General features: G+C 41.0%; 1 protein-coding gene across 1 annotated transcript; it reads right to left on the minus strand.

Moving 5' to 3' along the window:
* Positions 1–8036: 8036 nt before the first annotated feature.
* Positions 8037–47856, minus strand: POLD1 (DNA polymerase delta 1, catalytic subunit). Its single transcript, XM_060780714.2, has 27 exons — positions 47728–47856; positions 45180–45394; positions 44369–44482; positions 43270–43410; positions 43054–43179; positions 42210–42378; positions 41586–41700; positions 33569–33698; positions 32429–32595; positions 30819–30923; positions 29353–29493; positions 28935–29045; positions 28230–28421; positions 25722–25810; positions 25380–25496; positions 24533–24646; positions 23752–23899; positions 22291–22386; positions 20775–20912; positions 19805–19980; positions 18723–18875; positions 16248–16350; positions 15201–15333; positions 13642–13755; positions 12447–12499; positions 10027–10124; positions 8037–8421 (listed from the first exon to the last, which is right to left on the minus strand). Exons 1-27 carry the CDS (start codon positions 47820–47822, stop codon positions 8325–8327), a joined length of 3450 nt encoding a protein of 1149 aa, XP_060636697.2. The 5' UTR covers positions 47823–47856; the 3' UTR covers positions 8037–8324.
* Positions 47857–72089: the final 24233 nt, after the last annotated feature.

Consider the following 72089-nt stretch of genomic DNA (forward strand, 5'->3'; position numbering starts at 1 on the left):
GGTTTAGTCAAAATGCCCCAAAAGTGTGCCAACTTTCAAATACCCCAGATCTCTTCATCAAACAAGGGCCAAAGAAGGAAGACGTTGCACCGGGTTCTTGATGCAATCAATGTGGTTTAGTTGATCTGACTCCAACTTCAAAACTTGAATTCTAGTGTTTACTTAAGAGGAAGAGCCATTGCTTTCTGCGACACTTGCTATCTAGTAACTCATAGTTTAAGCAGGAATTGGAACCAAACAACTTCTCCAGATGTTGGACTGCAACTCCCAGAAGTCCTGGTCAGTATATCCAATACTCAAGAATGCTGGGAATTGAAGAATCTGCAACCACATCTAGGGCCCTACCGCAAAACCCTATATTCGAAATTATTAAGGCAGAAAATCCCACAATATCTGCTTTGAACTGGGTTATCTGAGTCCACACTGCCATATAGTCCAGTTCAAAGCAGAAAATGTGGGATTTTATTCAGCTGTGTGGAAGGGACCTAGGATTTGTAACTAAGGATTCCAACTTAAGACACAGCCTGAGTGGCTACTTCTAACTCTATTTACTTTAATGGGATTTACTCCTCTGTACACAAATGCATAGGATTACATCAGTAACAAAGATAACCCTGATGGCTTATGGGTTAAAAAATACACAAATAACAATTGGGCAGTTAACAGCTTTTCATCTTTTGATGTGCTTTTGTTGGTTCTAAAGTAATACAGGTGCCACAGTGGATTTTACATTCAATTGTAGCTGGCCAAAAAAACAAAAAGGCTTTCATGGCCAGAATCACCGGGTTGCTGAGTTTTCCGGGCTGTATGGCCATGTTTCAGAATCATTCTCTCCTGACTTTTCACCCAGGCGTCCTCAGAGGTTGTGAGGTCTGTTGGAAACTAGGCAAGTGGGGTTTATATATCTGTGGAATGTCCAGGGTGGGAGAAAGAACTCTTGTCTGCTGGTTGCAATTGTGAATGTTGTAACTGGCCACCTTGATTAGCATTGAATGCCTTTGCAGCTTCAAGGCCTGAGTGCTTCCTGCCTGGGCGAATCCTTTGTTGGGAGGTGTTAGCTGGCCCTGATTGTTTCATGTCAGGAATTCCCTTGTTGTTGTTTTTAGTGTTCTTCTTTATTTACTGTCTTGATTTTGGAGTTGTTTTTTTTAAATACTGGTAGCTAGATTTTGTTCATTTTCATGGTCTCCTTCTTTATGTTGAAAGATCTAAAAGAGATCATAATTGAGATCTGCCTAAAATTTCAGGCTAAAGATAATCCAGGACCCTTCCACACAGCCCTATATCCCCGAATATCAAGGCGGGAAATCCCACATTATGCGTGTGGACTCAGATAACCCAGTTCAAAGCAGATATTGTGGGATTTTCTTCCTTGATATTCCAGGACTGCATGGAAGGGTCCCAAGTAGTCAAGGGCAATGAGAAACAAATTGAAAAGCAATGTTTCAAATAAAAAAGTGATGAGTTGTGAGTCGAAGCATCACAAAGAGCCTTCATGCTGTGACCGTTTAGCAGGGGATTTCTTAGCAGGAGTCGTGTGGCGTTCCAATTGTTGTTGGACTATAAGCCCCAGCATTCCCAGCCAATCGTGAGGGGTGCTTGGTGTTGTAGTCTTAAAGGCCACAAGTTGTTCACCACTAACAATTTTATTGTGCAATATGCTGTTGTGTACCACTGTTAAACTCAGAAAATGCCATTAGCATTATGACAGAATCCTTTCAAACGAAGAGAAGAAAGTAACATATAAAATAATAATAATAATAATAATAATAATAATAATAATAATAATTAGTGTTGTTGTTTGCTGCAATAGCAGGACATCTTGGTAGGAACCCCTGGTGGCGCAATGGTGCCGGCAGAACTGCTGAACGAAAGATCCGCAGTATGAATCCAGGGATTGGGGTGAACTCCTATCTGTCAGCTCCAGCTTCTCATGCAGGGACATGAGAGAAGCCTCCCATAGAATGGTTCAACATCCAGGCATCCCCTGGGCAATGCCCTTGCAGATGGCCAATTCTCTCACACCAGAAGCAACTTGCAATTTCTCAACTCACTCCTGACAATGAAAAAAAAAAAGGACATTTTGGTTGTTGAAGGCTTTTATAGCCAGAATGACTATGAGTTTGCTGTGAGTTTTCTGGGCTGTATAATCATTTTCTCCTGACCTTTCGCCCACATCTATGGCCGGCATCCTCAGAGGTTGAGGGGTCTGTTGGAAACTAGGGAAGTGGGGTTTATATATCTGTGGAATGTCCTGGGTGGGAGAAAGAACTCTTGTCTGTTTGAGGCAAATGTGAAGATTGCAATTGATCACCTTGATTAGCAACAAAGGATTCCCCCAGACAAGAAGCAGCCAAGCCTTGAAGCTGCAAGGCTATTCACTACTAATCAAGGTGATCCATTGCAGCATTCACACTTGCCTCCAACAGAGTTCTTTCTCCCACCATGGACATTTCACAGATATATAAACCTCCCTTTTCTAGATTCCAATATATCTCACAACCTCTGAGGATGCCTGCCATAGATGTAGGAGAGAATGCTTCTGGAACATGACCATACAGCAAGGAAAATTTACAGCAACCCAGACATCTTGGTTATTTCACAGAATAAAGGGAGAGTAGCAAGTCATTGGCCTTTTCAGATATCTCAGCCCTGAAAGTCTCCAGGAATAATGAATAATAGTAAGGGGATTGTGGGAACTGTAGTCCAAAAGTATTAAGGGCCACAGTTTCCTCGGCTTTATTATCATGTAATGCTACTGGCAACATTCATACAAATGAATAACAACATTAAGGCACACAACCCTAACACAGAAAAATCATCAAGCAAAAGGATTTTGAGTGTTTTTCCCCCAGTTGCAAGGGTAGTCCTTCCTTTCCATGAGAATAAAAGTCATTTTTGAAATTGGGCAGAAAATCTTCAAATGGATTGAACTTCTTTCATACCAAGAGAAGTGCTCTGTGCAGTTTCAAAGCCTGCCAAGAGCAGCTTCGGGCCAATACAAAGCCATAATCTCAGTGTGCATGTATGCGCTTTCAAGTCGCCTGTAGACGTCTTACGGCAACCCCATGCATTTCGTAAGATTTTCTTAGGCAAGGAACACCCAAAGGTGGTTTTGCTAGTTCCTTCCTTTAAAGTAGAGCGTCAAACATCTGATATCCCTTGGCAGTCTCCTATCCAAGTACTAACCAGGGCTAAACCTGCTTAGCTCCCAAGATCAGACAAGATGTCATGGTACCTTTAGGGTATTTAAGCCCGCAACCTGGTTGGACATTGCTGCCTATCTAATCTAATAAAATCACATTTCAAAGCATGTTGGGAAAGAAAAGGAAGATAGGCAGGGCTGAGGAACAGCTGTACATGATGCTTATAGGCAGACATATAACATTTATTTATTGGAAATTATACCTCTACAGAGTTGACTTCAGGAACTTTTAAAAATGGGAGTTATGTGGCTGAGTAGCCTAAACATTTCGTAAAACTGTAACTTCAAGAATCCATAGCATTGAGCCATGGCAGTTAAGGTAAAGGTTTCCCCTTGACATTAAGTCTAGTTATGTTCGACTGTGGGGTGGTGCTCATCTCCATTTCTAATCCGAAGAGTCAGGTTTGTCCATAGACGCCTCCTAGGTCATGCGCCCAGCATGACTGCACGGAGCACCTTTACCTTCCCGCCAGAGCAGTGCTATTGATTTACTCACATTTGCATATTTTCGCACTGCTAGGTTGGCAGAAGATGGGTTTAACACCCCCCTCCCCGGATCTGAACCACCGTCCTTTCAATCAGCAAGTTCAGCAGCCCAGCGGTTTAACCTGCTGTGCCACCGGGTGCTCCATGGCAGTTGACGTGGTTTCATACATAAGGATGGACCCTCACTCTATGAAAGCTTACGCTACCAAACTCGTTCTTGTCTATAGTCTCCAAGTTCCTGCAACATCCCTTTGCACAGTGATATTCCCAGATCAGTCTGCATCAATGCTGTAAAATGAATGCAGTTTGACATGACTTCAACTGCCATGGCTCAATGTAATTAAATTATGGGAGTTGTAGCACCACAAAGGCTTTAACCTTCTCTTACAAAGAGTGATGGCGTCTCATCAGTGACATGGAGCTCCTGTGCCGGCAGGACTGAAGAACAGGTCGGAGGTTCGAATCTGGGGAGAGCACGGATGAGCTCCCTCTGTCAGCTCCAGCTCCCCATGCAGGGACATGAGAGAAGCCTCCCACAAGGATGGTAAAACATCAGAACACCTGGGCTCCCCTTGGGCAACGTCCTTGCAGACAGACAATTCTCTAACACCAGAAGTGACTTGCAGTTTTTCAAGTCACTCCTGACTTTAAAAAAATCAGTGACATAACCCAGGATTCCATAGGATTGAGCCATGGTAGGTAAAATGGTGTCAAACCACATAGATTCTACAGTGTAGATGCAGCTTTCCCTGGGAATATCATCATGCAAAGGGATCTTGCAGAAACTTGAAGAACTACAACCCCTAGGTTTGTGTAGCATTGAGCCATGGAGGTCAAAGTGCTGTCAAACCGTATCACTTCTACAGCGCAGATGCACCCTACGTTTTTGAAGAAGCTGTTGGTTTTTCAAAGACTGTGTTCATCAGGATGCAAATCCCTGCAAGATTTGCTGCCTTCTCCAATCCAGAGGTGGGCACAGCCTGACACTCCCTCCCTCCTTCCCCCACATCTGCATCAGCCTGATGAGAAGAGCTCACGTGAGGAAGGCAATCAAGGACTTGCAAAAGAATCCAAAGGAGGTTTATCTCCTTTGGACACCTTCCCCCTGGTATCTGTGTTGGCCTGACTCCTTCATCCGGACTGGGGGAGGGCCCTGACTCAACACTGGGGGTGGGGGACGAGGAGGAGGAGGAGGAGATCCCAGAGGTGCATTCACTCTTTTCTCTCTTTCTTCTTTCTCCGCAAGTCCTTGCTCAATGGTTATCACAAAGGAGTGCCTTATTTCCAGTAGTCTTGCAAAAGGAGCAAGGCAGGAGGCGGCTAGGTTTTAGCCGTGAGAATTTAGAAAACCTACCACCAGAAAACCCAGTACCTATCTGACGTTTGCACACATACACAAGCTTTTGTGAAATATGGAGCAGTATGTGGAAATTTTGCATCCTCCTCTTAGTAACTATGGGTGCATCTAGACTGTAGAATTAAGGCAGTTTGGCAGCACCTTAAATTAGACGGCACAATGCTTTGAAATCCTAGGAGTTGAACTTTGTGGAGGCACCAGCACTCTATAGCAGAGAAGGCTAAAGACCTTGTAAAATCACAACTCCCATGATTCCATAGCATTCAATCCTGGCGGGTAAAGTGGTGTCAAGCTGCATTAATTCTACACTGTTGATGCAAGTAAACTGTGATTAAATCCAAATGCATAAAGTAAACTAATGAAAGTGTGAAATTCTCACTGAGTCATTGGGTCTATTCTAGCTGGAAAAGGTCTAACAGTTTGGCTTAAGCTGTGTTCATAATTTCTACTGAAACAAAACAATACAAGAAGTTTGACCTCTCACTGAACGTGGGGAAAACCAAAGTGCTCTTCCAGCAGTCACCAGCCAACCCCTCTGCAATGCCAGAAATACAGCTTAATGGTGTAATGTTAGAAAATGTTGGCCATTTCCGATACCTTGGCAGCCACCTCTCCACAAAAGTCAACATTGACGCCCAAAGTGACCCATTTAAGGTGGAATCAGGTGTCAAATAGGGATTTGTTATTGCCCAACCTTATTTTCCATCTTTATCGCTATGATACTTCATCTTGTTGATGAGAAGCTTCCCACCGGAGTGGAAATCATCTGTCAGACAGATGAGAAGCTATTGAACCTCAGCAGACTGAAAGCCAAAACCAAGGTCACAACATCTGTTATAGAACTCCAATATGCTGATGACGTCATCTGTGTGCATTCAGAAGACCTACAAGCCACTCTAAACACCTTTGCAGAAGCACACGAGCTCAGCCTGTCATTGAACATCAAGAAAACTAGAAATACTGTACAGCTTAATGGTGTAATGTTAGAAAATGTTGACCATTTCCGCTACCTTAGAAGCCACCTCTCCCCAAAAGTCAACATTGACACTGAAATACAACACCGCCTGAGCTCTGCGAGCGCATCATTTTTCTGAATGAAGCAGAAAGTGTTTGAGGATTGGAACATCCGTAGGTATACCCAGGTCCTTGTTTATAAAGCTATTGTCCTCCCATCCCTGTTATATGCCTGCGAAACGTGGACAGTCTACAGACTTCACACTCAATTCCATCAGCATTGTCAGCTCTTGTTTGGTGGAACACTTTTCCCAGAGGGATGAGGTTGTTTACATCTCTTTGAAATTCTGTTGACATATGAAGATAAGTGTTTGGTCCTACTATTTTTGGATATTAATTTTCAGACGCTGTATAGATTGCAATGGGTGTTATCAAGATCCGATAATTACTCTTGTTATAGATTGTACAGTGAGGCTTTTTGTTTTTGCAAAAGGTGGGGAGATGGGGTGTTCACTTTTTTTGCAAGTGTGAACATACATCCCAGAGTAGTAACTACTGTATTGTACTGGAACAATGCAAATCTTCTAGCCCCTTAAAAGAAGAGGACAATGATTATAATAAAAACTATTGTTCACTATGTCTCACTTCATCAGATGCACATACTCCAAGGCAACACCATTACTAGCTGTGTTGAGATTTGAACTTGCACCCATCCAGTACATCAGCAAGCTCATTTATAACAGAGTTTAAGTTAACAAACAATTTGTATTCACGTTGTTTTGGTCACGCCACTTGAGAAGTCCAATTGATTGACTGATCATGAAGTTCAAACAGGCAGTAGGCATTAAATACATAAGCAGGAATAATTTATGATTTTCCTTATCTTATTCCATGCAATAGAGCTGAGATGTACAGAACATGTTCAGACTGCTGCAATGGCGTATAAGGTGCAATCAGTATCAATAACAACCATTCTCAACGGTCCAAATGTGGTAGACTACAACCCTAGCCCACATGCCCTTCAGACTAAACATGAACTGGATTTAAAACACCATACATTTCAACTGTCATCTTTTTCTCTAGAATTTTCTTTAAAGACCAGCACAATATGAAACTTACCCATAAGAAAATCAAATTTTAGATTTCACAAAATAACTGGCAGATGCACAATTGCAATGGGTTTTCTAGCATTTCAGGGCATGGTTAATCTCAGATTCATATCTTAACCCATAAACAGATGACATGAGAAGACAAACAAATTTCATGAGTAAGAAAAGCACAACACCCCCCCCCCCCGCAAAAATACTGATGCTGAACATTCCCTCATCCTGACTCTCTTGTTTGTCTACTGTATAATTACATACCTCTCTGATAACACTATATAACACAATTTTTGTTCCTGTGTTATGAATGTCATTTTCTAATTGGTTCAATCAGAAAAAAAACATGGAAAAAGTTTATTAAACTGCAAAAACTTTGTTTTTGTGGGACATCCTGCAGCACATTTTGCTATAGTTATTCAATGAATATCTCGAATCTCAACCAATTCAACATAAACAAAAGTTTCTGACGTATAACAATTACTTTCAACGGAAGTACCACATAATTAAACAGAAAATAACACTTTCAAACCAGGAACAGAAACTTTTTCAAATTTTGTTAAATACTGTAATCTAAATATCTTGAATCCAGTGGCAATTAATATAGCCCCCACTCCTCTCTCTCAGTGTTAGATCTGCTAGCATCTTAAGCATAGATTCCCACTTGTTGAATGGGTACCGATTCCACAACATTTCCTGGGAATAAATAAATTATAAAACTCAGGTCTTAAAATACCTGGCCATGAAAGTCAGTGCTGGCAGGTTATGTACATGGAAATGTTCCTAGATCACTTGCTTCAGCTGTTGAAGAGATGACCAAATGCACAGTGTATCTCTCCAACCTTTTGGTCCCTGAGAGGAAATAAAACTCCTGCTTCTGCTGCCCTACAATTCCTCTTCAGAAGCCCATGTGATTCCACGCAAGCCACTGATATATAAGAAACAAAATAATAAGTCTTTATTTGTAAAAATTCACATTACAAAAACACAGCCACTACAAAAGAGCTTTTGTGGGTCAAGCGTCACATTTTCTCTACAATATACAGTCATTTTGCTGCCCCTCTCCCATCATAGCAACAGAAGACATTTCCAAAACTGCATGGGAACAATGTTCCCTGTCACTTCTATGCTTGTAGTGCCTTGATTGTTGCCCCCTTCAAAAGTGCGCCAGTGGCAATGGGTTTCACTCTGATGAAGAATGGCAAAAAAGGTCAAGGAAGCATCACCATGTGGGGGGGCCAAAGCGTGCGATCAGGACTTCTTGGTCATCAAGGTCCTTCTGTACTTTCTTCCGCATGTAGAAGATGGGGCAGTCACGGCTGAAAGACAGGAGGAAAGGGGAGTCATAGAATCATAGAGTTGGATGAGACCACATGAGCCATCTAGTCCAACCTCCTGCCTTGCAGGAAAAGCACAATCAAAGTATCCCTGACAGATGGCCATCCATCCTCTTGTTCACAAACTTCCAAGGAAGGAAGGGGAATGTGAAAACAAAATGGCTATCATTCTAAAAGGGAATGAAAGAGCTATTGATGGTGTAGGCTGCCATGAAGAGACTAGAGCTTGCCTATAGAATAGTGTTGTCTCACTTAACTAATTTGTTTCTCCCTTGGAACACTTATAAAAGGTAAAAGTTTCCCCTTCACATTAAGTCTAGTCGTGGCTGGCTCTGGGAGGTGGTGCTCATCTCCATTTCTAAGCCGAAGAGCCTGATTAAACCATTATTCTAACCTTCTTCAATGTAAATGTACTTACGTATCCTTCCAATAATAATAAAGGGAGTAAAATAATACATGTAATAATAATAACAACAATAATAATAATAGAGTAAAATGTAATAACAATAACAGAGTAAAATAAAAAAATGTAATAATAAAATAGAGTAAAAATAAATGTAATAATAATAGTAAAGGTAAAAGTTTTTCCCTGACATTAAGTCCAGTCATGTCAGACTCTGTGGGTTGGTGCTCATCTCCATTTTTAAGCCGAAGAGCCGGCGTTGTCCATACACACCTCCAAGGTCATGTGGCCAGCATGACTGCATGGAGCGCTGTTACCTTCTGCCAAAGTAGTACCTATTGATCTACTCACATTTGCATGTTTTTGAACTCCTAGGTTGGCAGAAGCTGGGGCTAACAGCAGGAGCTCACCTGCTCCTCAGATTTGAACTGCCAACCTTTTGGTCAGCAATTTCAGCAGCTCAGCGGTTTAACCTGCTGTGCTACCAAGGACTCCCTTGGAACACTTATGCCAGAGAGTAAAGGAGAAGGGTCTGCAAACGCTACATGTTCTACACTATATCTGCCAACCAAGATGGGATTTCAGAGGCTGCAATTCAGAAAGCAACATCATATCTGCATCACTATTTCAGACTTGGGGCGGGGGGATTTTGATGTCAAAACGATTCCTTCAAGGAGGTTAGTACCAATGAGAGAAAGTAGAGAAAGTGACTCTCACATCTTTTCCTTTGATATCTTGATAAGTGTATTGACAAAGAGTGTTTAATATAGGAAAGCATTCAAGTGGCTGAACATCCATTTTATCACATCAGAATTCTACAATTTATTTTTCCCAGCCAGGTAAACAAAGGACTGGACTGCCTCAGTGCAATTTTGTACTTTACCCACAAACATGCCCCATTCCGCTGCTGGAGAATCCAGGCAACCCAGCTGATAACTTGTGTACCAGCGCAGTCTCCCTCTCCACTCCCCATCTTCTGACAGCTGCTGTATTTATAAAGGCAATAAAGCGCTTGAAGAGTACCCCCATCCCACTCCCTCTCCGTGGGAGCCATCTGTTCATCTCTGATAAGCAGCTGTCAACACCTGGGGGTGACATAAAGCCATATTTCAGCCCAATATCTCGTGGGAACGGGTCAAAACTGGGACTGCCATGAGTGGGCGTGGTGGGCAGTGAGCCCTCACCTGGTACACAGCACATCCTCGTGCAAGCTCCCTTGGCAGCGCTGGCACTGGGTCCACAAGCGTGAAAACTTCTCCTCCAGAGAGCTTAGATAGGTCACCTATGAAGTGGGAAGGAAAAGGGGGAAGAGCAGGCAGACTAACTGAAATGTGACTCAGCCTTTATATTGCACTTTAACCTTCAAAACGTAATGGTCATCCACTGCATTGTTATCGATCCGGGTTCGGATCTCCCCTCAATCACAACACTCACTAGATGACCTGGGGTCAGCTCCTGCTGCGCAGCCCGTCCTACCTCACAAATCAGGAGGAGGGAAACCATATATACTTGTTGGCCCTTCCAGACAGGCCCTATATCCCAGGATCTGATCCCAGGTTTTCTGTTTATCACAGATTATCTCGCAATGTGGATTAGTATAATCCAGTTTAAAGCAGAAAACCTGGGATCATATCCTGGGATATAGGGCCTGTCTGGAAGGGCCTTCACTGAAATAAAATAATAAAAAAATCTTTCAGAATGTTTGAACTGCATCAGACTTTTATCATGAACGTTATAGAATCATAGAGTTGGAAGAGACCTCGTGGGCAATCCAGTCCAACCTCCCTGCCAGGAAGCAGGAAAATCTCATTCAAAGCCCTCCCAACAGATGGCCATCCAGCCTGTTTAAAAGCCTCCAAAGAAGGAGCCTCCACCACACTCCAGGGAAGAGAGTTCCAATGCTGAACAGCTCTCACAGTTAGGAGTAAAGGTAAAGGAGAAGGTTTTCCCTTGACATGAAATCCAGTTGTCTCCGACTCTGGGGGTTGGTGCTCAGCTCCATTCCGAAGCCAAAGAGCTTGTGCTGTTCCTAGACACCTCCAAGGTCATGTGGACAGCATGACTGCATGGAGTGTCGTTACCTTCCCGCCGGAGCGGTACCTATTGATCTACTCACATTTGCATGTTTTAGAACTGCAAGGTTGGCAGAAGCTGGGGCTGACAGCGGGAGCTCACACCGCTTCCTCAGATTTGAACATGCAACCTTTCGGTAAGCAAGTTCAGCAGCTCAGTGGTTTAACTCACTGTACCACTGGGCAGTGTTCTAATGGAATTTTCTTTCCTGGAGTGTGAAGCCATTGTGTGCTAGTCTCCGGGGTAGCAGAAAACAAGCTTGCTCCCTCCTCCCTATGACTTCTCCTTACATGTTTATACATAGCCATTATGTCTCCTCTCAGCCTTCTCTTCTGAAGGCTAAACATGCTCTTTAAGCAGCTCCTCATAGGGCTTATTCTCCAGACCCTTGATCATTTTAGTCGTCTTCCTCTGGACATATTCCAGCTTGTAAACGACTTCCTTACATTGTGGCATCCAGAACTGGAAATTGTATTCCATGTTTGGTCTGGCCAAGTCAGAATAGAGGGTAGCCTGACTTCCCTGGATCTAGGCACTATATTTCTATTTATCAGGCCAAAATTCCATTGGCTTTTTTAGTTGCCACATGGTATTGTTTGCTCATGTTTAACTTGATGTCCACAAGGACTCCAAGCTCTTTTTTACATGTACTGCTGTCAAGTCAGGTATCCCCCATTCTGTAGCTTTATATTTCATTTTTTTCTGCCTAAGTGGAGTATCATGCATTTGTCCCTATTGAACTTCTTTTTGTTGGTTTTGGCCAATCATCTCTCTAATCTGTGAAGATCGTTTTGAATTCTGTTCCTGTCTTCTGGAGTATTGGCTATCCCTCCCAATTTGGTGTCGTCTGCAAACTTGATGATCATGCCTTCTAGCCCTTCATCTAAGTCATTAATAAAGATCTTGAGCTGAACCGGGCCCAGGATGGAACCCTGCAGCACTCCATTCATCACTTCTTATGTATATGGGAAAGACTACAGAAAGGGATCGGAAGGCATATTTAAAGTCAGGGAACTGTGAGAGATTAGGGAAGAACAGTGTCCTCCCCATTAGACTTCAAAACCATGCATCCTCCACAAAAGATTTTTTATATGTTAGAAAGATATTTTCTGGAACGAAATTTGCCCAGGAAGGGGAACATCATAAAATTTTCCCACAACTACTTCCTAGAGAGCATTTGGCATCAATCTGGGCCATTAAAAAAGGAGCCTGGTGGCGTAGAAAAATAATCTTAAGGAGCAACATAAGCTCTATAGGCTGTATTGTCCACACCTCTGTTCTAAGGTTGCCTAGTAAAATACTTTCAAAGTAAGACTGGAGCCATGGACAACTCCGTTCAATCCCTTGGCTTCTCTTCTAGGATAGCAAACAACATTTTTAAAGTTCAGTTTGCCAACAGCTTTTTCTGCTCCCTCTTTTTGTCGTCAGGAATTTGTCAAATTAAAACCTCTAAAGCTGATTAACCCAATGTGTCTACCTGGATGGAGCTAGCTTCACATGATCCCACTAATATTGCCACAGATCTACTTACCTCCTTCTGATAGAGCTCAGACTGGCGGCTCAGACAGAACTTACACACAGCACCTGGAGGAAAAGCAGGAAATGAGATGGAATTCCCACTCACTTGGTGTTTTCATCAGGATATTTCCCACTTATGCCTTCTCTAGAAAAACCACAACTAATAAAGAACAACATCCTGAAAACAAGGTTATTCCAGACGTGAAACAACCAGGGCCAGCTAACACCTCCCAACAAAGGATTCCCCCAGGTAGGAAGCAGCCAGGCCTTGAAGATGCAAGGCTGTTGCAATTAATGTTGATTAATTGCAACATTCACATTTGCGTCCAAAAGACAAGAGTTCTTTCTCCCACCCTGAACATTCCTCAGATATATAAACCTCCCTTGATTAGTTTCCAATATACCTCACAACCTCTGAGGATGCCTGCCATAATTGTGGGCAAAACGTTAGGAGAGAATGCTTCTGGAACATGGTCATACAGCCCGGAAAACTCACAGCAACTATCACTTTTTTATCTGCAGACTTAATATCTAGTATCAATTAAGCTACAAAAAAATATTCCCCCCAAAAATATTTGGGTGGCTCTCTAGTCCTTCAGTGTGACTTATGTTTTGCTTCTGGCCCAAATATAGTCAAAACATAGCTTTGCTATTATCTGTGGTTTCAGGTATCAGAGTTGTACTGTAGCTGTGTCTGATCAGATTAAGGGGCTATTTGTCCACTCTTCTGTTCACCGAGTGGTTAATCGGTTTGTACAGAAGCAGAAGGAGGCATATATGCAAATGCAACCTCTGTCCCACATTCTCTGATAATAAATATCGCTTTTATACTCCAACATCCAGAAAGCTCAGGATCACAAGTTGAGAGCTTCCTTTTTCTAGGCTGTTGATGTTGATACTACCTCTCATGAGAAACTAAAAATGGCCATCTTTCACAATTTATAGGCAATCTCCCCTCTTCTCCCACCTACAACATTTGGGGGGGGGGGGGGGAGAACCAAGGAGGTCTGGAAAGCTCTAATTAAATGCAAGGTTTTCCTGCCAGTCATAAATGTACAGAGACAGAACTGCAACATGCACACACATACACACTCCACTCTGTGGCAAGTTCTGGCAATAAGAACTTGCAAAATTTACTGCTGGTTAGAGGCACGTAATGGGGGATGGGAAGGAACTTATTTTGGTAGTGCACAGAGGTAGACTCTCACCATGGTGGTTGAGCACAGCCCGACAACCGATGCAGGTGCTTCGTTTGGTAGCAAAAGCCATGAGCCCTCCAACCTTGGCTGTCAACACTGTTTTGCAGCGGGTATGTTCTCCCTCTGCAAAGGAAGGAAAGAAAGAATTGAGCCCACCCTAGATTCTATACAAGCATTAGGAAGGGGGCTGGGATCAGTGCATGGGTCCCTCTTCTACTGTGGTGAAAAATTATTACTGGTCAACACACATTTTGGTGTCTCAGATGTTAGACATGTTTCTGGGTATATCTGACCTACTGATTCCAAAAATGGCACCAATTTCCCCCCATCAGGTCTAGTTTTTTAGATACAAAGCATATGCCATCTACCCATGGCCATCTACTCATCCACAGAACACCATGATAACCATATCTAAGAAACTACAGCTGATGTGGTCTATCCAATGCAATTTTCTGAATCAGGGCACCAAATAACCCATTACAGGCCTAAAAACCAAGACACCAAGAAAATATATATATATTTGGGTTGGGATGTGTTATCAGTAGCCAAATTTCCTTACAAGCATCCCCCACAGGATAAGCTATTTGTGCCTACAAATAATTTTTTTAGGGTGGGCTTAAAGTTGTCTCTGTCCTGTGGCTCAAGGCAGGCAGGAAAGGAAGAGAGCTTTCCAGTCTATGCCAAAAAGGGATAATTTTACAGTAGGAACTCCTCTAAAGACACCCCTGCTTTTCTTCCCACATACTCATCCTTGAGGTTGGGGTTAAATCTTGAAATGTTAACTGTACAAAACTGTAGTGGAGCCAAAGGAGGTTTGATTCCTTTGCTTCAGTAAGACAGGAGACTAGTCTCTAATGTCTCTAGGAGACGTTAGACCAGTGGTTCTCAACCTTCCTAATAATGCGACCCCTTAATACAGTTCCTCATGTTGTGGTGATCCCCAACCATAAAATTGTTTTCGTTGCTACTTCACACCTGTAATTTTTCTACTGTTATGAATCGTAATGTAAATATCTGATATGCAGGATGTATTTTCATTCACTGGATAAAATTTGGCACAAAAACCCAATACACCAAAATGTGAATACTGCTATGATGAAGGGGGGGGGGGTTAATTTTGTCATTTGGGAGCTGTAGTTGCTGGGATTTATTGTTAACCTACAATCAAAGAGCATTCTGAACTCCACCAGTGATGGAATTGAACCAAACCTGGCATACAGAACTCCCATGACCATCAGAAAATACTAGCAGGGTTTGGTGGGCATTAATCTTGAGTTTTGGAATTGCAGTTCACCTACATCCAGAGCACTGTGGACTCAAACAATGATGGGTCTGGACCAAACTTAGCATGAATACTCAATATGCCCAAATGTGAACACTGGTGGAGTTTGGGGAAAATAGGATCTTGACATTTGGGAGTTGTAGCTGCTGAGATTTATAGTTTGTCTATAATCAAAGAGCACCCCAAACCCCACCAATGATAGAATTGGGACAAACTTCCTGCACAAAACCCCCTTGCCATGCCTGTTCCAACTTTGCTCTCTCTAGACAGCCAGAAACCCACTCACTCAGCAAGATATTCTGTGCCTTGCCCTCCCCCAAGATGGGTTCAAAGATGCGCAGGAGAGGCTTGGCAAGCTGCTGCTCCAGGTAATACTGGGTGTCAATGGGCAGGTTATTCTCCAGCACATAGATGGGATCCTGGAAAATACAAAAGAGGGAAACGTAAACAGGAAGTAAGCATTGCTTAGGGTCACACTAGCTGCATGATGACTACATATTACCACACAATTTTTGTCTCCTTCTCGGGAGTTGTTACCTCATAGCATTTACTCTGAAAGACCGAAGGGGATGTACGCACGTACACAAAGAGATTGGGAAAGTTACCTTTGCGGGCAACACCCTCGCAGAACAACCCAGCCAGCACACTTGTCTAAAAACTAACTTTCCAAAACTTTGAACATTAACAGCTCTGGTTAGAAGCAATAAGCCTAGGAATCAGTTATGAAACACTAGAAGGATTTTGATCTGGACACTAAGAAAGAATAGGGAGAGTTTGGAGACTTGCTCTTCCCATGTGGATTCTATGCCTAAACTTAGACTCTTCCTTCCTCCATCTACTGATTAAAGAAAGACATAGCAATAGATGACAGCAAGTGTCTCACAAGCGCATCCATACCAAATTGAACCCCAAACATGGCCCAATTTAGGTATTAAACAAACCTACAGAGAGATGCACAAGGAACACTTTATGTACATTGTTTCCTAAACTACACAGGACAATGCACAATGCTGCCTCTCCACTTTCTTCCAAGTAGCTTTTTGCTGGCCTAAGGATTAATAATAACATATATTATTGGAATTAAAGATTGTGTTTTAAATGAGAATGCATTTTTACAAAAACACTTGTGCACCTGCAGGTACATACAAACCACATCAATCCCCTACCAATCTTGTTACCCCTTTAATCCTGGGAAGAGCCCATTAACAAAGCATGAGAACAACAGCATCTTCCTTCTCATATTTCCTAGCCATTGCTATTAGTGGCCATTGACAGCCTTGTCCTCCAAATCTGCATTCCCCACTGTCCATTGGTGCTTTCTTTCTACACTCACTTCTGATTTCATGTAAGCTGCAACACCTTTGGCGGCACCGATGATGACGTAAGGAACTCGGTCCCCCAGGTTAGGAGCACTGCCAGGATCTCGTCGACGCATCCTAAGGGGACAAGTCTCAGTAAACATCATGTGGATCAAAATGGTTGAGAGGATGGAACTGCTGATCCAGCAGGGCCAAGAACATTCAATGCTTGCTTGAGCAGGGGAAGGTGCTGTGGATAGGTAATGAGGAAGATTTTCAGAGCCCAAATAAGCTTTGAATGGAGAGAAGGAAGCAAGGAAAAGAAAAAGGAATTTTGAATACCCCTCCAGCACAATTTATTATGTATTATTTATTTACTGTATTTATATACCACCTTTCTCATCCCTGGGGTGACTCAAGGTGGCTTTCAACATAGTAATGGCAAAAATTGAATGTCAACAAGACAACATGTCCTCTATTACCAAAGTAGACCAATGCCAAGCATATATTTCACAGTGTGTACAAGATACAATAAGCAAAAATCTACAATAAGCGTAAGTATGATGTATTCACAATACTAATAATAGTCTTTTGAAGAAGTAATGATATCAATTATAAAGAGCTTCTGTTTCTTTATCAAGATCTTCTACAGGATACAACAAATAATGAGACATACGTTCCTTGAATTCCCAGTACCAAATGGTAAATCTTCAATGCCAACATACAGTCAAACAAAAGAAAATCATAATCACTAATCACTACATATAACTATGACTTAAAACCTTTAAAACCATTCAACATAAGACATAAATAAAACTTAAACATTCAAAGCATTAGAATCATCCTAGTATAAATATTACAATCACATAATTCTAAAATCATATACCATAGGCAGTCCAACTATCATTGTACGTGTTCCTTAATTGTTCTTTGTACTGCATTATTTTATTAGCTAAAGGCTTGATCCCACAACCATGTCTTTGTTCTCTTTCTAAAGGTCAGGAGGGAGGGCACTGATCTAATCTCACTGGGGAGGGAGTTCCAGAGCCAAGGAGCCACCACTGAAAAGGCCCTGTCTCTTGTCTCCACCAGTCACGCCTGCGAAGGAGGTGGGACTGAGAGCAGGGCCTCCCCAGAAGATCTTAACCGCAGAAGATCTTAACCTCTGTGATGGTTCATAGAAGGAGATGCGTTCTGACAAGTAAATTGGGCCAGAACAGTTTATGGCTTCAAAGGCTAAAGACAGCACTTTGAATTGTGCTCGGTAGAGGACTGGCAGCCAGTGGAGCTGACGTAACGGGGGGTTGTGTGCTTCTTGTACCCCCTTCCGATGAGAAATCTGGCTGCCACCCATTGGACCACTTGAAGCTTCTGAACAGTCTTCAAAGGCAGCCCCACGTAGAGCACATTGCAGTAATCTATTCTCAAAGTAACAAAAGCATGGACCACAGTGGCCAAGTCTGGCTTCTAAAGGTACGGGCGCAACTGGCACACAAGAGTTAAAGAAGTTAAAACGTGGGAGATGGAAAACTCAACATATGACCCAGTGTGTGATTATAGCAACATTATTAACATATTTTCCCTGATGAGACTGCTGAAAACTAAGTGGGGCTAGTGGTAGGGTGAGACATTAAGAGAATGAAACTCAAAGGCAATTGGTGTTAGCTTCATCCTCACCTGTATAGCCCTGCAGGAAGAGACACATTTATTGTCCAAAAGTTTGTTTGTCAAGAAGTAGCAAACCAGCCAAGCGAAAGAAACAGATCTGTTATATTAGTGTGTGTCTATATAGCAGATGAAAAAGATGCAGCCAGACAGGAAGCCCGCAGCAGAGGGGTGGGCGTCAATAGAGGTTCCACTTGCAGCTGTGCCTGCCACGGCTATTTCTGCCTTTCCCTTTGGTCATGCCTCATTGATGCTCCACCACCTCACCCACCCACACACCTTCTTGCACCACCCTGAGGACACACATGTCCCAAAGACACACTTAGGGCAGGGGAGACTATGCAGAGGGAGAGGTGAGGCGAAACAAATTCTCTGACAACAGATCCTATGCTATCAAAAAGCAAGAGGGGAGCAATTGCTCAGGAGATGAACACACATGTACAGTCTGATCTTGGCATTCTCAGTCATAAGGAGTTCAGGTAGCAATGGGAAACTTCGTAAAGGTTCCGCAAAGCAGAAAAGACAACAAGGGTCTCACTCAGTATAAGGTGGTGCCACATATTCTAGAGCTGACATCACTGTGGCCCTACAGATGTTGAATTGAAATGCTGATGGTCCTCTCTCCATCACAATATTTTGGACCAGTACTACAACTGGAAGTCACAGGGTTTGTACTTGTGAAAAATGCTGGTAGGCTGTTAAAAATTGTGGGAGTTGGAGTCCAAAATGCTTATTTAGTTAATATGCTCCCTAAACAAATGTGGAATGTGTTAAGGCCTGGGGCCTCTTTTGTCCTGAAAAGAAAAAGAGTGGGGAGAAGGCACCTGTTTCCCCTTTCAACTCACCGCTCGGCCAGTTCAACATGGGCCTGGCGGCCTGCATACTCATCTGCTGTGCGTGTCAGTTCCTTGGTGATTACCAACTGTGAGATATCAACTCTGTTGCAGAGCAGGTCAGATATCACCTCCTTAGCATGGGCCACAGCACCTGTAGGGTCCCTTCAAGAAGATATAGAACAATCTATGAAGGTGTTCTTTCAAAAGAAAATGAGCTACGTTAAAGTGAACTCAAAATTCTGATCTCTAGTACGTTACTGAAAAACTGTACATGTCAGGGAAGTGGTGGATTTCTAGATAACAGAAAAATTGCAATTTAACAGTCAGTTTTATTGTAGCATCTAGGAAATTAAAATACCATATATATTCGAATATACGCTGACCCAATTATAAGCTGAGGAACCTAATTTTACCACAAAAAACTGGGAATATGTATGGACTTGAGTATAAGCCAAGGGTGGGAAATGCAGCAGCTACTGGTACATTTCAAAATAAAAATAGACACCAATAAAATTACATTAATTGAGGCATCAATAGATTAAATGTTTTTGAATATTTACATAAAACTGTAATTTAAGATAAGACTGTCCAACTCTTGATTAAACCATTATTCTAACCTTCTTCAATGTAAATGTGCTTACGTATCCTTCCAATAATAATAGAGTAAAATGGAAATGTAATAACAGTAATAATAAATGTAACAATCGAGTAAAATAATAAATGTAATAACAACAATAGAGTAAAATAATAAATGTAACAATAATAAGAGTAAAATAATAAAAATAATAAAAATAAAGCAAAATAATAAATGTAATAATAGTAATAATAACAACAATAATAATAACAGAGTAAAATGATAAATCATTTTGACTTGAGTATAAGCCAAGAAGGGCTTTTTCAGCCTAAAAAAGGGTTAACAACTCAGCTTATATTAAAGTATATATGGTAAGTTCCACTTTAACTCAGGTATAGTGGACTCATTGCCCCTCCACCCACAATAAACCCCAACAACTCAGAGATGCATGTCAGGCTAAAAGTCAGGCCTGGCTTGGAATGAGCCTTCCTTCAAACATCCATTGATATCCACTGACCGATCAATGAGCAGCTTCTGCAGGCAGGTGTTGATGAGATTTGCCACAAGGGGACAGTTGTCTCGGCGTACAGTCTCGATACCCTTACAGTCCATTTTATCATGAGTATCAGGGTTAGAGGAGAAGTAAAGGCCAGCATAGCGCTTCTTATTGATCAGGAGGTAAGGAAAATATACCTAGTGGGTGGACAGATTGACAAAAGAGCAAGGAACCATGTTACAACACTAAGTCACCAGAAATTATAATTTGGATGACGTATCATTGACTAGAGAAGGCATGGGCAAACTTCAGACCTCTAGGTGTTTTGGACTCCAACTCCCACAATTCCTAACAGCTGGTAGGTTGTTAGGAATTGTGGGAGTTGGACTCCAAAACACCTGAAGGACCAAAGTTTACCCATGCCTGGACTAAAGGAAGCGTTTTTTTCCCAATGTTTTTTTTAGGGAGGGCTTGATTTTAGCATGAAACAAACAATACATTGATGTTTTTCTTTCAACATCAGACTGACAAATTGCTAAAGTTTTAAGGAGCTACTGGAACTGCATTTCAAGGTAAACAATTTTGTCTAGACTAAAAAAATGTGCACATTAACGGCACTTATGCAATTAAAATCATGGCACTTTGGTTCTCAAAGAGTCACAGGGCAGATTCCTGTACATTTTAAGAAACCTCTACGGACTTACAAGAAGTGCTCCATCTTTCTACGTCTTCTTCCTCCTTTCTTATAACTACCACATACTGTCTTTATTTTCTGACTCTTACATGACATTTCCTGTTGGCCTCCAAATGTTGCCATTCAACTCACGCAATGCCCCAGTCAAAACAGGCAACATTATGGGAGCTGTAGCCTAAAACCTCACCCGGGCCCTGAGATGGTAGCATTGTTGTGGCGCATTACCAATTATCTGTTCTTCAGACCTGTTTCAAAGGCAGTCCACAATGGAGGAGAGAAGCCCACCATTCCACTCACCTTCTCAAATTCTAGCTTGATGGGGGGAATAAAATGGCTGGAGACCCAGGCTGCTGCTTCCCTGCCAATCTCCATGGCCTCTGCGACTGATGGAACACCCAGACGGCACATGACTGAGTCTGTGTCCCCATAGACTACCTACAGTCGAAGAACATGTAGTTGAACTTTTGGAAATTATTACCCACCTTGTTTCACAGGCTTTCAGCCACAGCATTGCCAGCTACCTCCATATGAGCCATATAGGGCTGCTGTGTTCCATCTTACTGCTTTTTGTCTATGTCAGGCATCCTCAGAGGTTGTGAGGTCTGTTGTAAACTAGGCAAGTGAAGTTTATATATCTTTGGAATATCCAGGATGGGAGAAAGAACTCCTGTCTGTTTGAGGCAGGTGTGAATGTTGCAATTGACCACCTTGATCTTCATTTAATGGCATTGCAGCTTCAAAGCCTGGTTGGTTGCTGCCTGGGGGATCTTTTATTGGGAGGGAGGAAGAGGGAGTAGACTTCTTTTCTGCTACACTGAAAACTAGAACTCGGAGCAATGAGTTCAAATTACAGCAAAGGAGATTCCATCTGAACATTAAGAAGAACTTGCTGACTGTAAGAGCTGTTCAGCAGTGGAACTTCTTGGTGGAAGTTCTTTCCATGGAGGCTTTTAAGCAGATGTTGGATAGCCATACGTTAGGTGTGCTTTGATTGTGCTTTTCCTGCATGGCGGTGGTTGGACTAGATGGCCCATGTGATCTCCTTCAACTCTATTATTTTATCATTCTAGGCAAGGAATGCTTAGTTCTCCTCAACATTCTCCTCCAAAGGTCGACTCCACCAAAAAATAGATTATCCACCTTTTTCTCTTATTTATAAGACTAGTATTATATAATGCCGGAGATCTCAAACTTTTTAAGCAGAGGGCCGGCTCATGGTCCTTCAGACTGTTGGGGGGGGGGGGGGGTGAACTATAGTTTAAAAAACTACAATTATCTTATTTGTAATGCAACAAATGAAGAAACATATTTTTTTTTTTAAAAAAAAAATGATTTTAACCAGAATAAACTTACCAGAATTTTGGGCCTGGTTTTTGGTGATGAGATAGTCAAATTAATTAATATTGTTGTTGTATGCCTTCAAGTCTAAAGTTTAGGGCGGGGTGCGAGGTAAATGACTTTGGAGGGCCACATCCGCTCCAGGGGCCTTATTTATTTATTTATTTGCTCCATTTATATACCGCTTAAAGCGGTTGACAATAGCAAAATTCAATGCTCAACATCATAAAAACAGTTAAAAACAATTAAAACAATGGCATAAAAACAACCAATTAAACATCAATATAACATCTCATTAGCGTCTCAAAGGTAGAATCAAGATCCTTAGTTTGGGGAACCCTGATATAAAGTATCCACTAAAAGCTTAGAAAACTACACTGCACTGATGTCTCAGTCATAAAGTAAGCACACTCACTGGTTTAGAAACTGAGGCCCAAAAAGTATTTTTTTCACACTCTGAACCCATCTTTTGTACCTTAGCATCAGCACTGTAGCCATTGGCAATGGTATACTTGGATTCCACTAGCTGCTTTGTCTTCTCTATCATCTGACGCCCAAATCCTGTCACACTCTGCAGAAAGAAGAATTACTGTATGTAAATCTAGGATTATTTTTTTGACAGGGGGACAAATGAACAGGCTCAAGGATACTACCACTGAGTGTACATTAAACTTAACTCGAACACTTCCCCAGCACAATATGAATTTGGATAAATTATAAGGTCAATTTTGACGCTTCACCAGGTCTCCGCAAATCCATTTAGGTGTAAGATTTGATGCAAGTTCCTCAGGCTGCAAAACACAGCTCAGTCTAATTAATCTGATCCTGTGTACAGTTTGTTTCAGATATTTTCCCCATTATAGTAGCTAGACTTTCAAGAACAAAGCGGTTACTGCATCTTCTGGTAATGAAGTCCATGAAGTTAAAATACATGATGTGTCAGCAATACTTCCTCTGTCTGTCTTGAATTTATTACCAACCAACTGCAAAGACCTAGTTTGTTTAATGATTTTAGGCTCCAATTTTATACAAATTTATACAGGAGGCAGCTCACTGAAAACAATGACACTTTTTAAAGATCTGTATGGGCCCCCTGGTTTTTTGTTTGGGGTTTTTTTTGTCATGTCAGGAGCTACCTGAGAAACTGCAAGTCGCTTCTGGTGTGAAAGAATTGGTCATCTGCAAGGACATTGCCCAGGGGACGCCCAGATTTGATGTTTTATCATCCTTGTGGGAGGCTTCTCTCATGTCCCCGCATGAGGAGCTGGAGCTGATAGAGGGAGCTCATTCGCCTCTTCCCGGATTCGAACCTGCAACCTGTCGGTCTTCATTCCTGCCGGCACAGGGGTTTAACCCACTGCGCCCCCTGGTGGCATAGTGGGTTAAACTGCTGAGCTGCTGAACTTGCTGACCTAAAGGTTGGCGGTTTGAATCTGGGGAGCGGGGTGAGCTTCCCGTTAGCTTCTGCCAACCTAGCAGTTCAAAAGCATGCAAATGTGAGTAGATCAATAGGTACCGCCTTGGAGGGAACGGCACTCCATGCAGTCATGCCTGACACATGACCTATGTGTCTACAGACAACACCGGCTCTTCGACTTACAAATAGAGAGGAGCACCACCCCCCAGAGTCGGACACGACTATACCTAATGTCAGGGGAAATCTTTACCCTTACTACAGGACTTCACTGCTAACTAATTAAGCAAGGTGTGGGCAGACAGGAAGACAAGGCCAAAGGGCACTTATAGGAATTCATTGAAATTATCTTCTACAATATCAAATCAGTTATTTGTATCACCTGCTGCCGCTGCGTAACTGGTTCATCTGGCAATACAGAAGGGTTCTTTAACAGTAGCTTCCTGAATTCAGTTGACATTAATGTATTAAAGAAAATCATAACCTGAGAAATCCCCTAACTTTAAGACAAACCACTATTACCTGAGAGATCTCCAGACATGGCAGTTTTCCCACTTGCGCCCCGGTGAAGCCATAAACTGAGTTGGCGCTGACCTTGAGAGCCAGCTGTCGTCCATCCAGCACCTGGCGCTTGAATGGATCTGTCTCTTGCTTCAGCTCTGCCTTAGCCCTAAGCCAAAGAGGGACACAAGGAGATAGAACCGCCACCCACAATTCCATAGTGGCTTCTCTTACCAGTTCCATTTGGCAAGAAGCACTTGGCTAATTTTGAAATTCTAGATCCACAGCCTTAAATGAACCCCAGGTTTTAGTAGGCGGGGTTTCCTGGCTTCTAAAGCTTGTGGTCAAGGAATTACTAGATATGATGCTTATTTACACAAAGCTGGAAAAAGTTGTTTTTTTGGATGAGCACTTCCAGAATCCTCCTCCCTTCTGCCAGCTATTCCAAAAGCATGTGTTTTAAGTTTCTATACCCAGTTTTTTTAATGCCCACTCTCTGAATCCATGTTTGTTATGCATCTCTCGTTTCTTAAACCCAAGATATTTCTTCTCTAAATCTTATATCCAGCCAGCAAAAAAGAAAAACCTATTCTGCAAAGCACACAGACTTCTCTATATGATGGCTTTAGAGGATTTGGATGCCCATCTCTCTTGCCCAACCATTATCTGTTTGGACCGGCATCAGCTATCCAAATCTCAGTTGGGTGTTCTTCTAAATCCTGATGACTTCAAAATGATACTTTCTGCATGTTAACCAGGTTTCCACCCTTCCTTTTAATCATTCCAATTCTGTCCCTTTCACCTTTTGCGGGCAGCCAGTAAATTCTCCAGAATCTCGGGCAGCAACCCTTTGCGAACAGATGCCTTCACAAAATGGTCCCCAGTTGGAGTACGAATGAACTTGTCTGCTGAAAGCCTATGGGACAAAAAAGCAAACAAAATTGGAGTCTGACCACTTTTTTAACACATCACCATCTCCGCTTTCTGATCTCCCCAACTTTTTTTTTTTTTTGTCGTGTCAGGAGCAATTTGAGAAACTGGAAGTCGCTTCTGGTGTGAGAGAATTGGCCGTCTGCAAGGACGTTGCCCAGGGGACGCCCGGATGATTTGATGTTTTATCATCCTTGTGGGAGGCTTCTCTCATGTCCCCGCATGAGGAGCTGGAGCTGATAGAGGGAGCTCATCCGCCTCTCCCTGGATTCGAACCTGCAACCTGTCGGTCTTCAGTCCTGCCGGCACAGGGGTTTAACCCACTGCACCACCGGGGGCTCATCTCCCCAACTGTTCTCTAGGAACACACCTCATTTGGGTATAGCCCTCATTCCTGCACCTGGCTGGCTTCCAACAACCAATTTTTTTTTTTCAAAATCTTGGTATGGGAAATCTACCTTTTTGCATGAAGGGAGGGGGGAATCAGAGATTGAGGTCATAATGAAAGGTTAGGTAAACTTGTATCCCAGTAACCTGGGTTTTCTTTCTTGCGCAGGTCCCAAGTAAAAATGGCGTCAGAAAAGCAATCTCCTTGTTGTACCTCGAGGAATGGGGCAATGTGTGGCTGCTTGGCTCCTACCATACCTGTGCCATCCTCCCTTTTAAAACTCCATGCAGCCCAGCTCCAAAGGCACCTGTTCAAGTCCTCCTTCACTCACCCATGGCGTTCCACTGCTCCCTGTTGTAACAGTGTTGTATAACAAAGGTTGTGGGCCATCATGATGGAAGGGTACAGGGAGGAGAAATCCAAGGTAGCGATGGGCACATCGTAATAGCTAAAAAGAAAAGCGAGGCCTGTTACAGTCCTCTGTCTCCTCCCTTTCTTATCAGTTGGGCCCAAGAGCTTTCACTGGATTCCCTCCTGGTGTCCATCTTCCAGGATGAAAACCAATGGCTCGAGGCCCCATGACTTGATTTAGTTTAATCAGTCCCCAAGTTAACATCCATCCCCACTTCCCCAAGAAGTTTAATTTCCCAAGTTCAGTTCCTGCCATTCTTACCCCTTTAGTGGTTCAATGACAGTCGCACCAGTATAGTCCTCCCCACCTTCTGACTTGACCACTGGCATCACCAGGTTTTGCTTCACAGCCTTTGGGTAGAAATAAGAGGGGGGTTTTTTTTGGGGGGGGGGGGCATTTCCATCATTCTTAACTTCATCCTCTAATCGGGCTGTTCCAACAACTGATGTGTTACCTCCATGCCTAGTATCTTTTATTATGGTTATGATTAGTGGAGAAGGGAGCCTCCAGTGGTGCAGCAGATTAAACTGCTGAGCTGCTGAACTTGTTACCCCCAGCTTCTGCCAACTGTTCTGAACTGTTACTCCCAGCTTCTGCCAACCTAGCAGTTTGAAAACAAGCGAGTAGATCAATAGGTACCACTCCAGTGGGAAGGCAATGGTGCTCCATGCAGTCATACCAGCCACATGACCTTGGTGGCATCTAGGGAGAATGCTGGCTCTTTGGCTTAGAAAGGAGATGAGCACCACCTCCCCAGAGTTGGACACAACTAGACTTAATGTCAAAGGGAAACCTTTATTTTTAACCTTTAGTGGAGAAGACCTGCAACCCGCATCAGCCTTAGCTAGCACAAGCAATAGAGAAGAATCCTGGAAGCATCAATCCAACAATAACTGAAGAACCATGTTGTTCTCATCCAATTTACAGAATATTTTTTGACATACAAGGCACTTTGCTGACTAACATGAGACAATGTTCCATCTTGCCACTGGCAAATACTGGATAGTTGAGGCATGTTGTGAAAGTGTTTCTGGCAAGGCCAGTCAGCCCAACACCAGAGCTGTCTGACTTTATTAACAACCTTATAATTGGCCAGACATTGAGTTGCCATGGGCAAGGAAGAATTGATTTATTATTTTTGTGTTGTTTCAATTAAGTGACTGAAGTTAGCAAGACACTGCAGTGACATTCTAGCACTTCTCCTTAAAAGAGAAAAAGCAGACTGACAAGCTAGAAATCTAAAGGAAAATCTGAAGACCTGCAGGGCAAACTATAACAATAGGAAACAAGAAGAATACAATGGCTGTAAAAAAGAGAGAGAATAAAAGGAACAGGCTGCTTTATCTAAAGTGAAATAAAACCAGTGTAATGTAGAGGCAAAGTCTGGAAAGACCCAGGTTCAAATCAGCACAAAGAAACAATTACCCATCAGATTAAACTATACCACCATGAATAATTTGGAGGAAGGCTGAAGGAGGGACAATGTAAACATGAATAGCAGCAAAAAGAGAACTGGCTATTAAACTTTGACTTGGAATAGGCTTGTTCAGCTATGAATTTATTGGATATTTAGCTGTCATCCAGTCGTCTTTGACTTATGAACGAGAGATCTCAATGTCACCATATTATCAACAGAGCTCCTCAGATCTTGCAGACTCAAATTCATGGCTTCCTGGATTGAATGTATCCATTTGGAATGCAGCCTTCCACTTTTCCTACTGCCTTCTACCTTACCAAGCATTATTGCTTTTTTTTTTTAGTGAGTCAGGTCTTCTCATGATATGATCAGAGTACAACAAGATGACAGAGCTGTAAGGGGCCCCATGGGGCATTAGGTCCAAAACCCCTGCTCCATGCAGGTTCAGCAGTTAGATTATCCCTAGTACAAACATGGACAAGCTTCGACCCTCCAGGTGTTTTGAACTTCCACTATTCCTAATACCCTCAGGCCCTTTCCTTTTCCCCCTTAGCTGCTCAAGCCTCAAAAATCTATATATAGGAGGCATGGGCAAACTTGGGCCTTCCGGGTGTTTTGGACTTCAAGCAGCTGAGGGGGTAAAGGAAGGGGTCTGACGCTGTTAGGAATCATGGGAGTTGAAGTCCAAAGCACCTGGATGGCCCAATTTTGCCCATGCCATGGAGGAGGAAACCATGAAAATGAACAAAATCTAGCTACCAGTATTTAAAAAACTCTAAAATTACAACAGCAAAACAACAGAGAGGAAACAATCAGGGTCATCTAATCACCTCTCAACAAAAGATTGCCCCAGGCACTAACAAGCCACACCAAACAGCAGCCAGGCCATCAAATGCTAATCAAGGTGGTCAGTTGAATCATTCACACCTAGCTCCAATAGACAAGAGTTCTTTGTCCCACCCTGGTCATTCCACTGATACATTAACCCATTTTTCTAGTTCCAACAGACCTCACTACCTCCAACAGACCTCACTACCTCTGAGGATGCTTGCCATAGATGCAGGCAAAGCGTCAGGGGAGAATGCCTCTAGAACATGGCCATTTAGCACGAAAAAACCTACAACAACCCAGTGATTCCGGCCATGAAAGCCTTCGACAATACATCTTATCAAATGTTTTACTGAAATCCAGATAAATGATATCCACAGCATTCCCATCATCTACTAAACTAGTGATCTGATAAAAGATTGATTTAGCAGGATTTGTTCTGATCAAAGCCATATGGCTCCTTCTAATCACTGTATCATCATCTTTATTCTGATTCGATTACAAAAAACCCAGGTGCCCCTCACCTGCCGTAGGAGCTGGGAGACAACTTTAATTTGTTGCCCCCGTGCCAAGAGATAGCTGAGAGGGACACCAGTGACTCTTGCCATCTCCATGTAGTTGATGACACACATGAGCTTCTCCAAGAGACGAAGGGGCAGGTAGGCATCTTTAAGACAATATACAGCCAATCGCCGACGTGACTGTTCTGTACCATTCTGCAAGAAGAGGAAAAAGAAAAAAAATCATGTAAATTTTCAACTCACATAATCCTGTGCAAATAGCCATGCCGATTGACAGGGACTAAAGTCCAGCACCATTCAGAGCATACGATATCTATCTATCTATCTATCTATCTATCTATCTATCTATCTATCTATCTTTTTATTTATTTCACTTGTATACTGCTTTTCTCACCCCTGCGGGCGGACTCAAAGCAGTTTTCAACATATTTATGGCAAAATTTAATGCTTCACATACATATGAAACCTAACATAAAGCATATAACTATCTACTAAATCATAAAAATGTAACAACATTTAAACATTAAAACGTGGAGTTAAAAACATATTAATACAAATGTTAAAAACACATAATCCAGAAATAATGTTCCCTATGAAGTTCATCACACAACAGATGGAGACCAAATGGATGCTCAAGACGAAAACTCAATAGCTTGCTTAATAGTGAAGAAAAATAGTCAGCAACACGATCTGCCTACAAATTGTTACCTGTAGGTCTGTGATAATGGAGTGTTGTACATCTTCTTTCTGCTCCTGCAGGAAGTGATAACTAACAGCATTCAAAGTATAGGAGCGCAGTTTGTAATCCCGTAGCAGAACCTGGAGGGGAGAGAAAGGCCAAGCCAAGAGGCAACATGTTCTCATGGTCTTATTCAAAGTTTGTGTGTCTTTATTTATTTACACCATTTCTACCCTGTCCTTCTCACCCCGGGGGGGGGGGGGGAATTACTATTTTGGACTACAGTCCCCTGAATTCCACAGGAAGTATGGTCATGGCTGGGCACTACTGAAGCTATAGTTCTAGAAAGAACCCCCCCCCCCCCCCCCCACACACACACACACACACAATTCTGCCTCTCAGGTGTCCCTTTGCTACCTGCAACACAGGATTACTAGTCTTTCTTACCTGAAGCAGATCAAACTGGGCCCTGCCTTCAGTGTTAATAACTTTATTCTCCCTCCGGCCCATCTGCTTGGACTGGAAGGAAGAGTCACGGATAACAGACTTGCGGGCAGGAATACGGCCCAGGAAAGGAAATGTCGAGACCTGGGAAGGCAGAAAAGTGAATTGGGAGGTATTTGACATAAGAGTGCAAGTAGTGCAGGGAAGGATACAGACAATCAGTTAAGTGATGAAACACATTTTGAGTGACAAAAAAGATATACCTATGCAAGGTTTTTTTTAAAGTAATTTGAATTATTTCTAGTAAAAAAATATTGCAAGGACTTCGGATCATCGAAGGAGAGAAGAAGAGGCAGGCATAGCTCCATTGTGCCTAAGCCTAGAAGTAACTGAAAGGCCCTCCTCCATCCCAGCTGCCACTACTTTGGCATCATGGGGACAGAATAACAGATAGGCACCTCTCTATCATGCCTAAGTTCCAGCAGCTGAAAAAAGGCCATCCCTTCATCCCAACTGTTACTGTCTTAGACTCGGAAGAAGAAAACAGGCAGGCACCATGGCATTATGACTTGGTCCAGAAGCAGATGAAAGGTCCTCCTTCCATCTCAACTGCCTCTGCTAGTACCTCAGTGGAAGAGAAGAGGCAGTATCAACAGGACTTAATCCCCTCCCTTACTGCCATTCCCTTTCCCTTGTCTCCTGCTTTATTTGGTTTGTAAGTGTGAGGGCAGGGAACAATCAAATTAACAATCTGTAAACTACTCTGGTAACTATAGTATTGAAGCATGGTAGAATTAAAAACCATTTATAAACAAAATGCAAGAAAGCCCCCCGGGCCCCCCGGTGGCGCAGTGGGTTAAACTGCTGAGCTGAACTTGCTGACTGAAAGGTTGGAGGTTCAAATCCGGGGAGTAGGGTGAGATCCCGCAGTTAGCCCCAGCTTCAGCCAACCTAACAGTTTGAAAACATGCAAATGTGAGTAGATCAATAGGTACCGCTTCTGCGGGAAGATAATCGTGCTCCATGCAGTCATGCTGGCCACATGACCTTATATATTTATGAAATTTTCTGCACTGTTTCAAGGACAGCAGCTATGCCCAAATAAATACAAATAAAATCACACAAGTAAAAAAAGCTTTTCATGTCAAAATTACATTACATATCAATGATATTGAAGCATGGTACAATTAAAAACCATTTATAAAAAAATACAACAAAGTCCAAAATCTGCAAAACAATGCATTTTTTGGACTATCCAAAAAGCTTTTCATCCTTCATTAGCTTCTTCTCCAGGTTATATTTGTTCAAATTGGGTTTGCCTTTGTCTCCCTCTGAAGCTGAGAGAGTGTGACAAAGAATTAAGAAATCCACAGTCTGAGTTTAAGGGTGAATGGAGGTACAGAATTTGATTAAAGTGTGAATGAGAAGAGAGCTGCATCCAGGGAGAAGAGCCAGGAAAAAGAGTTTACCTTTAGAGTCTGAGCACGGTTTATGAGATAGGGAAGGTCAAAATTCTGAATGTTATAGCCAGTGATAATGTCTGGGTCCACAGTCCGTATGAATTCTGCCCAGGCCTGGAAGAAAAGCGATATTTCTATCATAGGAATTTGCCACATGCTGCTACCACTGGTATCTATCTACTGCAATTCAGTGAACCTGACTGGCAGAAGCTCTCAGTGAATAGAACAGCCATGAACCCAGCTCCTGATTTGTTCAAACCTTTTCTCCCCAAAGATGTTATTGCATAAGTGGCCTGAAATATCTTTAAGGAAAGTATGTTTGTAAATAATCTCTTATGTTTCAACAGAGATCAAAACATTTTGAAAAAAGGAGGGATGTCAAGAAAATATTTATGTAGTTAAGTCTGCTATCAATCTTCAGCTTCTTTAGTGTTGGAATGTCTTGATGGGGTCAGCCCAAGGAATTCTGTATTTGAGGCAAGAGAAAAAAAATGCCCCCCTTTCAGTACACATACAGACACTAACTGGCTTGTCAGCTGAATTGTGGTTTAATAGGAGATGGAATAGCATCCTCAATGGCAGCATGCCACCTTAAAACGTAAGAGATAGGGCATGTGGCACACACAACTTTGTCTTCCAACAGAAAGGAATTGCCAGGGATTTCAAACACTGATGCCTCTTCCTTGCATCTGCCTTTTCTGGTAGTCGCCTCACTTTGTCTAATAGCAGAGTTAGTACTGAAGCCCAACTGAGTATCTAAAGGCCTGGTACGCAAGAGCTGGAAAATTGCTGCCTCTCACCCATATTCAGATATAATTCCCAAATACATATACACCTTTTCTTTCTAAGTTCATGTTGTATCTTTTTATAGCACTGATTCCCTACCACCAGTTTTCAGCTGACTGCTGCCCTCAAATTGAACCTGTCTTCAGAGCTGTGATAAATTACTTTTGTGGACTACAAATTGCCAAATCCTAGTCAGCAGTGCAATTATTGCTGATACAATCCAAACAAAGTACCATATGTACTCAAGTATAAGCTGAATTTTTCAGCCCTCGACCTATATTTTACTCTGTTGTTATTATTACATTTCCATTATTTTACTCTATTATTATTACATTTATTATGTTCCTTTATTATTGCTGTTCTTTTTACATTTATTATTTTATTCTACTCATTGTTATTATTACATTTCCATTATTTTACTCTATTATTATTACATTTATTATTTTACTCCATTATTATTATTATTATTATTATTACATTTATTATTTTATTCTACTCTAACTGGAAGGATACGTAAGCACATTTACATTGAAGACGGTTAGAGTAATAGTTTAATCAGAGTTGGACAGTCTTATCTTCAAGTACAGTTTTATGCAAATATTCAAAAACATTTAACCTATTGATGCCTCAATTAATGTAATTTTATTGGTATCTATTTTTATTTTTAAATTTACCAGTAGCTGCTGCATTTCCCACCCTCAGCTTATACTTGAGTCAATAAGTTTTCCCAGTTTTTAGTGGTAAAATTAGGTGCCTCGGCTTATATTTGAGTATAAATTGTAACTCTCCCCAAACTCTGCTTATCTTGTCGCCCTGAAACTGCAGCTCATTACCTTAAGTAGTTCACCCTCTTTTTGAAAACAGAGCACCTGGGAACCAACAATTGGGGCACAGCTCTGCAAAGTGAAGACATTGTGCACAAAAGGGTCCTTCTCCCCCTGGCGTTGGACCATGTTGGCAATCTGGATTACAGGGTCCTTCTCTGGTTCAGGGAAAATGCCTGAGTAGAAACACACAAGGGGACAGTTAGCATCGGAAATGCTCAACCTTCCTTTCATCCTCTCCTTCAGCAGTTATCCCAGTAATTTCCAAACTGAGGTTCTCGGATGTTGTTGGACATCAACTTTCAGAAGGTTCAATGTTCATTGGGCAAGGATGTTGGGAGTTCTGGTTCAAAACTATTGAGGACCCAATTTTGGGAACTACTGAATTATGAGGATAGGCATTCACTAGGATGTCAAAACAAAATGAATTCACTGTAATGGTTTAAGTCCTTATAGCAGGAATATATCAAGGGTTTATCTCACAACCTCTCAGCCCACACTCTGCCCCACCTTGGGTAGGTTTTAGGTCAAGTTTTTTTAGGTCAGTTCTAGGAACTCCGGAGGTGCAATGAGTTAAACCCTTGTGCCGGCTGAACTGCTGACCAAAAGGTCGGTGGTTTAAATCTGGGAAGTGGGGTAAGACCCTGTTTGTCAGCTCAGGCCTCCCATGCGGGGACATGAAAGAAGTCTCCCACAGGATGGTAAAGCATCTAGGCGTCCCCTGGGCAACGTCCTTGCAGACAGCCAATTCTCTCACACCAGAAGCAACTTGCAGTTTCTCAAGTGTTTCTAACAATACTTGAAATTCAATGACTATAACCTTTCACTATTGGTTCAGTTGCTTAATTTACCCAAATATTATGCTTAGTGCATATAGTTAACAGGACAAACTACAAATCTTGGCTTGCCAGATCTGGTGCACAAGCCACCTTCTAACAGAGCAGCCTTTCATGGGTTGGAAACCCTTCACAAGTCTCTGTTAGACTGAGCTAAAGGACAGGCATTTCTATGGCTGACATTCCAAAGAGGCTATTCATGTCAGACAACTCCATTTATAGTTATAAAATGGGTGATTATTTGGGAAGATTTTGGATAACTAGGCTCCTCCACTTTACTATGCCACACCTCGCCCCTCAACGGCCAATATACCTTTGCGCCCAGCACATTCAATATCAAAACTGAGCACACGCAAAGGTGCAATGCGCTGCCATTCTCCCTCAGGTGGGTAGCTAATGAAATCCATCCAGGCCACATCAGCCTCCAGCTGACAGAGAGACACCTGCAAGTTGGGAGGAAAAGGCAGAATAACTGAGAGGTTCTTACAATCTTTAACAAGCAACCTCCTATTTCCCCACACCCTGTAAGACACCAAATATCCTTCAGCTTTAAAAGCTCTTGGGTGCTTTTGAATCTTAAACTCACGAATGATAAATTCACATCTTTCAGACAAATTTCCCTTCTCTGGGTATCTCACAATTACTTAGACCCCTGTACCAGCACATTTCGACCAGATACTTCCAATAAAAGCATTACAAGGGCCCCTTCCACAACTGGGAAAAATTCCATATTATCTGCTTTGGAACATATGGCAGTGTGGGCTCAAATAACCCAGATCAAAGCAGATATTGTGGGATTTTCTGTCTTGATATTCTGGGTTATATGGCTGTGTGGAAAGGCCCAAGGACTTGCACACATGCTAGCTCCAGAAAATTTCACTTGCTCCTGACAAAGATGATGATGATAATAATAATAATAATAATAAACTTTATTTGACCGCCCTCTCTCCTTGAAGGGACTCAGGGCGGTTTACAGACACAAAACAAAAAGGCAAACATTCAGTACCTCAAATGAATACAAACACATCAAAATGACACAAGATAATGCACAATATCAACAGTAAACTTACAACAAAGAATTAAGCATCGAGATGAAAATATTAAAAAACAATCCAATAAGACATGGTAAACTAAAACATGAGTAAAAAATAACAACATATACTCTAAAAGCAATTAAGATACAATTACATTAAAATGGCTAACACCAGTATTCATTTCAGATGTATCATAGTAGCCATAAAATGCAAGTGGGTTAGCCAGCATTCCAATGGGTTAAAATGTCCTTAGTCCTCCTCCTCTCCATACTCTAAAGTGCATAAATGCATTTTCAGAAGTTTCTTAAAGGAGATGGAGGGGGGGGGGGGAGGGGTCATCATTGTAAATCTGACTTCAACTCCTCAAGCAAGAATGGACAACCTTCTTGTCCATTCTCAATTATCAAGGGTCTGGAGAACACTCCCTATGAGGAGCGGCTTGAGGAGCTGGGCATGTTTAGCCTGAAGAAGAGAAGGCTGTGAGGAGATATGATAGCCACGTATAAATAAGTGCCGGAGAAGCCGGCAGAGAGGACACGTAAGTTCTCAAAATAAAAATAATTTCTCTTACGGACCTAAATTCCACTCTCAGAACCCCATCGGGGGGTGAGATAATAATTAAATCCAACTAAAACAAATAAGCAAATAAAGACCCGTGGGATACGCGGGAGAAAAGCCTCTATTGAGGAAAGAAGGGGAGGAAAAGTGGCTTCAGGACCCATTGGAACGGCATTGGTGTCCTAAAAAGCCCGAAAAAGAAAAGAGGGGGTGTGGAAATATATTGGAGATCGAAGAATAATTAAGGATAATTCAGACCCCCCCCCCCCCTAAATCTCAAGACTTAACCAACTGAAGTATTGAAGGAGGAGGAACAAAGAGGGAAGTTTGAGAGGCGAATGGCGGCTATGGTGGCTTAAGGGACAAAGAAGCTGAAACAACAGCTAATACTGACCTTGAGAAGCCCAGTTGTTTTGTCTACGCCAGTGCCTTCTTGTAAACAAAGCTGGAGGACTGACGAGTCGAAGAAGAAGACAGGAAGAGGCGGGACGATAAGGAAAGGAAGTTACGAAGGTGATATAGAGCTAGGAAAGTATAGAAGCCACTGCTGAAGAGAACGGAAGCGGAAGCGGAAATTACAAGTTACGTAGAAGAAATATAGAAAGATAGAGCTAGTAAAAGCAAGAAAAGCGTAAGCCAGTAAAAATAAAGAAAATATAACGTCGGACCAGGAAGAGAAGAAGACGGGCAGCGGACCAGGAGGAGAAGACGACGGGCGGCGGACCAGGAGGAGAAGAAGATGGGCGGCGGACTAGGAAGAGAAGAAGACGGGCGGCGGACCCGGACGAGAAAAAGACGTGCGCCGGACCCGGAAGAGAAGAAGACAATACCCAAATAAGGACTAAAACTATCTAAATATTAAAGGAACATTATACCATCGTAATAAAGAATAGAAAGAAGAAGAGAAGGAAGAGATTTTAGACATTGCAATAAGAAACCTAACTAACGAAAATCAGAGAATTTATTCAAAGAGTTTAACCACATAATTAAATATACACGTATATATATATATATATATATATATATATAAACTAAAAAGGACTAAGTAAATTATTATAAACCAATCAATTGGGGAATCAAAATCGTACAAGGCTAATCTATAAGCTATAAATTGTTTAATAAAATAATTACAATAATTAAATAATTAATTAAAAATAAGTAAATTATAATAACACTAATAATAACATTTATCTTATCAATTGCTAAATAAAGCCTATAAAGGTTACAAATTAATTTAAAAGGCAAAATTTATTCCGAATAAGTCCTACTTCAAGTACACTAAAGAAGGTGGGATTAAATAAGGAAAATTACCTCAAATAAAGTTGGGAACTCCGAGAATAACAATTTCAAATAAATAAACAGAGTCTCAAAAAGCTTATCAAAATAAATCTTACTAGGTTCAAACAAAGACAAATAAAATCACAAAATGACAACCCCTAAACAGAAAACAGAGCTGAAGGATATTAAAGGATTGGTGAGAAGGGGCTCAGGACAAGAAGACACAGGCATAGCAACTACAGTAGGGACAACAGGAACAACTGGACCAACGGGATGGAAGGATATTCTAAAAGAGATACAGAAGCTGTCTGAAAAACAGGATGAATTACAAAAGGATTTTGAAAAGAGAGCGATAAGACATGAAGAACAACAGAAATTGATTCGGGAAGAAATGGCGGAAATTAAAAAAGATCTGAGAGAAGAACTAGGGAAGATGAATAAAGAAATCAGTGATCTCAAAAAGGACAAAGTAAAAATAGAAAAAACCCAAGTTAAAATACAGAAAAAGGTGGAACAATTGGATAACAAGAACGCAAAATTAGAAAAATTGCAGGAGAGATTAGAACAAAACGAGATGGAATATCAATTAAGATTTAGGAACGTTATGGAAACAGAAAATGAAGACATAAGAGAAATAATGATAAAGATAACAGCAAAAATATTGGACTGTCCGGAACAAGAAATGAACAATGAAATCGACAGAGTTTTTAGAATCCAAACTAGTTATGCTAAGAAACATAAAGTTCCCAAGGACATTATTGTAAAATTCGTGAAGAAAAAGACTCGAGATGATATCCTGAAGCAAAATATGCAAAAACCACTCTTCTACAAAGATACAAAAATCCTGATTCTCAAAGAATATCCCCTCACGGTCCTGAACAAACGTAAGAAATACTTTTTCTTGACGGATGAACTTAAAAAACTTAATATAAGATTCAGGTGGGAAAAAAGCGAGGGAATTATGACAACGTACAAGGGAGAAAAATATTGGATTACATCTGAGGAAAAGGCCAAAGACTTCTATAAAAGACTGGAGAAAGAGAAATTAATAAAAACAACACCTAAATCAGCGGAAAGAGGAAAGAAGCCTAAGAGAAAAAGATCAAAATCCCCGGAACTGAAAGGTGCTACAGCAGAAATGCAATCGACCAATGAAGATGGAGACGACGAGGAAGAAGGAGAAGAATCAGAAACAGTACCAACAGATGAATGAAATGACAGAGTTTACGTATCAAATAAATTGTTTTTCTAATAATGTAAATGGATTAAATTCCCCTAATAAAAGGAAAAATTATTTAAACAATTAAAACGTGGTAAATATAGTATTATTGCTCTACAGGAAACACATATATCGCAAAAACATGTATCCTATCTCGAACAGAAACAATTGGGAAAACTTTATCATTCATCAGCAGCAGAAAAGAAAAAAGGAGTTGCTCTATATATCGACGAGCAATTCCAATCAGAATTGGTCTATCGAGACCAAGAAGGCAGAATTGTAATAGTGAAAATAACATTAGGTACGGAATCCCTGATAATATGCAATATATATGCCCCTAACGGCCCGAAAACAAAATTTATTAAAACTCTTAAAGAAAATTTACTAAATTTACAAATTGACCATTTGATAATAATGGGAGATTTCAATGGCATAATAGATACACAGAACGACAGAACAAGACGGCAGGGAAGATATAATAAAGGAAACCAAAGTAGTCTACCCAAGAGTTTTTTCATGTTAAAAGAGGAATTTGACCTAGACGATACTTGGAGAGTACATAACCTTCAAGAAAAAGATTTCACATTTTATTCTAGCAGACACGCGGTCTGGTCTAGAATTGATATGATATGGACAACAAGATCACTAACATTGAAAGCAGATAAGATAAAAATCCTTCCAAGAGATATTTCGGACCACGGCCCAATAGTAATGAATATTAATTATAGGAAACCAAGTAGAATGTGGAAACTTAACGAAAATCTACTAAAAGCACAAGGAGACATAGACAAATATAAGGAGAAAACGAGAGAGTATTTCGAAATAAACGACAAAGAAGAGATTAAGATAACAACAGTCTGGGACGCATATAAAGCAGTTATGAGGGGTCACTTGATTCAACATAATACGATAAGAAATAGAATTAAAAATTCGAAAATGAGAGACCTGAAAGATGAAATTAATACGAAAGAAAGGGAGTTAAAAAACGACCCAGAAAACAGAGAAATTAGCAAAGAGTTGGAACTACTCAAGAAAAAGAAACATAACTTAGAGATAGAAGAATTGGCAAAGCAATTGAAGTTTATTAAACAAATATCCTTCGAAAATGCAAATAAGATAGGGAGGTGGTTGGCAAGAAAATTAAGAAAAAAGAAACAAACTCAAATAATAAATAGAATAAGATTAGGCGAAAAGGCACTAACTAATGAAAAAGAGATTATGAGAGAATTTAGTAAATTTTATCAAGAGCTCTATACCAAAGGGGGCATAGACAAGGAGAAAATTATGCAATACCTGAGCAAACAAAAATTAGAGCGAATTTCAGAAGAACAAAGGGAAAAACTGAATAAACCAATCACACTGGAGGAAATTAAAAAGGCAATCCAAAATTTAAAAAATAATAAGGCTCCGGGACCTGATGGATATTCCGCTTGTTTCTACAAAACAATGCAAGAAGAAATTCTAATATCTTTACAAAAAGTAATGAATAACGCCTTGACAAATCAAGAGATTCCAAATTCATGGAAGGAGGCAGATATTATTCTGATTTATAAGGAGGGAACCGCAAAGGAGGAAATGAAAAACTACAGACCCATTTCATTATTGAACTCAGATTACAAAATTTTCACAAGCATACTAGCCAATAGATTTAAGGATTTTTTAAAAGACTGGATCGGAGAGGAGCAAAGCGGCTTCCTACCGAACAGAAATATAAAAGACAATGTTAGAACCGTTATAGACGCTTTGGAATACTACGAAACGCATCACCAAAAGGAAATGGCACTATTAACTGTCGACGCTGAGAAAGCGTTCGATAATATGAACTGGGACTTTTTCAAATTCTTATTTCGAGAGATAGATATTGGTTTCCATTTCCAAAATGCTATTGAAGCGATCTATGAGGGACAAAACGCCAAATTGTTAATCAATGGAATTTTGACAGAAGACATAAAAATTGAAAAGGGAACAAGACAAGGATGCCCTTTGTCACCTCTAATCTTTATATTTGCTTTGGAAATCTTGTTAAAGGACATTAGAAAGGATGCTGCTTTGAATGGTATGAAAATAGATAAACAAGAATATAAGATTAGGGCTTTTGCCGATGATCTTATAGGAATAATTGAAAATCCGAGAGAAAATATCACAAAGTGGATAAACAAATTGGAAGAATATGGAGAAGTAGCAGGCCTAAAAATAAACAAAACAAAAACAATGTTGCTCACTAAAAATATCACATGGGCAAATCAAAAAAATCTAGAAGAAATAGCGGGAATTAAAGTAGTACCCAAAATCAAATACCTAGGGATATGGGTAACAGCCAGAAATCTTCAATTACTTGAAAACAATTACATAAGTAAATGGAAAGAGATAAAAAAAGAAATGTTAAACTGGGAGAAACTGAACTTATCCATGTTGGGGAGAATCACAGCGGTTAAAATGAACATTCTGCCCAGAATGTTGTATCTTTTTCAAAATCTGCCAATTATAAGAAATAATAATTATTTCAAAGAATGGAATGGTGATATTACGAAATTTGTCTGGAAAAACAAAAAACCAAGGATTAATGTAACAATAATGAATACTGTGAAGGAAAAGGGAGGATTTGGTTTACCCAATCTGAAATTGTATTATGAAGCAGCCGCTCTAATGTGGATCTTAGAATGGAGTAAACTAGTCAATATAAAAATTTTAACGTTAGAAGGTTTCGATCTAAGAAAAGGATGGCATTCATACATGTGGTATGAAGGAAAGCACAAAGAAAAGAATTTTGGGAATCATTTCATTAGGTCATCGTTGTTGAAAACTTGGGAGTATTATAAAAATTACTTTTTTGAGAAAACCCCTCAATGGGTTTCGCCCCTAGAAGCAAGCCAAAGACGACTTCTAGGTTGGACACACTGGCCGACATAAAAGAGGAGATATTTACGAGTTGAAATCACAGGAAGAAATTAGGAGTAAATTCAAAAATGTTTCATGGCTACATTATAGGCAAGTGCAGGAAACATATAAACGAGATAAAGTAAAGGGATTTGGAAATAAAGAAGATTTTTGGGACAAAATACAGAAAGGGGGGAAAAAGATAATTACAAATTTCCGTTTAGGCCAGAAATGTATCTACTGGGCATGTTTGATTCTGATATATTTAAAGATAAAAATAGTGAAAAGTTATTTACCTTTTTAACCACAGCGGCAAGAATGGTTTTAGCCAAAGTGTGGAAACAGGAGAAAATCCCTCAAAAAATGGACTGGATCAAAAAAATCATTGATATTAAAGACATGGACGAATTAACATACTGGTTAAGACAATGTAATGGACAAGGTATGAAGCAAACAGATTGGAACCTTATGGAAGAATATATTGTAAAGAGAGAATGGTTAAAAGAAAGCTAAATAAGAGAGTGTGAAAGAAATGTATATAATCCCCCTGGTTAATATATTAACTAAAGATGATGGAAGCGAGAAAAAGAAGACAAGGAGGAAACGGAAAATATATTAGAGGAAAGTAAGAAGAAAGGAAGTCACACTAGGGTGTAGAGTAGGATGTTTATTGTTTTTAATTTTTAATTTTTTCTTTTTTCTCTTTTTTGGGAGCTCTGGGGATTTATGTGTGTGGTGGTGGGATGAAGAGGTCTGTATGTGTTACTTTTTCTTTATGTCAACTATGGTGAAAATTCAATAAAAATATTTAAAAAAAAATATGTGAGAGGAAGTCACAGGGAGGAGGGAGCAAGCTTGATTTCTGCTTCCCTGGAGACTAGGACACAGAACAATGGCTTCAAACTACAAGAAAGGAGATTCCATCTGAACATGAGGAAGAACTTCCTGACTGTGAGAGCCATTCAGCAGTGGAACTCTCTGCCCTGGAGTGTGGTGGAGGCTCCTTCTTTGGAAGCTTTTAAACAGAGGCTGGATGGCCATCTGTCAGGGGTGCTTTGAATGCAATATTCCTGCTTCTTGGCAGGGAGTTGGACTGGGTGGCCCATGAGGTCTCTTCCAACTCTATGATTCTATGATTCGACCTGTTGCCCTCCAGATAATAGTGGACACCAACGCCCAGAAACTCCATTTACACTTGGCAAGTAGAATGGGAACTGTTACATAACAGAAACTGTAGCATTGCACATTTCTCACTAACAGATTGAAGCTTCTCACTGAACTACTTGCTGGGTAAAGACAAGTTTCCTACCTAAAAAATCAGAAACAAAGCCTTTCCCCCAAGCCCTTATTCCACCTCCCAGCACCTTTGGCGGATTCTCCTTGCTAGATTCTCCAGCAGACTGTTCTTGCCGCAAACGATACTTTCCAGCAGGTAATTCAATCCAGTTGCATCCAACAACGTCCCGGTCCACCATGAATCTAAGTTGGAAGACAAATCTTAGGTATGATGAAACTGGAAAGTTGAAAATTCCTATCTTCCCTATCGGTTTTAAATTGATTTTATTTTTGATGTACAGTATTTTTGTACTGCCTATCTGAACAACAAATTATCATAAAGGCTGTGGAAAAGTATCAAAAGAAACTTCATAAAGCCATAAAGAGGAAGGGCTGAAAGTGATCAGATGATAGCATTAAGCGCACAAGGACAACAGTTACTTTCAATACAAGCAAAATCTTTCCAGAAATGCTTTCACTCATGTACCATGATCCCAATCAAGCAAGTTTTGTCAAAAGCAAAACATGTGAAAATACAAAAAACCCCTCAATTCAGTCCTTTTCTTAATTCTATTTCTAAGATTTCGACATGCAATTCCAAGTAACTATAAACATTGAAAATGTCAATTTGCTGAATAATATTAGGAGAAACAGAGGAACATAAGAGAATAGGTTTTTTTAAAGGAGGAAAGTGTGCCAAAAGAGCGTCCTACCTGATTTCAAAATCAATATTGGCCTCAAACGCTTGAAAGTTGTGTACTCCTAAAGTTCCACACCGTAGCCCTTGTTCTAGCAACCTCTTTGCTGGGGCAATTAGTCGTGGCATTGCCATAGTAATTTTCAAGAAAGGTATGAAATTTTCCCCATGGTAGCCATACATATCTATGGTGAGAGGTCAAACAAAAGTTTTGGTCTCTTTTGAAGATTGTGGATCCTCCTGTCACAAATTCACATGTCTTCCATGCACTCAGGAGTCCTCAAACTAAGGCCCGAGCGCTGGATGCAGCCCTCCAAGGTCATTTACCCGGCCCTCGCTCAGGGTCAACCTAAGTCCGAAATGACTTGAATGCACACAACAACAACAATCTTATCTCATCATCCAAAAGTAGGCCCACACTTCCTATTGAAATACTAATAAGTTTATATTTGTTAAAATTGTTCTTTAATTATTATATTGTTTTTAAGTATTATTTGCACTACAAATAAGATACATATATGCATATGTATTCATTCATATATATATTTTTCAGATTATAATCTGGCCCTCCAACAGTTTGAGGGACTGTGACCTGGCCCTGTTTAAAAAGTTTGAGGAACCCTGCCTTAACTTGTATACTGTAATCAACAGCTTCAATATCTGCATCTCCTCAGCTCCACTAATTCTGCACATCTAGTAAAGACTGTATTTCACATAGTAAGAACAAGGAGAAAAGGGAAAATTTGTTCAAAACACTACTAGAACAGGGTTGCTGTAGTTTTAAGGACAACAAGTATTCCAAATCTGGGCCTTATTTCACTAACTGCACACATATGTACCCATTCTTCATAAGTGCTCACTTTGTTTGTTGCAGATTTCCACTGCCAAAACAACTTGGCTCAGATTATCCTTGTTGGACCGCATGTCTCGGAGGACAGCTGCGTTCAGCTCCCGCTGAAACTCAGCTAGATGATCTGCTTTGAACCCTGGAGAAGAAAAGAAATAAGAAAGTGTTTAAATGGAAGGGGAAAGAGGATTTAGCGTATTCCCTTCCCACACTGTATCTGCACACTCACCAGTTGGTGCAGGCACATAGAAATAGGGGGCAAAACCATGGATGTGACAGCAGATGCTATTGCCAGCTTCAGTGACACCAAACATCCTTAAAACAGGAACTGGACCCTGGGTAGATCCTGGGAATCCAGGAATGTGAGTACCTACAACCAGTAAGAGAAGAAAACTGGATCATTCATTGAAAATCAATAATGTTCTTGGAAAACATAGAATATGGAATACTAGTAGAATAAAGGAGCCCCCAGTGGTGCAGCGGTTAAACTGTTCATCTTAGAAATGGAGATGAGCACCACCCCCCAGAGTCAGACACGACTAGACTTAACATCAAGGGGAAACATTTAGTAGAATAAATTCTGAGATTACACTGATGGAAAAGTTAAGTGCATACCTAGAGTAGTAAAAAACATTGACAAAAGTAGTATATTTTGGAACATTGGGTGTCCCTTTAGACATGAACAAACTTAAAGAGGAAAGGGAATCGCCAAGGATGTATACATCATTTTGGGTGGATATATTCTAAGTTGACTACAGAGTTGTGCTGGAGGACCTAGAGATTCCTAGAGAGACCACCTCTTTAGGTATCTCTAGATACTCCAGCACAACCCACTTGGAGCTAACCATAGATAATCTGGGTATTTTGAGAGAGGTGTTCTCTTAGGTTATAATAGCAAATGTATTATTTGCAGTTTTCCACTTTTGCAGGGGTCCTGTGTTCCTAAACTCAGTGAATGTGAAAGGCTGACTGTATATGTATTTGTGTGTACACACACACATTTTTAAAAGGCCCGCCCACGATTCAAAAAATAGAAAAAATGGGATTTCAGTTTTTCTGGGGAATTCCAGACCTTGCCTATTCTGCCTGGCAAGCACAGCTGGGAACATTGTGGGGCTACTATAGTTATCAAAAGCCCCAAGAATTATAACAGCATCAGAACTTCCCCTCCGGCAGCAAAGAGCTATTGTTTAGTCAGACAAAGGATTGATCTTGTTCTGCAAGCCCCTTACCAGAAAGAAAAACAGAACTAGGTAGTTCCAATCCATCTAGCCCTTCAATGTCTTCAAACACCCTTCATCGGCATCTCAACCTGCTCACATACTCACCCACATAGTAATCGAGTTCCACTTGCTGGAAACATAGAGCCTCCTCTTTGGGATTTATTTTAGGAGGCGGTGGTCTCTGCCACTTGGGATTCCTCACTGATGAGAAGAGATTGCCTGAAGGGAGGGCAGAAACCAAGAATAGGGGTGAGCATCAATACTCTTTTGAATTCCAAGATCCCATATATATATATATATATATATATATATATATATATATACACACACACACACACACACACACACACACACACTTTTCCCAAAATCAGTCTGTTTGTTGGAAAGACCAGGATAAAGAGAAGCACTGCACAAAAAATGGAGAGAAAGGTCAAGTGTTGAATTGATGCTTGAAAAATTAAGATATGTGATGTGCTCTACCTTGTTCTGTTACTCAGGGAAGAACAACAGAACAACTGTAAAATCCAAACTACTGGGAATATTACATTCACTACTTAATGCAGCGTTTCTCAAACTGTGCTCCTCCAGGTGTTTTTGACTTCAGCTCCCAGAAATCCCAGCCAGCATACCAGCTATTAGGAATTGTGGGAGTTGAAGTCCAAAACATCTGAAGCACAGTTTGAGAAACTCGGACTTAATGAATTTCTAAAGGAATGCAAATGAATGTTAATCCTGTAACACAGAATATACAAAATTTTCAAAACAAAAGAAAATATATATTCATGTTAAAAACCAAGAGCTGTTACAACATGATTGATGCAAAACAGGCTTCCTAGCTTCTTCACTGCATCCTAAAAACCCTTCAGCCTCACCGGCTCAGGGAGTGTCCTCCCTATTTTGTCCCCATCTAACTCACCAAGGGGGATGTCATCAGGTACCAGCTGTGTTTCCTTTGCCTCCAAAGCCATCTCAGACTCCACCTCATCCAGAAAGGCCAGTTCCTCCTCAAACTGGGACGGAGCATCTTCCTCCCAGTCCGCTCCTCGTGACTTTTTCCGTTGGGACAACGTGGGTTCCCCCATACCGGAGCCTCCTTTAGAAGCCTTCCTTTTGTTTTCCATATTAGCATTCCTAAGAAAACAAATAATTTTCAGCAGCCAGCCCACTCCCTAATCAAAGCCAAAGTCTCCCCCCCCCCCCCCCACACACACACCTCTTGGACATGTGTTCACAGCAAAATCAGAGTATGATATTTCAGTGCCAGTTACCTGTACTGCCTATTTCTTTCACAAGCAACTGCTCACACTTTGCTGTCCAGGGCTTAGTGGTGGTTCTACCACTTGCCTCCTTTCCCTCTCAAATGTGGTACTGCCTTTTCCTCATCAAAGACACATAATCACATTTGTACAGGCCTTGCTTATATTGATGAAAAGCTTCAGTCTTATTTAATTCACACAGTAAGAGATAAATGGAAGTGCTATTGATGCCAAGGCAAAAAGCTGTCAATAAATTTAGACTATATGAAGTTTTTGACAATGTATTAAGGAAGAACCCTCTGACCATAAGGGCTGTTTGACACTGGAATGGATTACTCTGGCAGATGATGGACCTCTCCGGCTAGATCTACACTGCTATATAATATAGTTTCAGAATGTCGATTAACTGCATTGAACTGGATTATAAGAGTCTACGCTGTCATATAATCCAGTTTAACACAGCTAATCTGCATTATGGAAGTAGCTAAAGACAACTCGGGTTTGATGCAAGGTTTAAATGTTTTATGTTGTGTCTGTGATTGTTGTTTACAGTTGTATAGCTTTAATGGTTTTGATTTATTGTTTTATGTTGTTGATTTGATATATGATGCTTTTATACTTGTGAGGCATTGAATTTTGCCATTTGTAATGTGAACTGCTGAGTCCCCCCTCTGGGGTGAGAAAAGTGGTATATAAATTGAATATATAAATAAATAAAGTGGCAGTGTAGATCCAGCCTCAGTTTTTAAACAAAGCTTGTATAAGCCTCTGCCGGGAATACTTAAGTTGTGGATTTCCTACATCCCCAGGATTTCCTACATCCCCTTCAATTTCACCATTCTATAATTGTACAAGATATACATAAAATAGTCTCTAAAACAGGTCCCTCAATCTAAACACTATACAGCCTAGAATCACATTGACTTTTTGAGCTGCTGCATTACATGGCTGGCTCGTGTTTAGCTTGTGGTCTTTTTTTTTTAAAATGTATCAGAAGAGACTTGTGAAACTGCAAGTCGCTTCTGGTGTGAGAGACTTGGCCGTCTATAGAGATGTTGCCCAGGGGATGCCCGGATGTGTTACTACCCTATGGGAGGCTTCTCTCGTGTCCCCACATGGGAAGCTGGAGCTGACAGACAGGGGCTCATCCCAGTGACCGGATTCAAACCACCAACCTTCAGGTCAGCAGTTCAGATGACACAAGGGTTTAACCCATTGCACCACTGTGGCTCCTTGTGGTCTATTGAGACTCCCAGATCCCTTTCACACGAACTGTTTTCAAGTCAGGTGTCATCCATTTAATACCTGTGCAATTCATTTTTTTGTTTGAATGAGTATGGAACATTTCTCCCTTTTGCAATTTATTTTATTTTATTTATTTACTTACAACATTTATATGCCACCCTTCTCACTCCGAAAGGGACTCAGAGCGGCTTACAGAATATATATATATATACACAATATATTATATTATTAGCATGGTAGAATATCAGTACTATATATTACTATATTGTACTATACCATTATATTGTAATATTATTAGTAATGTTACATGTAATATAAAATATATAATTATAATATCACATTATTAGTAGTATTACATTGTATTACATTATAATATTATATGTATATACAATATATTACATTACATTACATTATATTTTGTTGGTTTTGGCCCAGCTCTCTAATCTGTTAAGGTCATTTGGGTGTCAGATCCTATCCTCTGGGGTAATTATTTCATTCTCCTTTTTCACACAAACCCACTATAATGAGTTATTTTGCAGGTCTAACGTAATTAATGTTGCCCCACAATGCCAACCCTTGTACCCAACATAGGTTCAATAATTTATGTCATTATAACCTTAGAAATGTTAATCTTTTTTTGTACTTCAACTCCCACCTTCCACTGAAAAGGGGGCTCGTGGATTCTGAGTGTTGTAGTCGTTTCCCCCGCGCCCCCCAAAGTAAGAGTACCTTATCCCCAACTGTTCTAGTTTTCCAGTTTCCTTTTCCCAGGTAGGCCTCAACTCCATTTACAGTTCAGGCACCTCATTCCCACTCATTTCAATGGTGCCCTAAACATGTTTGAACTTTCACCCCTTCAAATAACTACTATAGGTTCTTTCCTTTCAGAGACACCTTCCTCCCACTGGCACCCAACTCCCATTATCCGCTATTTCCCCCTTTTCCTCCCCAAACACTTCTCACCTCTCTCCTGACTCCCTCAGCACTCTCCCGCCAACAAGCTCAGGGGAGGAGCGTGCCTGCCCAGTGCCTTGTTGCCATGCCAACCCGCTCCTCATTGGCCAGCGCACTGGAGAGTGACAAGGAAGCAACGACTCTTCCGCGAGCCGTCGACTGCGCTGCGCATGCGTATGCCTTCGGAGGCGCCACCGCCGGCATATTTAGTGTGGGTAGAAAAATAAGCCGTCATCTAACGCGCAGGCGCAAAAGGTCTTCCTGAAGCTCAAAGATGTGGCGGAAGGAGGGCAAAGGCCATATCCAGAGCCCTGGTTAATGGAAAAGGCAGAGAGTTTAAAAAAAAACATCTATTTCTGTTTTATTGACTATTCTAAAGCCTTTGATTGAGTGGATCATAATACATATGGCAGGTTCTTGGTGGGATGGGCATACCAAGCCACCTTGAGGAATCTGTACAAGGACCAAGTAGCAATAGTCAGAACTGACCACGGAACAACAGACTGGTTCAAGATTGGGAAAGGCGTACGGCAAGGCTGCGTCCTCTCACCCAACCTTTTTAACTTGTATGCAGAACACATCATGCGATGTGCGGGGCTTGATGAATGCAAAATTGCTGGAAGAAACATTAACAACCTTAGATATGCAGATGACACCACTTTGATGGCCGAAAGCGAGGAGGAACTGAGGAGCTTTCTAATCAAGGTGGAAGAAGAAAGCGCAAAAGCTGGATTGCAGTTAAACAACAACAAAAACCAAAATTATGGCAACAAGAATGATTGACAACTGGGAAATAGAGGGAGAAAACGTGAAAGCCATGGCAGACTTTGTATTTCTAGGTGCAAAGATTACTGCAGACGCAGACTGCAGCCAGGAAATCAGGAGACACTTACTTCTTAAGAGGAGAGCAATAGTCAATCTCGATAAAATAGTGAAGAGTAGAGACATCACACTGGCAATGAAGATCCGCATAGTTAAAGCAATGATATTCCCCATAGTCACCTACGGATGTGAGAGCTGGACCATAGGGAAGGCTGAGTGAAGGAAGATAGATGCTTTTGAACTGTGGTGTTGGAGGAAAGTTCTGAGAGTGCCTTGGACAGCGAGAAGATCCAACCAGTCCATGCTTCAGGAAATAAAGCCCAACTGCTCATTGGAGGAAAGGATAGTAGAGGCCAAGATGAAGTACTTTGGCCACATCATGAGGAGACAGGAAACCTTAGAGAAGACAATGATGCTGGGGAAAATGGAAGGAAAAAGGCAGAGGGGCCAACCAAGAGCAAGATGGATGGATGGCATCCTTGAAGTGACTGAAGGAGCTGGGGGTGGTGACGGCCAACAGGGAGCTCTGGTGTGGGCTGGTCCATGAGGTCACGAAGAGTTGGAAATGACTGAACGAATGAACAACAACAACCCAGGATATCAAGGCAGGAAATCCCACAATATCTGCTTTGAACTGGGTTATCTGAGTCCACACTCAGATAATATGAGGTTTTCTGCCTTGATATTCTGCGATATAGGGCTGTGTGGAAAGACCCTTGGGGGAGAAATTCTGATTTTCAATTAATGAAAATTTGGTTAAGTGTGAATTTAAGCCAAAACCCGCAATCTTTGTCTCCACTTTTCTTTCAGATGAATTCATAGTTCCTCATTTAATCTCTTAATCTCACCCATCAATTTCCCTTATTTATATTAAAAAAAAAAAAAAGGAAACAGGCTGTACAGGCAGTCCGCACGCTACAACAAGATAGGTTCTGTAGATTTGTTCTTAAGTTGAATTTGTATGTCAGTTTGAACAGGTACATTTTTACGTGTAACTTCAGCCATACACACACACACCGTATATACTTGAGTATAAGCCAACTTGAATATAAGCCGAGGCACCTAATCTTCCCACAAAAAAGCTAGGGAAACATATTGACCCAAGTATAAGCCTAGGGTGGGAAATGCAGCAGCTACTGGTACATTTCAAAATAAAAATAGATACCAATAAAATTACATTAATTGAGGCATCAGTAGGTTAAATGTTTTTGAATATTTACATAAAACTGTCATTTAAGATAAGATTGTCCAACTTTGATTAAACCATTATTCTAACCTTCAATAATAATAAAGAGAGTCAAATAACAAATGTAATAAAAATAATAATAGAGTAAAACAATTTTTTTTAAAAAAAATTGTTGTGTCAAGAGCAACCTGAGAAACTGCAAGTCACTCCTGTTGTGAGAGAATTGGCCGTCTATGAGGACGTTGCCCAGGGGACGCCCGGATGATTTGATGTTTTCATCATCCTTGTGGGAGGCTTCTCTCATGTCCCCGCATGAGGAGCTGGAGCTGATAGAGGGAGCTCATTCCTAGAGTAAGAGTTAACACCCCTGTAACCATTGGAAAACTTGCTTGTTGTGGAAACAAGGATTGGTGATAAAGCTTCCGTGGAGGCACTCTTTCCTCATGATAACTCTTCCAGGGGTAAATTTACCCTCCGAGGAGAAGGTTTCTCTCACTTCCTCTTGTCTCATCTCATCTCTGTTCTTAACTATGAGTCATTTGTAAGTCGGATGTTTGCAACACAGGGACTACCTACACACCTCTATGTCTGCATTGGATTATACTGAAGAAGTGTCATGCAATTCTGCCAGCAATGTAAAAATAATGAGTTATTTTGCAGGTCTAACATAATTAAAGTTTCCCCACAATGCCAACCCTTGTACCCAATATAGGTTCAATAATTTGTTTCATTTGCATTGGCAAGTATTATTTTTTATTATTCAGAAAAGCAATGGGTGGGGAAACTACCAGTATTTGCATGAAGTCATAATAATAACCTTTGTTTATAATACCCTTGCTGTCAAAGGGTGAAACATTCAAGATATACAATCAAAAACAAACACAGTAAAACATCATGCTATAAAAATACATAAAATCCCCAGGATCCCACCAGCCACAATAAGCTCCTTCCTTGTATGTTTTCCAGACAATTCCAATTTATGGTGAGATTATCACGCCACATTATCACAGGATATCTATGCCCTACACTACTGGAGAAATTATACTGTTTAGTCAGTAGTGCATCACCTGTCATCTGTCGGGAAGTAGCAGCCTGTAATGAAAGAACCAAGGCATTGACATCTCCGGCTCACCCTCTGTTCAGATATCAGCCAGTAAACCAACGCCTTAAATCAAGAAATAGCTTTCTAATATTCGTACGATATTCGCAGGAACACCTCAGCAAGCAAGAGTCCAAAAGTGGCAGAATAAAACCCAGAACCTCAATCAGTGGCTGAGACCAGATTAGAAACTCCCCTCTGGGCACACAGAAGAGTGGACAACCTGGAAGGCACTGAACAGGCTGCGCTCTGGCACCAGAGAAATGGGGCTACAAATTGGAGTCCATGACATGCAAGTGTGGAGAAGAGCAAACCATGATCCACTTACTACAATGCAGTCTGAGCCCTGCCACATGCACAATGGAGGACCTTCTCACAGCGACACCAGAGGCACTCCAAGTGACCAGCTTCTGATCAAAGGAAATTTAGCGCAATGCCAAGTTTTAACCTGGTTTTTTTTCCCTATACATTATAACTCTTTTCCCAATTTGCTTCTGACATGATAAATAAATAATGGCTTTCGTGGGCATTAATACTGTTCTATGGAGCACCGGATCCTGTCTGATTGTGGAAGCAAAGCAGTGTCAGCCCTAGTTAGTGCTTGCATGGGCAACCAACAAGAAATACCGGGTGCTGTAGGCTATATTTCAGAGGATGGAATTGGCAAAACCCACTCAGGGTATTCCTTGCCTTAAAAAAATGAAATTGATAGGATCACCAAGAGTCAGCTGTCAATACTTGAAGATACTTGTGACATCCTTTCAAATATTTAAGCATGACGATCATGTCTCCTCTTCTTTGTGCAGCTAAGACCCAGAACTTTAAGCGGCTCCTCAAAGAATACGATCTCCAGACCACTGATTTATTTTAGTCGCTCTCCAAGGTGCTGTACTGATTTAGGAATAGGGTTAAAGACCTTGGAGAGCTCATCATTGTATGAATTTTTAAAACTTGCATGAATTTACTACCTTATTGATACAGGAGTCAAATTGTGTTGCTTCACCAAACTGCATTAGCACTGAGCCATGGCAGTTAAAGTGGTGTCAACCTTCATCAATTCTACTGTGTAGATAACCATAAATTGTCCTTGCACCATTTTAGCTGCATGGCAAAATTTATCCATTATGTTTTGATAATCTGCATGTATTTCCGTAAACTCTGACAAAGTGTATATAGTGGTTTGGTTCCCATGTAAACCCCCCTATTGTGAAAAATGCTTCCCTTTTCTTTCCCACTTCTAGCAAAAGTACTTCCTTTTATACAGTTTTTTTTAAAAAAAAAACAAACAATGTTGTTTGAGTTTGTTTGCTTGGTTCCTTGGTTTTCATATTTTTTTAGAGTGTACTTGCACAAAAAGTACAGGACTTACAGAGAGAGGTGGTTCTTAACTGGAAATTGAAGGTTTGGGGTTCATATTATAGTGAATATTATATAATATAATAATATATAATATTATAGAGTGAAGCAGATTGACTGTTGCTAGGTGACAAATGTATGAGAGGAAGGAAGGAAGGAAGGAAAGAGAGAGAAAACTAAAAGAAGAGAGGACCGTGGAGGATAAATGAAAAAGGAGGGAAGAAAGACAAGAAAAAAAGAGAAAGGGAAGAAGGAAAGGTATAAGGGCATGGAAGGAAGGAAGGAAGGAAGGAAGGAAGGAAGGAAGGAAGGAAGAGAAAGTGTGGGAAGAAAGAAGGGGCAAAGGAAGGGAGAAAGAAAGAAAAAGAAAGAAAAAGAAAAATGAAAGAAAGAAGGAAAGAGGGATGTATATGAGAGAAAGCAAGGGAAGAATAATGGAAAGGAAGAAAAGATAGGGAGATAGTGTATGAGGAAAATGAGGGAAAGAGACAACCACAAAGGGACCCTGCCCACAGTTGCCTGAGGGACCTTCCACACAGCCATATAACCCAGAATATCAGAGCAGAAAATCCCAGAATATCAAGGCAGAAAATCTCACAATATCTACTTTGAACTGGGTTATCTGAGTTCACACTGCCATATATTCTAGTGCAAAGCAGAAAATGTGGGATTTTATTCAGCTGTAGGTGTTGGAGCATGTAAGAAATAAACTAATGTGTGTGTGTCAACTATAAAATAAGATGCATGAAGCTGATTGGTTGAGGCTTCACCCAGGGAGCTGGCTGAGTCTGAGACTTTTGGATACTGTTACATTATTCAGGCTTGGGCTGTGCAGGAGCTCAGAGAGAAGAAGAGAGAAGCAGAAGAGAGAAACAGTTTGGAGTATGCTTTTGCTTCATTTGCTGCTGGAGGGAGATTTTCCACATGGACAATGAAAGACCATTTTAAATCTCTCATCAAAGGGACATTATGTGAGTCGATGCCACTGATCACATGAATGTAAATATGATTTTCTGAATTATGAAGAGTAAACTTCTTGCTCTTTATTGTTCATCTGCATGGCATATTTTCTTTCTCTGGCAAGGCAGTGTGTGGGCTGACCCAAACGTGAATTACACATGATTTTTGTTACGTCACAGTGTGAAAGGAGCCTGAGTTTTGCCATGGATACATTGTGAGGTCAACCTTCTCAGAGCTGGAGTAAAAAGAAGGCAGGTAGGCGGACAGGCAGCAGCCCCTCTAACACCAAGACAATGCCAGGTATATACACTAGTAAATTGATAACTTTCAGTCACAAATCAGCTATGGGTTTGGCCATAAGAGCAAAATACAGAGTTGACAGGATGGAAGGTAAAAGTGGAGGAGGGGATCAATTTGAAAATGCCAGAAAAAAGCAAAATGGTAATAGGCTTTTGGGCCAGTTTGCTCTTTCATCACAGTTTAAGAAGAGGCAGATGTAGGCTCTGCATATTTGATTAGTAACATAATCCATTGCCTTTTAGTTACTTAAAAATTACTTCTACTTACTTAGGCGATCCCTTATAGCCCGAGGATGATGGTCCTCCATGTGTAATGTCTTGGCAGTGGGTCTATAGGTGGCTGTAGAGCCCTGTTCTTGTTCTGCATGTTCTTTCACAATGAGGACATTGGTTTCCAGGTGGAAGGAGTCCCGATCAGGGATAGCTTGAAGCGCCTTCCTCTTGGCACTTTTTTATCCCTTTTCCCTCCATTCGTGCCTCTTTGAATTCTGCAGCACTGCTGGTCACAGCTGACCTCCAGTTAGAGTGCTCAAGGGTCAGGGCTTCTCAGTTCTTGGTGTCTATGACACAGTTTTAAGGTTGCCTTTAAGCCCATCTTTAAATCTCTTTTTCTGTCCACCAACATTCTATTTTCCATTCTTGAGTTGTGAGTATAGTAACTGCTTTGGGAGATGGTGATTGGGCATTCAGACAACGTGGCCAGTCCAGCAGAGTTGATGGCAGAGGAGCATTGCTTCGGTGCTGGTGGTCTTTGCGTCTCTATCCACCTGTCTTCCCAAGAGATTTGCAGGATTTTTCGGAGGCAACGCTGATGGAATCTTTCCAGGAGTTGAGTGTGACATCTGTAGACAGTCCACGTTTCATAGACATATAACAGGGTTGGGAAGACAATAGCTTTGTAAACAAGCACCTTGGCATTCCTATGGATGTCCCAATCCTCAAACACTCTCTGCTTCATTTGGAAAAATGTTGCACTATTACATACAAAACACATCTAAAGAGTAAAGACACAAACACAGAGACACAATATAAGAGTGTGCTTTAGCAACAGTATGAATTACTCTGAAGAAGATGATAATTTAATCCTGTCATGCCTTTGTTACTGGGAGAAAAATTGTTATTAATTACTTTCAAACCCTGATGTGATCAATGTTGTGGAATCAGCTGTGAGGACAAGCTGCATACATTGTGTTGATTTTGTTTAAATTACTTGGCATGTTTAAACTTGTACTGTTCAACATTCTCATTCAAGAACTTGGAAACGCTTATTTCTTGGACTACAGTTCTATGCTGGCTGCAGAATTCAGGGGATTATCATCCAAAAGAGAGATTTTGGGAAAGTTTTGTCCCATCCTTGGATCCTATATTGCAAGACATAAGAGTTAATTCACTTCCATTCGGTGGGGAAAATGTGGTTAAGGTGTGTAGAGTTTGGAAAAAGGAACATTGTTTGCTACATAAACAGAGTAACTAATGGAATGTCTTTCCCTGTTGATCAGTATCAGTGACCCTAAAGACAGCAATATATTGTGAGATAAAGCAAAGCACTTTAAAGGAAAGTAGAATTGATGCTGCACAATGCACAAAAGACTGCCTTGTTGTGGCAAAAGAGAAAGGGTCAAAATATGGTCCCAGACTAGAAAGTCCCCCAAATATATATATTTCCCAATACAGCCTCTTCCTTTTTTTAAATGGCACATTTCCCATCTCTTGTTATCATACCTGATCCGGCACTAGACCTATTTGGGATCCCTGTTAATCCAGTGTAGCTCTTTTATGACTCAAATGCCTTTGTTCTTCAGGCTCGCCTTATCAAAGCATTGTGGGCTATTACTTTGTGCTTCATTTCCTGTTCCAACTATCTTTTCCCCTTGTATTCCTGCCAAGATTTCACAAAAGAAGACCAGGATGCATGTGGATAAGCAAGGACAGTGTTGTCAAGGGTGCATCTACACCAGACATAGACAAACTTCGGCCTTCCAGGTGTTTTGGACTCCAACTCCAATGAGTTGGAGTCCAAAACACTTAGATGGCTGAAGTTTGCCCATGTCTGATCTATATCGTGGACAAGTTAGCACCACTTGAACTGATGTGACTGAATGCTAAGGAATCATGGGAGCTGTAGTTTGATGAAGCATCAGTCTTGTAAAACTACAGCTATGATTTCCTAGCATTGAACCATGGCAAATAAAGTGGTGTCAAACTACATTCATTTTACAATGGAGATGCAACCTACAATGGGCAAAGTTGTAAAGTTGAATGCACAAGCTGGGAGAAATTGCAGCAGTTTGCTTTTGCCTAAGGCCCTGTCTACAGTGTAATGTAATGCGGGTTGAAGCTGCATGTTTTAGTCAGTGCAGACTCATAAAATGTAGATTAGTACAATGAACTTTTTTCCCAACTGAGTTAACTGAATACAAACTACTTTTGCACATTGAACCTACAGTAGTTTGCAGCAATTGAAGTCGGCTGAAGACAAAGGGAGAAAAGAGAAACTGGAAAAGCAACTGGAAAATTGGAACAGTTGATAATTAATCAGGACTGTTTCTACCAAATTGAACAGTTAGAGGATATGAAGATATTGGGCTGCTGTGAGTTTTCTGGGATGTATGGCCATGTTCCAGAAGTATTCTCTCCTGACGTTTCGCCCACATCTATAGCAGGCATCCTCAGAAGTTGTGAGTCTGTTGGAAACTAATCAAGTGTGGAATGTCCAGGGTGGGAGAAAGAACTCTCGTCTGTTTGAGGCAATGTGAATATTGTAATATGCCACCTTGATTAGAATTGAATAGCCTTGCAGCTTCAAAGCCTGGCTGCTTCCTGTTTGTTAGCTGGCCCTGATTGTTTCTTGTCTGGAATTCCCCTATTTTTAGTGTTGCTCTTTGATTTTTTGCATACTCCAACAAAACGTTATCTCGGGTAAAAAAAAATAGCAATGTATTTATTTGTGATTTTTCACTAACGCAGGGGTCCTGTGCCCCTAACCCCAGTAAATGTGCTTGGCTGATTGTACTTTGGATTGTTGGATTAGATTTATTTTCAGCTCATTCAAGGCTGCATTTTCTCTTCCACTTAAATGTGTTGATGAATTACCACCACAAAGCAAGACGATTATCTTATCAACAGCTGCCACTGCATATGGTTGCTGTTGTTATCTAGTACACTTACAATGTGCATGGAAATTTACCAAAGCTATTGCATTTGTATTTTCTTGTATTTTTTCCTTTGCACTTTGATAGTGTCATGGATATAGATATGCCAAAAGAGGGATAACCATATATCTGATTTGATTTGACCAGGGTTTTTTTAAAAAAAAGAAGATCAATATCTGATAAAATCTTATGAAAAAACACACGCATGATTTAATTATCAATGTTGCTGATAAAACTGAAGAAAATTACTAAACAACTTTTCCCCCCTTCTCTTTTTTTAATTTTAATTTTAATTTTATTTGGTAGTAAAGATAAAGGTTTTCTCCTGACATTAAGTCCAGTTGTGTCCGACTCTGGGGGTTGGTGCTCATCTCCATTTCTAAGCCAAAAAGCCGGCGTTATCCATGGACACCTCCAAGGTCATGTGGCCGGCATGACTGCATGGAGCGCCATTACCTTCCTGCCAGAGCGGTACTTATTGATCTAGGTACATGTTTTCGAACTGCTAGGTTGGCAGAAGCTGGTAATAACAGTGGGAGCTCCCCAGTTTCAAACCTGCGATCTTTTAGTCTGCAAGTTCAACAGCTCAGCGGTTTAACCCACTGTGCCATACATCCTGACAATTAACCAACTTTTGCCATACAAGACTTGTCTCAGTATACTTAATTCCAAAAGTAAATATTCCCAGGAATATTTACTTTTGGAGGAATAATTACTGAACAATTGAGTTTAACGGTAATCAAGAAGACTGGAAAACAAATCTTAAATTTCTGTCTTAAGTTCCAAAAAAAGTGAAATTGAACTGAATACTATTCTGAAAAGTTTCTTACAGTATTACCTTCTTACACATGCAACACATATATAGTAGCACCTTACCGTTAAGTTTATTCCCTTGGAAAGGAACTAAATACGAATATTCTTCCAGGTTAGACCACACTTGGAATATTGTGTCCCATTCTGGGTACCACAATTTGAAGAGAGATATTGACAAGCTGGAATGTGTCCAGAGGAGGGTGACAAAAATTATCAAGGGTCTGGAGAACAAGCCCTATGAGGAGCAGCTTAAAGAGCTGGACATGTTTAGCCTGAAGAAGAGAAGGCTGAGAGGAGACATGATAGCCATGTATAAATATGTGAGAAGAAGTCATAGGGAGGAGGGAGCAAGCTGCCCTGGAGACTAGGACGTAGAACAATGGCTTCAAGCTACAAGAAAGGAGATTCTATCTGAACATTAGGAAGAACTTCCTGACTGTGAGAGCCGTTCAGCAGTGGAACTCTCTGCCTGGAGTGTGGTGGAGGCTCCTTTTTTGGAAGCTTTTAAACAGAGGCTGGATGGCCATCTGTTGGGGGTGCTTTGAATACAATTTCCCTGCTCCTTGGCAGGGGGTTGGACTGGATGGCCCATGAGGTCTATTCCAACTTTATGATTCTATGAAATCAAACAGTCCTAATACTATTTCACACGTCATCATAAATTACTGTCAACTATGCAAAATTGTGTTATTTTCTCTCTCTAAACTGTGCTTATCCTTGTAACTACCCAACAGATCTTCCGCTTCTGTTTCCCCTTTCAGATAACGTGACTTCATCTAGACCCTGTTTCCTGCAAATTTGCAAGGTTTGCAGTAAACTCCCACTCTTCAAGAACCAGCATAGGGAGTGATGCAAAAGAAGCTACTTCATGCCAACCTAGACTGGTTGTTCCATATGCCTGGGATATTGGGGAATATGCAGTCTATAGCTGTTGTCAAACTGCATAGCTCTCATTGTCTTTACCAGTGGCTGTGTTGGCAAAGGCTGATGGGATTAACAATATAATAATATTTGGAGAGCCAGACATTGTCCATACCGAGTTGAATCTTTACATAATTGTACTTAAAGCACACCTGAGCCAGTCTTTGACTGTGTACACAGCACAGAATTAAAGCGGTTTGATACCACATATAATTGCCATGGCTCAGTGCATGGAATTCTGGGGTTTGCAGTTTTGTGAGATATTTGCTGTGCTGGTGCTACAACAAACTACAAATCCTAAACCAGTGGTTCTCAACCTTTCTAATGCCATAACCCCATTATTTCTCTTCCTCATGTTGTGGTGACCCCCAGCCATAAAATTATTTTCATTGCTACATCATAACTTTAATTTTGCTACTGTTATGAACCATAATGTAAATATCTGACATGCAGGATGTATTTTCAGTCACCGGACCAAATTTGGCACAGATACCCGATATGCCCAAATTTGAATACTGGTGTGGTTGGGATTGATTTTGTCATTTGGGAGTTGTAGTTGTTGGGATTTATAGTTCACTTACAATCAAAGAGCATTCTGAACTCCACCAACAATAGAATTGGACCAAACTTGGCACACAGAACTCCCATGCCCAAGAGAAAATACTGAAAGAGCATTGACCTTGAATTTTGGAATTGTAGTTCACTTCCATCCAGAGAGCACTATGGACTCAAACAATGATGGATGTGGACCAAACTTGGCATGAATCCTCAATATGCTCAAATGTGAACACTGATGGAGCTTGGAGAAAATGGGCCTCAACATTTGGGAGTTGTGGTTGCTGGGATTTATAGTTCACCTACAATCAAAGAGCATTCTGAACCCCACCCACGATAGAATTGGACCATACTTCCCACACAGAACTCCCATGACCAACAGAAAATACTGTGTTTACTGGTGGTCTTTGGCAACCCCTCTGACACCCCCTTATGACCCCTCCCCAGGGGTCCCGACCCAACCAAACAGACAGGTAGATCACCTGACCAGACACTGGATGATATTTATTATACGTTTGTTTATCTATTTCAATTGTAACCATGATATCTTATGTTTACATCTGCATATAAAATTTAACATGTTTTCTTTCCCCCACTCCAAATCTGTGTCCTCCTTTAATCATATTGAATGGGTCTAGACCAGACAGTCTTTCTCTCCATTTCCCTCTCTATGCATGGTCGGTAAGGTCCTCTGGAGACAGCTGTTGTCCATTTTGCTTGTTTTTGGCAGCCTTGCCACAATTGCAGTAGGATTGGGTTGCTGTGAGTTTTCTGGGCTGTGTGGCCATGTTCCAGGCCACTCTCTCCTGATGTTTTGCCCAGTAAGGACAGCTAATACCTCCCAAAAAGAGTTCTCCCAGACAGGAAGCAGACAGGCTTTGAAGCTGCAAGGTCATTCAATGCTAATCAAGGTGCGAATTGCAACATTCACACTTGCCTCCAACAAACAAGAGTTCTTTCTCCCACCCTGGGCATTCCACAGATATATAAATCTCACTTGCCTAGTTTTCAACAGACCTCACAACCTCTGAGGATGTCTGCCATAGATGTGAGTGAAACATCAGGACAGAATGCTTCTGGAATATGGCCATACAGCCTGGAAAAGTGATTCCAGCCATGATAACCTTCGACAACACATTGCAGTAGGATTGAGAGAACGTTATTCTTTCCAGCTCAAGTTTTATCACATTGTTTATTGCAATGAAAGCACATTTTTCTCTCCTTCGTTTTGTTACTCCTCCTTGTTCCCATCCCTGGCAATAGCCAGCAAATATGGCTTCAAATCAGGGCTGTCTTATAAAAATATACTAGATCAGAGGGCAGGAAATGTAGTAAAATGAAATCACAACGCTTACTCTCTGGAAAGTCCCTGTTTGCAGAGTTGGACAGGGAAGAGGGAGGGATCGGAGGGGGATCCCCTGCTTTCCTGGATTCCCAGAAAGTGAAAGGGAAATGTACTTGGGAAAGTGAGAGCCAATGGTCCAGAATTCAAGCCAAATGAAGGACACAGTCTTAAAATAACGTGGGAGGCAGGGGGAAGAGGAGTGACTGCTGATCTGTTTTTATCCCTAGTGCTGCATGACTGAAAAGCTATTTCTCTTCACTAGAACCAAACAATAATAGCGTTGGAAGAGACCACATGGGCCATCCAGTCCAACCCCTTACCATGCAGGAAAAGCACAATCAAAGTATCCCTGACAGATGGCCATCCAGCCTCTGTTTAAAAGTTTCCAAGGAAGGAGCTTCCACCACACTTTGGGGCAGAGAGTTCCATTGTTGAACAACTCTCACAGTCAGGAAGTTCTGCCTAATGTTCAGGTGGAATCTCCTTTCCTGTAATTTTAAGCCATTGTTCTGACTCTTAGTTTCTAGGGCAGCAGAAAACAAACCTGCTCTCTCTTCATTATGACACCCTTTCACATAATTATATTGACAAGCTGGAATGTGTCAGAGGAGGGCAACTAAAATGATCAAGGGTCTGGAGAACAAGCCCTATAAGGAGCGGCTTAAAGAGCTGGGCATGTTTAGCCTGAAGAAGAGAAGACTGAGAGGAGACATGATAGCCATGTATAAATATGTGTGAGGGAGCAAGCTTGTTTTCTGCTGCCTTGGAGACTAGGACGCGGAACAATGGTTTCAAACTACAAGAAAGGAGATTCTATCTGAACACTAGGAAGAACTTCCTGATTGTGAGAGCCGTTCAGCAGGGGAACTCTCTGCCTTGGCGTGTGGTGGAGGCTCCTTCTTTAAAGACTTTTAAACTGGATGGCCATCTGTCAGGGGTGCTTTGAATGCAATTTTCCTGCTTTTTGGCAGGGGGTTGGACTGGATGGCCCATGAGTTCTCTTCTAACTCTATGATTCTATGATTCTATATATGGCAATAATGTCTCCTCTCAACCTTTTCTTCTGCAGGCCAAAGAGACCTAATTCTTTAAGATGCTCCTCATAGGGATTCATGGTCTCCAGACCTTTGATCATTTTAGTTGCCCTCCTCTGGACACAATCCAGCTTCTCAATATGTATTTTGAACTGTGGTGCCCAGAATTGGACAGTGGGTTTAAAACCATTGTGGAAGAAACTGGTGTTCCTGTATAGATGATTAGATTGCTATTTCTGGAACAAATTCAAGAATGGTGATTACATTAAGGTGGTCTCGAATTGGTTGCAAAATCCATATATCTGCAGCTTGACAGCTCTGGAGAGTACCCCCCCCCCCCCCCATTTTCCAGGCAAGATATGCATGTGCACTCCGAAGGCACACAAGGTGGAAGAAAGAAGAAAGGGACAGTTAGCAGTGGAGGTATTCAATTACTTATTCCAGGGGTTCAATTAGCCATTTGATGCTCCTTGGTGTTTTTCATTAACATCCCATTCTGAATTTTACAACATGTATCAGTGGTGTTGGGTAGCCACAATGCACTTTGCATTCTGTGGAGCCAATTTCACCATTCAATGTGGTTTACATTGTGGCAATGCTGTGAGACCTCCAATGGTTTATTCTGGACTTTCCCCTGACTTAGCTCAAGACTAAATTCCTTAATTAAGAAAATGTCTTGATAAGTTCACCAGAAATTACTTGAAGGCAAACAACAATAACAAAAACAGTTAAATGCTTTAACCGTATTTAGGATAACATAGGTCTCTTAATGCTCCTGGATTGCATCTCATAGGCTTCATCGCTGTTGTTTTGTTGCTTTGAGCTGCAATAACTCTGAGTTCAGAAATATGATTCACTCCTTTAATTAAACCAACTAACTCAAAGATGTTACCTTTTAGCATCTGTTTTTGCAATTCCGAATTCCAGACTATTCCAAAATCTAAAATTGCCCATATGAGTGGCTAAAATATAGACAAACTTGGCCCCATATGCAAAACAATAAAATATTGTATATAATTACCACCAGGCTATGTATATAAGGTGCCTATAAAACAGAAATAGATTTCGTGTTTAGACTTGGATCCCATCTTCAAAATGGTAGGTGTGTGTATACATATTTATTTATTTATTTTACAGTATTTATATTCCGCCCTTCTCATCCTGAAGGGGATCACAGAACATATATATGGCAAACATTCAATGCCGATTATACAGTGACAAGACAGACAACAGATACAGGTCTATTAAGGCTTTTTTCTCATCATTCGGCATCTTTTGGAGGCTGTGCTCGATTCTGGTCACAAGAGGGTGCTGTCGCTTCATCTCCTTGCCAAAGAGCTTTCTTTGTTTGTAAACCTTTTCCGCCTTTTTCTGATTTAAACGCTTCCCTAAAATACCTCCCCACTTTAATGTGGCTCCTATTTATCTACTCACAATGTTGTTTTCGATCTGCTAGGTGGGAGGAGGAGCTGGGCTGAAGGTCAGGAGCTCACCCTGACCCGACTTCAAACTGCCAATCTTTCAGTTGGCAAGACTTACTGCAGCTGCAGCTGGTGATTAACCGGCTGTGCTAAAGCTGGCCCATACTAGATAGATAGATAGATAGATAGATAGATAGATCAGTTATTCCAAAATCCAGGGAAGGGGGCAATCTGAAATGCAAAACACTTCTGGATTCAAGCATTTCGAATTAGTGATATTCAGCCTGTACAAAAACACAACAGCAGGAGCTAGATTTCCACCCCCCCCCCCCCCAATTTCTAATTACTGGACTGCCATCCCAGTATTTTGGGACACCCGCCCCTATCTCCTATTTCCTATAGGTTGCTTAGATAGAAAGTCTTGACTGAGCGGATAGGGTGCATTTGCTTCTTGGGTTATATCCAGAAATATTTTAATGCTTAAAATAGACTCAGTAACAATTTAAGGGACTTGCGTTAGGCCTGCCTGTTAAGTCCAAATGGTTCTAATGGCTCTGGTCTATGGACAGGTAACAAATTCATCCAACCACCTAACACTATTACTTGGATGTAAATCCCTGTACACTCAAGGGATTTTTTTCCAGTTGCATTGGACTGCGGGCCAAAAAACAAAGCTCTTTTTAAGAGAATGTGTGTAAAATGCTAGACGAAGACCAAAGTTCAATCTAGTAAAGGGTGAATGTCCCAAAATTGATATGCGTCTTTGCAGTTTGCAACAAAGAGATCCAGGAACCGTGGCCCTGTGACAACGGTTGGGTTTTCCCTAGCTAAACCCTTTCCTTATATTCCCCCTTTCCTGATTAAACAAAACCCTTTCTCTAACAGAACTCTTTCTGTCCCCTCCTTTGAAGACCTTGAACCAGGTGTTTTTGTTCCTTTTTCTTCTTATATGCTGCCCACATACACCTGTCCTTTTCCTTCTTTGGCACTTGGCTCCTAACAGGTTTTGCTTTCTTTATGGGACCCAACGAGCAGATACCTTATGCATGTGACAATGGTCTGGAATGATTTTTTTTCCATGGACCCCACACTAATCCTTACATTTTTGGCTAGGTGGGGAATCGTTATGTGTTGATTTTCCAAAATAGTGACCTTCACTTGCTGGATGGTGTGTTCATCAGTAGCAGAGTGGAGTCGCCCTGGAATTGGAGATCTTTTCTAAAGAAGTACGACCGCATTTGAATTGATGATACCAGTTCTAAACTACATCATATGATGGGGAATCATCACCATAAACATCTTTCATCTCGTCGAACATCATTTTGGTGTGCGGCCTTTCAAGTAAAGGAACTTGATGACTGCTCTGTATTCCACTGAGTCTATTACCAAACCTCACACCACTTCAGCACCTGTAAAATCAAGACTGTTATCAGTTCTGAATTGTAAATTGGCACGCAACCTATAGATACTTATATCATTACACATGTGCAGTTTCAGCATCCTGTGATAAATAGAAGTGGGTCAGGGGAAATCTTTAATGAACGCCCCTCGTATAACCAAGGTGTTCCATTCCTCAAGATTCAAATGTAGGTGGCTGTTCACAGAGGCGGCCCTAGGTAATTTTCAATGGTAAGCAAACAGTATTCCCCCCCCCCCCCCCCGCCCAAACTAATCACTGATATATATTTTCTGTTCGTCGTGAGAGTTCTGTGTACCATATTTGGTTCAATTCCATCATTGGTGGACTTCAGAATGCTCTTTGATTGTAGGTGAACTATACATCCCAGTAACTACAACTCGCATATGTCAAGGTCTATTTTCCCCCAAGAGCGCCTCAAGAGCGCCCCTGGGCAAAATCAACTATACTGCAAATGCTTACTTCGCGTAATGGGTTGAGCCGCCTCTGGCTGTTCATTGCCTGGCCTAGCTGCTGAATTTTTTTTCAACAACTCAAATGACAAAGCATGGGAACATTGCTTGGACTAACATTCCCTTCATTTTCCAGCCAGCAAGACCCCTGGCTATGCTGATTGAAGGATACTGGGACTGGCAGTAAAAAAAAAATATGACTTTTTCAAAGTCTGATCTTTCACCACACCCGAGGAAGCAAGCTTCTTCAATGGAGCCAAGCAAGGTTGTTGGGCATTACACAAGTCTGTTCAACACAACAGGAGGTACAAGCTAAAGAGTTCAGATGGAAGAACCAGAAAACTTGCACTGTGGTCCCCCAGGCTTTGCAACTCTTCATAGTAGTGACCTTTTCTATTCCTAATTTGGAGAGTGTCTGCCTCCAGTTCTGATAAGGCTGCATCAGAGGCCCCTTCTATACTGCCATATAATCCAGATTATCAAAACAGATAATCCACATTTTCTGCTTTGAATTGGATTACAGGAATATACTCTGCCATATCATCCAATTCAAAGTAGATAATATGGATTTTATATGGCAGTGTAGAAGGGGCCTAAGACTGTAGAATTAATGCAGATTGACATTACTTTAACTGTCTGGGCTCAATGCTATGAAACTATGGGAATTGAGGTTTCACAATGTCCTTTGCCTTTTCTGATAATGAGTGACGATGCCTCTCTCTTATTCATTGTTACTGTTGATTCCTAATCCATCTAAAATGCAGACATGTGTTTTCCATATTAAGAACAGACAAGCATCTCTAGCACTGAGGATTATTATTATTTATTTATTTAGTGCACTTGTATACCGCTAATATCTCAGCCTAAAACGGCGACTCATTGCGGTTTACAACATTTAAAAACAACAATAATTCCGATTAAAAATATAAAACACATACATATACAATACACAGTATTGGGCCACCAATACAGACCAATGCATCTCTTAATTAAAATCATAATCCAATTTCGTTGTCTATGATTGCCAGTCCTTGATCAAAAACTTCATCGCATCGGATTAGCCGAATGCTTGCTCAAACATCCATGTTTTCAGTTTTTTCCGAAATGCCATCAGCGAGGTGGCTGATCTTATCTCTATAGGGAGGGCATTCCAAAGCCGCGGGGCCACCCGCGAGCCGCACCTGTGAAGCAGGCGGGATGGAGAGAAGGGCCTCTCCCGAAGATCTTAGGGTCCTGGTGGGCTGATAGGCCGAGATACGTTCGGATAGATATGTAGGGCCAGAACCGTTTAGGGCTTTAAAGGCCAAAGCCAGCACTTTGAATTACCTGGAAAGGAATCCCACTGGAGCATTGCAGCACACCCAAATACCTGGGAGATACCCTGGACCATTCTCTGACCTACAAGAAACACTGCTTAAATATCAAGCAAAAGGTGGGTGCTATAATATCATCGTACAAAAGCTGACTGGCACAACCTGGGGATCACAACCAGACACAGTGAAGACATCTGTCTTTATGCTTTGCTACAAAGTACGCATGCGCAGTGTGTAATAGATCTTACCTCTTTAAAACAGTGGATGTGGCTCTTAATGAGACATGCTGTATAATCACAGGATGTCTATGCTCCACACCACTGTTTAGCTGGCATTGCACCACCTGACATCTGGCGGGAAGTACAGGCCAATAATGAAAGGACCAAGGCAGTGACATCTCCGGCCCATCCCCTGTTCGGATATCAGCCAACATGCCAACATCTTAAATCAAGAAATAGCGTTCTAACAGCAACAGAAATACCTGCAGGAACACCTCAGCAAGCGAGAGTCCAAAAGTGGCAGGCTAAAATCTGGAACCTCAAGCCATGGTTGAGGGACTCCCTCCTGGGCACACAGAAGACTGGGTGACTTGGAAGTCACTGAACAGGCTGCACTCTGGCACCCCGAGATGCAGAGCCAATGCAAAGTGGAGTCCACGACATATGGGTGTGGAGAAGAGCAAAACACAGACTACCTATTACAATGCAGCCTGAGCCCTGCCACATGCACAATGGAGGACCTTTTTATAGCAACACCAGGGGCACTCCAAGTGGTCAGCTACTGGTCAAAGGACATTTAGTATAATGCCAAGTTTTTAACTTTGTGTGTTTGTTTTTTTTATAATAACTTTTATTGAGAATAAAAAGTTTCAAGAAAGGAGAGATAGATTTTGTCTTTCCATAAAAAATGGGAGAACAATATAATTGAAAGTCAATGGGAAAAAGGAAATAAAAAAATAATAGTGTGTGTGTGTGTGAGAGAGAGAGAGAGAGAGAGAGAGAAAGGAATTTTCTGGTCCTTCCAAGTCCCTTCAGTCTGAGGATTCTTCTTTTATTTGTATCAGTTTTGTCCACGTAGCATTGGTTTCTTGTTAATCTGGTCCTTTGAGTTTCTTTTAATATATTTTTTTACATAGAATTCTATATTTTCCTTTTTAAAAAATCCCTAAATTTACTCCAATCCGTTCTTTGTAATTGTAGACTGTTCTGGGTGAGCTTTTGTTTTAATAGAGCCATGTTCATAATGTCCATTGTTTTTAAAATCCAAAAACAATGGGTACTTCTTGTGACTTCCATAATTGGGCACCAGGTATTACCAATAAATTAATAAATAAAAGGAAAAAAAGGTAAAAAAGAAAGAAAGAAAGAAAGAAAGAAAGAAAAAGAAATTCGAGTTCAAACCCAAATACTTCCTATTAGGAATTGCCAACTTCGAAATGGATAAAAATATGAAAAAATATATTTATTTACCTAATAACAGCAGGAAGGGTAAGCCTGGCCCAGTTATGTTTGTGTTTTTAAATACATTACAACTGTACCCTCAATTTGCTTCTGACATGCTAAATAAAATACTGGGTTTTTTTTGTGTCAGGAGAGACTTGAGAAACTGCAGGTTGCTTCTGGTGTGAGAGAATTGGCTGTCTTCAATGATGTTGCCGAGGGGACGGCTGGATGTTTGATGTTTTACCATTCTTGTGGGAGGTTTCTCTCATGTCCCGTCCCCCCCCCCATCTTCCTCTGGAGCTGACAGAGGAAGATCGACCCACTCTCCCTGGATTTGAACCACTAACCTGTCAATCAGCAGTCCTGCCGGCAGAAGGTTTTAACCCACCCGGGGGCTCCATAAAATAGTGTTGAATTATATCTGTAAAATTTCCATTACCGATGACTGCTGTTGTAAATGGTCATCTCAGCTCATCTTGTCAACAGAGGCCCAAGACATTTTGCTGCCTGAGGCAGAGAAGCAAATGAGGGAGAAAATCTCTCCTTATCCCTAGCAATAAACAGTAAAATACATCAATTTGCCAACACTCAGTGACACTCTTCCTCTGTCAAATGGTAGGGCTAGCACTGAATCTTGCATGCATCTGGGTGAGATATTCTTACTGGTCGTGATGTATTGCTTTCAGTCCTTGCCTCACCTTCAACCTCTAGGCACATACCATTATGTAAACTTATTTTATCTTATCTTCCTGCCTCCTGGGGATAACACTTAGTGCCTTTATTCTGATGACATCTACAAACACACAGAACACAATAAAACAGTCAGTCTTGAAAGTACTGAGAGTCTCTCTTAGTTAACACAGCAAAGCCGGGATGATTGCGTTATCGCCAAACACTGCTTTGGGGAATGGCCACTTTGCTTTAGACAAACAAAACACTCACAAAGCATTTTTCTGCATTTTCTTGGCAGCTGACCCTCCTTTTCTTCCCTCTATTCAACTGTACCAAAGCACGCACACACATGTATGTACATGTGGACATGCAACATTGCGCATAAAGAAAAGACCGGAAATTTGCAAATATTGCCATGAAACCAAGCCCGGATTAATTGCATCTCTATGTTTTTTGTAAATCTCCAGCTCCCAGTATGCCAGACTAGCCTAGTTAATAGTGAGCATTATAAGTGCAAATCCAAAACGATGAGACCTTCTAAAACGATGAGCCCTCACAACCTCTGAGGATGCTTGCCATAGATGCAGGTGAAACGTCAGGAGAGAATGCTTCTAAAACATGGCCATATAGCCCGAAAAACCTACAACAACTCGATGAGACCTTCCATTATATCTTACTTTATCAAGTTTTACTAATGAGAGATGTGACAATGGTTAAACTGAGCAATAAAAAATAAACCAACTCCTTTTGGATTTGGAGGCAAAAGGGATCACTAAGGCTCCTTCTGCATTGCTATATAATCCAGATTATCAATGCATATAATCCACATTATCTGATTTGAATTGGATTATATAAATCTACACTGCCATATAATCCAGATTACCAATGCATATAATGTACATTTTCTGATTTGAATTGCATTATATAAATCTACACTGCCATATAATCCAATTCAAAGCAGATAATCTGGATTTTATATGGCAATATAGATGGGGCCTTATATACTGCAAATTGACCTCTAATTTGACCTCTAAGATGTCATTGGACAGTTGCTTCAACTTGGGTTGGATCCAGCCTACTATACTATGCAATTTGAACTCCATTACATGGGTCTATACCAGGCATGGGCAAACTTCGGCTCTCCAGGTGTTTTGGACTTCAACTCCCAAAACTAACAGTCGGTAGGGTGTCCAAAACAGCTGGAAGGCCAAAGTTTGCCCATGCCTGGTCTATACTGACCATATGATGCAGTCAGTATAGTCCAGACTGTTAGGAATTGTGGGAGTTGAAGTCCAAAACACCTGGAGGGCTGAAGTTTGCCTCTCCCTGTTCTATAATGACCATATCATGCAGTCAGTATAGACCGGATTGTTAGGAATTGTGGGAGTTGAAGTCCAAAACACCAGGATGGCCGAAGTTTGCCCATGCCTGGACTATACTGACCATATGATGCAGTCAGTATAGTCCAGACTGTTAGGAATTGTGGGAGTTGAAGTCCAAAACACCTGGAGGGCCGAAGTTTGCCCATGCCTGGTCTACACTGCAGTTCATGTAGTTCAGACTCCATTATATGGCAGAGTAGATCCAGATTCAATTAAGAGATTCTATTTGTCATGGCTATTGTTGTCTAATGTGTCTCCTTTTGTTGTTGTTTTGCCCTTCTTGTATGCATTACATTGCATCCCTTTCCCAAAACAGCAATTCCATATTCTGCAAAACTTTGAGAAATAATAGATTCAGATTTTTTTAAAAAAAATCTGAATCTTAAGAGCCAACTTCAAAATGGTATTTGCACAAATTATTTTGAGCCTAGAAACTTGACATCTTTATGCAGGACAGGCATAACCACTTCCCAGATGAAATTTTGGGGATTTTTGATATATTTTTGATATATTATGCTAGACTATTTAAAATACTTTTTGATTTGAATTCATCAGCAGAGGGGTGTGTGCAACCCTAAATCAACTTCAGAAATGCAAACCTATGCACTTAAGTTAAGAATTGTGGTGCTTGGGCCCCCTCTGGTGGGCCATATTAGAGCAATGAGGAGGAATTCCCCATTTTCCAGGCAGCCCTGGATTTCCCCCACCCAGACTGCTGGGAAGTTTCATAAGAAATAAAAGGGTTAATCCAAATGGTCTGAGGCAAGACTGGACAATATAATATTGCACAACTTTTTTTTTTTTAAAAAGGCAAAATACTAGAGATGTTCCCAAGTATATACCCTCTAGATGTGCTGGACGATCTGTGAACTACAAATGGTAAAATCAACACATTTGTAAATAGGTAAAGGTAAGGCTTTCCTCTGACATTAAGTCTAGCCATGTCCGACTCTAGGAGTTTGTGCTCATCTCAATTTCTAAGCTTAAGAGTAGGCATTGTCCATAGACACCTCTAAGATCATGTGGCCAGCATGACTGCACAGAGTGCCGTTACCTTCCCGCTGGAGCGGTACCTATTGATCCACTCACATTTGCATGTTTTCGAACTGCTAAGTTGGCAGAAGCTGGGGCTAACAGGGGGAGCTCACTCCCAGGATTTGAACCGCCAACCTTTCGATCAGCAAGTTCAGCAGCTCAGCGGTTTAACCCACTGCACCACCGGGGGTTCCATTTGTAAAATATCAAGATCCATGACAGAAAATTATAGGACTATTATTCCACTTTAGCTGCCATAGTTTCATCCGATTGAATCAGTTTGAAGCACCTGAGATTTCTGGTAGGGAATTCCAAACACCCCGCTGGGAACTGCAAATTCTACAATTCCTTGGGATGGATTTATAGTAGCTAAAGTGGAATCATAGTGCTATAATTAATCGAATAATGTGGAAGATGCCAGGTTGAGGATGGGCTCCAGGATTATTCCAGTAAGTGGCTGCCACACAACCATTTTTGAGAATCAATGAGTCTTGAATCCTGTTTCATTAATTCCATTCTTAACCCAGAGTTCAAAGAAATGTAGATGGTTCATTTTCTCAACTATTTTATCTTCACAGCTACCCTGGGAAGAAGAGTTGGTATTATTTTACTTGCTGAATGGTTGTGATTATTTGATCCTTGGTCTCCCCGGGGCAAGATTCTCACCACAAATGTTTCTCCATCTTGCCCCTCACGGAACTGCTACTCCTTAAGTCCTTTTTGGGCTATAAACACTCATTCACCACATACCAAGGCATGCCAGTTTCCAATACTTCTCCATTCACATAATTCTCCATTCACATAGCTCTTTCCTCTAATCCAGTGGCTCCCAACCTGTGGTCCGTGGACCACCAGTGGTCCACAAGAACAAAAATATGGTCCGCCATCTCATAGTTGCCTCAAAACTACACGGCAACGAGAGTGACTGGTCTTACTAAACTCTTTCATAGTGCCGAGGCAACCGTGTTGTCGGGAGGGGAGACACTGACTACCCACAAAAGATTACTACTACCACATCAGTTCTAGATGATTAAATATGGTTTTCTGTGGGCGAGCAGATGACGACTACTGGATGGCATATGTTCTGTATCAGAAACTAGAGCTGATGTGGTCTATCCAATGCAGTTTTCTGGATCAGTACCTCAAATAACCAAACCAAATCTAAAGTTGACCAAAAACTGATTCGTAACCCTTTTGGTACTAATGTTGGAGAGTAGTCCCTGATCAAAGTGGTCCCTGGTCAAAAAAAGGTTGAGAACCACTGCTCTAATCCAAGGTTTCTTCAACTTTTTCCACTCATGACCCACCCTTTCCACCCAATAAATTTTTACATGGTCCTATATATATATATATATATATATATAGTATGAAAATCAAACATTTACTGATAATCACCATTTGTGAGACTTGCTAAACAGGCTGATTTTCATTTATATGAAGTATAGCTGAAGCATCTGTTGCAAAGTCCACTGTAAACACTGCATGCTGTTGCTAACGGATCTGTGTAAACGGGTGGCATTCAGAAAGCTTTTACTGTTGCCAATTTTTTTCATGACCCTAACATAGAGCTAAGGGGATCCCATTTGAGGTCAGGACCCACAGTTTAAGGAGCAGTGTTCCAGAGAACTTGGTTCCTTTTTAACCAGAGATTAGAAAACATATTATGATGGCCTACAACCTCTAGAAATGTTGGAA

The sequence above is a fragment of the Anolis sagrei genome, chromosome 6 (assembly GCF_037176765.1).
Source record: "Anolis sagrei isolate rAnoSag1 chromosome 6, rAnoSag1.mat, whole genome shotgun sequence".
Classification (NCBI taxonomy): domain Eukaryota; kingdom Metazoa; phylum Chordata; class Lepidosauria; order Squamata; family Dactyloidae; genus Anolis; species Anolis sagrei.

What these genes read in the sequence shown, in the direction of transcription:
- POLD1 (XM_060780714.2), bottom strand. Translation starts at nt 47,822, where the DNA reads ATGAGGAGCGGGTTGGCATGGCAACAAGGCACTGGGCAGGCACGCTCC. An exon ending in TGAATGTGCTGGGCGCAAAG is followed by an intron (nt 32,596 to 33,568) that starts GTATATTGGCCG and finishes GTTTCTACTCAG; the next exon opens with GCATTTTCCCTGAACCAGAG. An exon ending in GGCTGTGCTCAACCACCATG is followed by an intron (nt 12,500 to 13,641) that starts GTGAGAGTCTAC and finishes CTTTTCCTCCAG; the next exon opens with GTGCTGTGTGTAAGTTCTGT.